Genomic DNA, 72,089 nt, shown 5'->3' on the forward strand with positions numbered 1-72,089 from the left:
CCCAAGGAAACTTCTTACCTCTCTTTGATTCTTTGGAATTGGCAAATCAACAATGATCTGGATTTTTGCTGGGTCAACTTTGATGCCTTGAAAAGAAATATAGTGGCCTAATACTATCCCTTCGTTTAACATCATAAAGAACTTTTCATTGCTCAGGGACAGATTAGCTTCAATACATCTTTTCAAAACTCTTTCAAGGTTCTCTAATGCATGTTCAAATGAATTGTCGTACACTGAAAAATCATCCATGTAAACTTCAACACAATCATGAACTAAATCAGCGAAAATAGCTAATACAGCTCTCTGAAATGTAGCTGGAGCATTGCAAAGTCCAAATGGAAAAACATTATAAGAATAAGTGCCCCAAGGACAGGTGAATTTGGTTTTGTCCTGATCTTCTGAGGCTATCCTGATCTGGTTGTAGCCACTGAAACCATCAAGAAAAGAAAATGATGATTTCCCAGCTAAGGTGTCTAACACTTGGTCAATAAATGGTAGTGGGAAATAATCTTTGAGCGTTGCTTTGTTCAGTTGTCTGTAATCAACACAAATGCACCACTTACCATTTTTCTTGGGCACTATAACCAATGGGGATACCCACTGACTGTCAGAAATAGGATATATAAAATTAACTCTCAACAGTTTTTGCAATTCTTCTCTAACAATATCCTGGAGCATGGGGTTCATTCTTCTCTGTGGTTGCCTCACTGGTTTGATAGTACTATCTGTATAAATATGGTGAGTGCCTGTGTCGGGGTGAATCCCATGCATATCGGTGTAGTCCCAAGCAAATTCTTTCTGGTATTTTCTCAATAGTCGAATCAATTTCTCTTGCTGAGATGAGTCTAGGTGATTGCCTATGTTCAGAGTTTTCCCTAGACTAATCTCTATGATCTGACTCTGTGTGTTTGTGATGGATTGAATTGGAAAAATATCGTGAAATGTGGTTTGCAAATATTGAATGGTGCATGTTTCTTGAAAATTTTGGGCTAAAAGTACATCTGCAGCATGATATTGGTCGTTTCTCAAATTTTCGGAAATATCAGGTTGAGAAAGGAACAATTCTACCAAATCATTATTATTTTGTTCTTGGAAATCATAGATTTGGTCAATGCTAAAAACAGATTGTACTTCTTCTTTATCATTGTATTTATCATCAAGCCACAAATTGTGTGTTACTGCTGGTGATTGTGCCGATGGATAAAGAGTGATTTGTTTTCTTTCGGTCCCTCTTGAAATGATCATGTTGCCCGATCGACATCCTATGAATGCATCAGCAGTCGCTAACCATGGTCTACCAAGGATGATAGGGTGACCTCCTAAATTGGATTTGGGTTGAAGAACTAAGAAGTCCACTGGGTACTCCCATGAGTCTAGTGAAACAATTATGTCCTCCAAAATCCCTTCAGGAATCACTTTAGACCTATCAGCTAGTTCTAGAACAATCGTTGTATGTTGCAAATTTATGAGCTGGAGTGTTCTCATGGTTTCAAGGGTCATGACATTTATTGTGGCCCCAAGATCTATTAAAGTGTTTGGAATTTGTATGTTGTTAATGATTGTAGTGACTCTGGGGATACCAGGATCAACATACTTTTCCATTGAGATGGTATTTGTCAAAAGGCCAGCTAAATGTCCTATAACATGAATGGTTTGTGGATCAATCCTTTTCCTAGTGGGCTTCTTAAGATGCATTTCTTTGATTGCTTTAGTGTATATGGGAATGTATTTTATGGCTTGCAGTAGCGGAATTTTTATATAGACATTCTTGAGCTCATCTAAAACATCAAACTGTGGTATAGACATTGGAAGTTTCATTTGGACCAATTGGTCTGGAAAAGGTGGATGCAATGGTTGCATCTGCTTATCTTTGGTATCATCTTTTTTTTTTCTTTGATTTGTCATTTCATTTTCATTTTCTGTGTTTTCTTCTTGTTTATCTGTTATCGGAGAATCTTTGTGGAGTACCCTACCAGACCTCAAGTTGATATTTTGCAAGGGTAGTGTGGGATATGAGGTTCCCTCTTCTACATTGTAGGCTGGCCTCTCTGCTCTGTTATTTGGATTTGGGACAGTTTGAGCAGGAATTTGAGTAGGTCTGGGAGGTTGTGAGTTAGATGGAAATTGCAGTTGTGGTGGATTTATTGGTGGAGGAGCAGGCAGTGCTTGTTGAGTAGGTTGAGGTTGGTAAACAACTTGCTGCTGAGGATACTGTTGATATGGTTGAGAATGTGATGAATACGGCTGATAATATTGTTGATATGGTTGTGAATATGGTTGGTATGATTGAGGATATGTATGATAGGATTGAGAGTATTGTTGAGATGGTCTCTACTGTTGCTGTGGGTGATTTTGGTGCTGCCATGGCATGGGTACATTCCATGAATTCTGTGCATACATTTGATCATTTACAGGAAATTGCAAATTTTGATTTGGAAACATAACTTGAGGTGCTAGTCTTGGCTGCCATGGTCTCTTTGTGCCCATGTAATACACGTTTTCCATCTCTACATTAGCTGTCATATTACAGTTCTGCAAAACCTTAACTTTAGGACAATTAAATATATCATGATGTTCAGTACAGAAAGCACAAACTTGGATGTTTTCTAATGGGCAGTCTTTTAAGGCATGTTTCTTCCAGCATTTTGGGCAGAAGATAGCCATTATCTGATTTTCATCTTCTTGTTTCTTCTTAGCTTTTAGAGTGTCAATTTGGTTCCCTAGGGTGCTTAACAGATCTATTTTTAACTCTTCTAACAGATTCCCTATTTCAGCCCTTGTGACACTTGCTGAAGCAGATTTTGTGACTTTGGATGACAGGGTCCTTTTTCCAATTTTAGCTTTGCTCCTTGAATACTTTTCGCATAATTCAGCGATTTCTTCAAAAGGTAAGGTAGAAATGTCACCTTTGCCCATCAAATTAAGATCATCCATGTATTCCTCTCGGATGCCTTTCAAAAATATTGTGCGGATCAGATCAAGAGGCATAGTTCGGTGTTTAGATTTTTGTAAGTTGTAGACAAACCGTTCTAAGTATTCCTCTAAGGTTTCATCCTCTTGTTGGCTCATTCTAAAGATATCATCTTTGGAATCTTTGGATCTACAATAAGGTTGATATTTCCTTAGAAATATTCTTCTCATGCCATTCCAATCAACTATCGCATGCTCACCAAGCCTCATGAACCATCTTAAGGCTGATGCCTTTAATGTCGCTGGGAAAAGTCTGAGCCTATGGGCATCATCTGTGTAACCATATGTTCGACATACAATGTCAAACTTGAACAAGAATGAGTCTGGATCTTCCGAAGCCATACCATAAAAGTTTGGTAGCACGGATGGAGGTATGTTTTTCATTTTGAAATCATCATCTTCTTGTGGTTCATGTATAGGAAACTTAAAAGTTGACTCTTCTTCGTCTCCCTGTCCTTGATTTGGTACTGATCCATCTCCTTCCTCAGCCATTCTAAGAGGTTTCTCTGTGTCAGTGTCCCTTGTCTTAAAGAGGAGATTAAAGAAAGATTGTTCGGTCACTGTGCTACTTTCTCCTTGTGTGGAGGATCTAGGAAAGTGTTTCTTTTGTGATTTATGTGCCAATAAAGTTTGCCTTTCGATGAGAGTAAGTCTTTGTCCTGACTTTTGTTTATCCTCTAATGCTTGTATGGTGACTTCCTCAGCTAGTGTTGTATTCCCTAAAGAGTTTGCTCCTGATGATGGGTTAGTTTTTGGATGGTGGGGGGTTTTTATGAATCTACCTTGATTGTCTCTAAATATAGGCATAAATGAACATGATTTCTAAATCTATGTTTTTGCTCGTTTTTTTTTTTTATTGAATTTTTTTTTCTTTTTAAATCCTTTAAGTACACCTCCCCGGCAACAGCGCCAAAATGTAGTGTCCTATCTAGGGTGCTAGATTAGGCTATATTTATTATCGACCAGGATGCATAGACTTAGAGGCATGTGTCTAAAATATATAGACATAAAGGATTATTAGCTAAGTGGTTATGATGGTAGGTTACAGGGCTTCTTTATGGAAGATTGAGGTGTGTTACCTATCACCCAAACACTTAGGTCACTCAATTTATCTACCTAATTAAAACACTGTCATTCAATTCATCTACCAAATTAAAACACTATGTATCACTTTAAACCAAGATTTCAATCTCCTTACGGAGACACTGTGCATAAAACCCCTGTTCAGCAAATACTCAGCATTCAACTAATATTCATGAAAGATAAAGACATACTGAAATCATAAGCATACTTCAAAATGATAACAGAGTTCATGACATTGCTTTAAAAGACAACAAAGGATCGAATCCCTTACAGGATACGATTCACAATCTCAATGATGAACTGTTCAAGCACTATCATAAACATCACTCATGCGCATTCTAGTGAAATCAAAAACCAATTCTAATTGCTGTGCATATCATTTAATACCCTAAGTTGCGAATAAAAAGAAATGACAGTATACCAGTTCAACGCAGGGCCCATCCGCGTTTTCAAAGGTATACTGGACTGTGATCAACCGATTATAGAATCAATATGAACTCATGACTGCAACTGAGTTTTTCGTATTACGTTTCAACCAAAAGCTCTGTTTTGATAACAATACAATAATGATAAAAACTAATTGCCAACACAGAATTGTGTTTACATATGTCTTTCTAAAAACTAACACCGCATACATTTGGAATGTACATTCATTAAGCAGCTGTTGCCGCTTTTATCATGTCATGACTTTTTAAAATGTTTCTATTCTGAACTGATTTCAAAAAAGGAACAAAACTAAATCAGTTTAGAATGCTATGTTGTTGCTGCATTTGTCGCCAACATGCTTGCTTTGACCATCGTTGACCGCGCATGCAGGAGGGTCGGTTCTGCTGTAGGATAGGTATTTGTCCATGCTTGGACATTCCGCTTTTCATCCCTACCCTTCGCTCTAGCCCAGCTGTCATGCCATATTTCAAACAATAAACCAATTACAGGATGTTGTAACTTCCTGTAGTCATTTTATCAAAAAATCCTAATTCTTTAACATAAAACTCCTAAATCAATTTTAATGCATTTTAATAACTATAGTACTATTAACTAATCAATTTCAAGGGATTTAAGATATGTATGACGGAAAGAGGTAAGCAAATGATATGTTTTAGGAGGAAAAAGGAGGTCATGGGATGGTACCAACAAACACATTTCTAGAAACTTAAACATATTAACTGATCCATTAGCAAATTATGTGTTAGATAGACATTTCCAACATTTATAAAGGAAAAAGAATTTCAATTAACATTTGCATCAGGATCACATAACTTAACTGAAATAAAAGTTCGAAAATCAAAAATATATAACTGTTTATAGTTTTTACAAAATGTTCTGTGTCCAAGACAAAATCGGTCATCCGACCCAAAAACTCAAAATGCAGGAAAGCACCCTAAACTAATGGTGCTGGTGATATCAAGTCACCGCCTGTGCGATCATACATAAGAGCCTAGTCTCAGCATGCCAGTAGTATGGTGTTTTAATCTCAGAGGTAACTCGTCAGTCCTCACATCCTGAATACCAAGAGTGAGACCCTCGATATGATCCTGCAGTACTGCAAGGGTCTCCGCTATGTCTAAATCACGAAGGAAAACCCTCCCTATAGCCTCTCCTGCTGGAACGACAGATGCTACCCTTGGGCGTGCTGCTGGTTGCACTGGCCCAATAAACAATAAACAATAAACAAAGATATGATCAGATCATTTTTACCCATAACGCTCCACTTCTCGCCAGCCAGTAATGCCAAATCTGGGTAACCTCGGAAATCCATCTCAACATATGGATACTATGTGAAGACCATCTCCTGACAGTCAAACCACTCAAAGAAGGCATCAGAGAATGAAATTTGTGACTGACCAGCATGTCTGGCCATGAGGTCAACCCATCTCTGCATCCGTGGTTCCCTCGATGCTGGCAATCCTAATGAAATGTAATGTGGCTGCATCAATGGAATCCTCTCCAAGGCGAAAGCAGTCAGAATGGAATTGTAACCAAAGTTCTTGGATCTTCCATTCTTTACCTTGGAGAGATATTATTTTATAATCAGAAGTACTGCCTCACACCAGTTGAATACCTTTGGTTCCAGGCATTCCAGGGCATACTGCATATAAGATCTGTTGGCCAAATGAAGAGCTACACTACCAACCAATCTAGCAATGGTGAATAAAATGGTCCTCAAGTACCGATAAGTAACATCTCAGATATTGATATTACCATCCCTGCTCGGTTGAGATCCATCTCTACAAAACTGGCGAGTATAATCCCTCACAGATTCACCTCCACCAGTGGATCTCGATAGTGAGAGAGGGGCACCACGCCTCGATAACCCAGTCAAAAAGTAGATATCCTCGACTGTCAAAGGAATGGATTTGCCTCTAATCTAGAACACCTGGTTGATCAGATCCCATGCGTCAAGAAGATATTGCAACAAATTGATTTGTTGCCTCATGCTGGATATGTGGAAGAATTTGAGCAATCCACAGTTTCGCAATGCAGTAACCATACCTGGATCATGCAAGGCAATCTTGTCCTCTTCTTCATGCTCACATTCATGCCATGTAACGACCATATTGATCCGATAAATCTATGAAACACAAACAAAAGATGAATTAGGATCCTGATTTGGGCAAAAAACAAGCAAAATGTTCATGAAAAAACATTGCACAAACTTTCCCTTCTATGCCCATCACACCTTGCCTATGTATAGGGTGAGATGCATACTAACTGGATAATGGCTAGCTCAGTATGCATCACACCTTTCGATGCAGACTAGGTGCGATGGGGAGAGAACGAATTCTTCAAACCCCTGGGGCCCAGAAGAAAGGGAAGCTTGCTCAAAATTAGAAAAGGGTGGAATGCAATTGAAGAGCTCAGGGTTAGCTCCTACCTGGTCCTAACGGCGCGGAGAATAGTCCACCGGATCTCCCGAAATCAGTTGATGAAATTTGGGAAAACACCTCCAAAGCTCCAAAAATCCCAAATTTGAATGAAATGGTAAAAATGAGAAGTAAAACTGCTTTTATGTTACTATTTATATACTTCAAGTAAAATGTTGGTTTTTAACTCATTTTTCAAGCATGTAATTGCATTTCTAATCAATTTGATGGATTAATTGAACAGGTTGTACGACCGTCGAAAGAATATAGTGTTAATGGTAAATTGAACATCTCTGACTATTATCATGAGCAATGTTTCCACAAGGTTCAAGATCATTAAAAAATAAACTCGCCACTGAGCATAGTTTCTTCCGATGCAAGCTCATTAAAAAATGAATCCACCCTTGGTAAATAACCTTTGTGATTGCCTTGCTATCAGCCCTTTGAGCCTTGGTTGTGTTCTTACCGTCACCTCCACTCTTTTGTCTGATCATATGCTTCCAGTTGATTGTTTACCCTTTTGAGGAACAGTTGCGATGAGTGATTCTGTTGGCCAAACCTTTTACACTGTTGTGTTGGAGAAGTTCCAAACTTACCTAGAACTAGTTGTTAACCAAAAACATCACTCGTTCCTCAAAAACAAGTCTCTTTTAAGCTCTTTTTAGACTCGTAAAATATGAAAAGATTGTTGAGCTACTGGCCTTTCGAGCTTGTTAAAGTAAAGGGAAGTGCCATCCCTCCTCTAAATTTTAATCTTTTTGGACCTGAGGGATCATTCTACAAAAAGATCGAGTGCTTGTCTCTTTCAACTTGCTAAAGCAATTGAAAAGTCATCCCTTTCGTATTATTTTATAATTTTTCGGACTTAAGGGATTATGCCACGAAAAAGGACTGCTGGAGTTTCCTTTTCGTTTCTTTTCAAACTCTCTAAACATGAAAAGAACTGAGTTATCTTTGTTGTTAAACTCATTAAAACAATAGCGACAAACTTGTCCATCCGAGCAAGAGCGAGTTTCACTGTCACTAGGCTCGCTAAAACATAGCGACAGGTTTGCCCGAAGGGAAAATTATAGAACAATCATATGTTATCCTCCTCAAGCTTGACAAAAATAAAGAGGTACTGGTAAGCAATGACTGGGGAAAAAGGGAAGAAAACTTGAAGAACTTCATTGGTAGCAGGTCGCTCTTGAACACGACACTTTCACTAAATCACCATGATTGAGTCGGGTTGGGTTATTCTGTTCACCAGTCACATCACCGTTTGTCCTTCACACCATCCATTTTTGGGGTTAATGCTACCAATCCATCTCAGTGTCATCGATATGTTCAAGAGAAATCATTCAGAGAATTCACCACCCAGCTAATGCCTCATCCACTGCAATACCTTCACCCTCCATTTTCATGACCGCCATTCCTGAACCTTGTATCATCAGATCGTTTTCACCTCCAGAAAATCATTTTCTTTGTTTCGTGTCGTAGATGTGGGATTCATTAAGGACCTCCTACGATGGGTCACTTCTTTTTGACATCAGCTCATTATCTAAGAAGTTAACTTAGGAACAACCCTTCTAGTACTTTGAAGCTTGCATGCCTCAATGGCAAGTTTTTCACTTCTGGCAACAGGTTTACATCAATGGCCTTCGACCCAAAGATTTTGCATGGTGTTTGACATCGACTCATATATTCACACCACGTGAATTACATACTATAGTACCTTGAGGGTCATTATCTTTATCGGTGATTCCTCTCGCGCTTGTTAACAACTTACATCATTGGCTGGTAATCAAGCGATGTCTTTCCATGTTCGACTTCAAAACATCTTTTCACATGGATCGAATTGTACATCGGGCGAAGATTGAACGAGTTTTGAAGACCCTGGATCTAGTTTCATCCATCCAGGTTGCGATATATTCAGGAAGATAAAGACATCAAATGTACACAATAGTTGCACAGATGATCATCCAAGCTAAGGGATGATGGTTCTACAGGAATCACCAGTCTGCAACAGCGGACGATTATCTGTCCTATGTACATGAAAATGAATTTATAAAGCTGAGCATGGGAATGCCCGCCTCAGCTAGATCATGAAAATAATATGAATATGATGTATTGTATTGTATTTTATACAGGTCACCTTCCAGTTCGAATACCTCGGATCCTCATGATAAAGCATTTCACTCGACATCAGAAGATTTACAACCTCATGCTTTAGGGGCAACTGTTATAGAAAATTTGGGCACTGTAACCCCAATCACATATGTCGATAAACCAAGGTCTCTTAAACCCCTAAGAGTGTTGTTTCATACCCTAAAGGATCATGGTCAACTGATTACATAATTTCCCAGAAGTTCCACCTGAAAAACCACTCAGAACTGGCCAAACCTGGACCATACAGACTGCTCCATGCTTAGGGTGTGATGCATACTGGGTGCTACACTGGCTAGGTGTGAAGCATACTGAAAGAACCTTCTGTAGGGTGTGATGGGTGAGAGTAGACAAATGGCAGAGGTAGTTTGCTAAGTGGAAACCCAGAGAATCTTATAGAAACTGCTCATATGACACTTGCCTCTTTGAATTCGCCCAAGGATGAGTAAGAGATCAATGAAATCTCCAAGTGGAAACAAAAACTATCAGTGAAATGACACTAATAAAAAACCCAGAAGCTAACTCACCCCTCTGCAAATATCGATAAATGGATCCCTCATCTGAGAGATCTAGAGGCTAAAATTTTGTAATTTGTAAGGAAGTGCTGTTGGTTTCTTTTTGAGAAGAAACATTGTATTGTTGGGTGATCTTGCTTTTCATGTGGTGAAGAGGGCTTTCATGTTGGGAGGATGATGCTGGATCAGACAGCTGGGTGGTAATCCTCTCTTCTATTGAATCTACTATCAATAAAGTTCTTTGAGTTTTCCTCCATATAATCGTGTATTTGTGAAGCTTGTTATTTGTAGATGAAATTGTATGGTTAATGTATTTCTGATTCTGCATTGTTTATGATATCATAGATCGAGATGCTTTGATGGTGTTTTGTTGCTTTGCCTCTATAGGTATTCTCTAAAATGGGACAAGTAGGAGAAGAGTGGCGAGCTCTATCAAGGGAGAGAGGAAACAAACAAGGAGCCAAACGGAAGATACAGGTTGGTCCTCTTTGCTTCTCTCTTATCTATCATACATAAAGGAAATCTTGAAGTGCTTTGAATCGTTTGTTTCTAAGATAGCTACCCATCTTAGTGGGACTAGTAGATCAAAAAGACACTAGTTTTCCTGGAAACAGACCTGCCAATATGACAGTGTTGGACTCGCAAACATGTCAGGGGATCTCCTCGGTAAGAAGTCCCAACTAGACCTCAGACTGTTTGGAGTAGGAATCCCAATAGTGGGTAGTACAATATCACCTTAACTACGGTTGTGAGTAGAGGTAAGTAAGATGTCCTTGTTGGAAGAAAGGGTGTGACCTTGTAGCAAGTCAAGGAAGGTGCATGAAAGACTCTAACACACGGAAGGGGAGAGAAGTGCGCCCCTTAGAAGTCTGTGATAGCACCTAGCTTGAAAGGGAACACACAAGCTGAAATACATCACTAGATGGAAAGTAGGATAGCCAACAATCCAAAGTGATGCATTATATCAACAACACGCTTTGATAAGATTCATACAAACACATACGGAATAGTCCATACATACATCATTAGAGTAAGTAGGATAACTGAACTACAATAAAAATATATCCATGAAACGTGTTGGCTCTGTTGTATTAAAAGAGTGAAAGAACCAATCATACATACAACCATGACAACCACTAGCCCCGATAGCGGAACATTACAGTCACTACCACATGCTCCTCCAAAGAGATGTACTAGCTCTGCACTATGGAGAAGCCAAGGCTCGTTAAAATACACTCCAAGCTTTCTCTAAGTTATACCTATCAGAAGCTTGGCTCCCAAAAGCTTGTATAATGAGTTATGCGGTTCTATATATAGAAAAGGGTGGGGTGACCCTTGACATTCCCCTTTGTGACTCTTAAACTACCCTCATGACTCTTCAACTTACACATGACTATTTACATTCTACTATCAAGACTTGGTCTTTCACTTTACAACATGTTTACAATACATTTTGTGCATGTACCCTTGTGAGAAAAAAATGGGCTTCAGTAAGCTATATAAGACATCACTAGGACTCGAACAGCTATGGGATGACTAATTCTTCAACATCCTCTTGGTGATCGATGGTAGCGAATTGATGCCAAACTTGGTAGTCTATTATGGATTCTGTGTACTCCGTGGTGACATCCTTCTGAAAGTGAACTCTTGCCTCAATTGCATCTAGGTACACTCATTTGGCACCTATATCCAAACCGTCAGATAGCATGCACATCATGGTTTTGAGTGCAGCCAGACCAACGACATACTAGTGCATTGTGTTTGTGCTGGTGGCTATGTGTATCAACTGATCGAAGTACATGTCCAGCTCTAGTTGGACTTGGTTCTGTCTTTTCCTCAGTGAGTGTGCCAATAGATGGGATTGTATGCATGCGTAAAATGACATCCATGCTCCTGAAAATTCGTGCATGTGAAGCCTATAAGATGGTGATGAGCTGTGGGCATTCCTCATAGTTCTGAATCTGACATTGAATGCATGCCTTCAACTCCACTTCCTTTGCTTCATCATCTTTGGAAAGTACAATGGGGCTCCCTTGTAACTCATTATCCATATCTGAAGTACAACTTCTGCATGACTATCTCGAGGGATGATATTTCATCAAGTATCACTTCCTTCAACTCCACTCTCACAGATGTTGTAGCATCCTCTTCTCTTGGATTAGCCGCTTGAAACTCCTTAGCCATGCACTCATTCTCAGCTATCGAGAATCTAACACTTCAACTGGTTGCTTCGACGTATTCCTTTGTAGTATCAACCAATGCAGTTTGATGTCTCTGCACATCATAAATGATCACTTGTTCTTCAAACTACGCAAGAGATACATGGACATCTGGAGTGGGAAATCTGCGCGACTTCACAACTCTGTATTTTGACTCCTTGAAGGATATGTCAAGGATTTCAGTGTCTTTTTGATCACTTGGGACTTTCTCTGCTCCTAGATCTAGTGAAGTTAGTGGAGTGACCTCCTGGTCCTTAGGCCTGAGGTCAATGTCCTAATATTTCTCTGTCTGAACCACATCCATGTCCATCTGTTCAATCTCCTGAGAAAATTCTTACTCCTGTGACTACTCACCCTATTTTTTATCTGTCAGTTGTTCAGATGAATCAATAACATGTATGGGCACAGTCTTATCAATGTTTGCATGCTACACCTCCTGTTGTTCATGTTCCTGATGCACTTCCTTCTCCCTTCTGCGCAACTCTTGTTCTTCCCATAGTTGTTGTTTCAACTCTTGCAGCTCCTTTTCTACCTCCTCCAACTTCTTCTTCTCCCTTTGTATTTTCACAATCCTTTTATCGTGCTTTTTCCACCTTTCCTCAATCTCCAAATCTACTCTTAACACGAGTGGATCCACTTTGAAATTGCAGCATTGCTCCACCTCTTCATTGTCAGCAACCTTCCTCTTACCTTCGTCATACACATATCTGCTGCCCTATGTTGTTGCTGATGTTGCTTCTCTCTGAGACGCTCCTACCTTCTGCACTGTTAACCCCTCTACAACCATTCTGACTGGTTCATTGAGCCTTAAGAAGTTATAACAGGATATCCATGGGTCTTCCTCAGGCCAATGACATGCCTTGTGTATCCAAGGATGATACAATCTCATACAGTGGTCTTCCACTAAGTGATGTGGGTCATATGGATTGAAACTTTTGATGCCGAAGGTGAATCTCTTAAATTCTTCCATCTCAGCCTCAACATGATTGAGATTATGGATCTCATACAACCCGATCCACAAAGGAAGAGCGTGCCAAGATGCCTTCTTCTTCTTATGCAGTCTTGCTGACAACCCTATCGAGATGTGGTATGCAACCTCTTGCATGAACAACTTGTCCATGGAAAACTTTGGTAAAACATGTAGAGCCTTCTCCATGTTGTACATCTATATGAAGGTGCCAAGGGGTGAGGCATACCAATCTGCTATGTTAACCAATGCCTCCATCATTGCTTATGAAATGCAAGGCAGATCCTGCTCGAAGATTATCTTGTATACTGGGGTGATGAAGTGGTTTGATAGTTGTATTATAACTCCACGAAATTTTCACTTAGAGAAAAGGCTGCAATAGGTGTGCATAGAGGTTTCTGAAGGTGTCCATGCTCAACCGAAGCCAGGGAAGTTCTGATGGGCACAGATTGCATCAAGAATACAATAGGACATGAAGAGCTTTACTTGTTGACCTTTGGGTGGATGCTAGACATTTTTTACTTGTCTCTTCAGTTAGATAGCCAACATGTCAGACCAATTGAAAGGTCTTCCTTCATTTGCCACCTGATCCAACATAATCACCCAGCTCTGCGGGAAGGTTTCTGTAATCTCTTGGCCATATAAGGAACATGCGAAGATGACCAAGAGCTAATAAGTCTTCCTTACTATCCTTGTCTTGTAAACTTGGTTTGGTGTTTTCCTAAACGTAGATGGCTCTTTCACCCAACTCTTCAAGATCTCTCTTGAGTTTTCACTATTGGTGGGCTTGGTGAAGGGTCCATCGATTGTGACCACTGACTGAGATAAGTGATACATCTCCTGAAAGTTCTCTATCCTGAAGGTAGCAAGTTTTGTTCCATTGACACTGCTCAACACCATCATCTCTGGATCAGTATTCAAGGAAATCCAGTGGATCAAGTCTGCGCATGGAAACACGAGATACCTTCATGCAACTCGATACAAGCTAGAATTGTGTATGTTGACGTAGACTCTCCGGTCTTTCAAATTCTCTCAAAGATGCTTGAAAATATGTCATTGATGTCCTGCCATTTGATCTTGATATCCTTTTCTATGAACAACTTAGTGTCTTCATAGATGGGCAAGCTCATAAACACTTTCTCAACCACATCTCTAGTTGTGCTCTCAATGGTGTCCTTTGACCCTGGTCTCTTGGAAGCCATTGTACTTGTACTGTTGAGAGACTGATGAACACCTATGACACCTGGAGACAGAGAAACACTCATGGCAAGAAAACTATTGTTGAAAACCAAAGAAACTTGAGGATTGACATGAAACACACTTAGGTGACTGACTAGAAGATTTGCGCAATTTTCACTAGGAAGCTGACTACTTGAACTGTGCAGAACACAGTCTGGAATGTCAGTGAGCTAACTAACTGCTGAAAATGTGCATAGCACAGTCCATGTTTGCCTGCTGAGGACTAAAACTATGCAATGCGTAGTTTTAATCAACATGACTGTAACTCGGAAAAATTGCATTGCGCAATTTCGGGGCCAAACCAAGGCACTGCCTCTAAGAATTTCACAGAGCACGCTCTGTGAGGCCAGTGTGAGGTAAGCTATGCAAAATTTCTAGGAGCAAGGCAAGGCATTCCATCCAAGAAATGCATAGTGCAAGCCGGGCAAGGCAAGGTGTTTGGTCAATTTAGAGTGTCCTAAATTGCTATATTAATTGTCAATACGGGAGTCGTAAATTGTTGAAGTGTGGCGCATTATATGTGCAAGATAACCTATCTCTTACTTTTTGTCGTTTTTGATTTTTATTTTGTTTTTGGGTTTATCCTTGTTGATTTCCTAATGTGAGATGGAAATTCTAAAAGACAAGTATGGATATAAATGTTCAAGGCAATGATGTCCTTTATAATGATTTCCAAAACTTCAAACTTTCAAAAAGATTTTAAAACATGCAATGATGAAATTAATTCCTAAAAGAAAATGAAAATGTGCCACTATTCTAATCAAACAAACAATGAACTATTGATCATGTAACCATTATCCTTGCTGCTATGTAAATATGAAAGAAACTGTATTCAAAGAAATCCAAAAATTGTAAGCAAAGTAAAGCTAAAATCAAATTACATCAACTCATATTCTGACCCCTCGCCAGTTAGTCTCACTATGGCTTTCAGAGGTAATCATAAACAACTTGAGCAATCTAATATCTAATTTGCAAAAAAATAAAATAATATCAAATATCAAATTACACTCATACTTCAATCCCTCACCATTAGTGTCGCTATGGCTTTCGGAGGTAACTGATAATGACATGAGCAATTTAATATCTAATTTTTAGAAAAATAAACTAATATCAAATTACGCACTCATACTCAATCCCTCACCATTAGTCTCGCTATGGCTTTCGGAGGTAATTGATAATGACATGAGCAATTTAATATCTAATTTGTAGAAAAATAAACTAATATCAAATTACACACTCATACTTCAATCCCTCACCATTAGTCTCGCTATGGCTTTCGGAGGTAACTGATAATGACATGAGCAATTTAATATCTAAGCGAACTAATAAAGCTAATGAACAAACCTGAAATAAAAAAAGCAGTGTTGGAATTAAAAACTAAGAAAAATAAATCAGCAAAAAGACAAGGCTGCTTCCATGTCATTAGTCATTTTGGAAACTATATGCAAATGCTCGGGCTGCCCACTGTAATCTGAAACAAATACACTGATCAACGTTAACAGCAATGTAAAGCCTGTAAAATTATGGACAAAAATGAAACGTTAATACCATAAGAAATGCAATATATACAAGTGATTAACTATGGCATAATGAACATAAAGAAACACAGCATGAAACTGTACAACAATATAGAAAAACAACTCGGCATGTGTAGGGGCCCTCTGCACAACCTCGGGCAACAGCTATCAACCACGAATTATGCTTAGAAACAAAGTTTTCTCATATATTCAGAACGCAGTCATAACAACGAAATAATGTCATGGCATAGTGGGCTCGTTAACAGTCAACAATACATTCAAAAGACTAACTATTATGCATATGGAAACACATTATTTATAACAGAAGACTACATAACTAATTTCCTAAAAACTGCACTGATAGAGGACACGTGAACGACAATGTTCATGGATCTAGCATCATGGTTGCCGTGATGATTAAATATATTGAGGGTGGCTATTGGATTTGCCTTATTGAGCAGTCCACAGGTGTTGATATGTTCCCAGAGATCTAGGAACGGCCACACAAGTCTTCACGTGTTGAAAAACGGAGTCCTATTGCTGTAGGACTCTTATATTTGACCACCGCTTGACCACCTTGACCACAGCCTTCTTTGATGAATTCGACTGATCCAATAGGACTTGGTCCATGTCCACATCATTTCCAACTTGTCCATGTGGCTCGATTTCCCTGAAGACACTTGCAATATATACTTTAACAAAAAGGTTGTGGAAAGTTGGACTGGCTGCGGAAAGTGACAAGATTCCGCAGCTCATGAGAAAAAATCTAGTTCACACAGCAGACACAAAACATAGTTAGAAAACCACTTTATGTGCTCTTTTAAACTCAATATGCAATGATGTTGATAGCTTATGAGGTTCAAGTGGATGGAAAAAGTTTAAGAAAATGTGTAGGAAAAGTGTGGTTTTGGGGCTCAACACAAGGTATGGGCCAAGGCAGCCCAAACCCACCGACGAGCTACTGAAAACAATAAGGACTGAATGCATGTGCGAATATGGGTGCATACATGAGTTAATGAACATGCTTGCAATCAATAAGTTCAGGATTCAGTAAAATGGAAAAAAACCCAAAGTGTGTGAAGCAATTCACCGCAATGATGACTGTTAGTGCAGAAACAGTGTCATGCATGCGTCAATAAGAAGATGCAATGGAAAACTTGAAACAATGCTTCTACAATCTAACATGCATTAAAACAACATCAAGTGTTCAATGAAGCTAAACAAACAACACTCACACAAACAAAAATACAAAAAGCGATAGAAAAATAACAAAAGACATGAAAAGCGGACTTACCCAGAAAAAATTGAGCTGATTGTGCTGAAGGTTTCTAGATGCGATGGGGAATGCTAGAGCTCCAAGATCGAAGTGAAGAATGAGATCTAAAGCATTGAATAAATAGTTTTGACAAGATAGAGGCTTTTGATGTGCATGCTACAAATATAGGAAAACGTGACACTTGGCGGGAGGTTTCTGAAACATCTTTTGCCTGTAACCCCTAGCTGCTAAAAATAGATCCCTAAAATATAGGGATGCTTTTCTTTTTTTTGGGAAAAATAGCCCATGCATGGAAGGAATGATTGCACAATCCTGGAGGGAAACGGTTAACTTAGGAGCACATGTAATGGACTGCAAGCCCTGGAGTGACTTCTGTGCAGTTTCTGGGCTGAGTGGCTCTAGCTACCCCTCAAGTTTTGTGAAATTTCTGGACTCAAGCCAAGGCTGCTAGCCAGAATTGCACAAATTCTGAGAGCAAGCCTAGTGATGGGATTCCCTACGCAATTTTCAAGGGGAAGGCAGTCTGCTTGCTCTCTGCATTTATGGAGAGCAACAGCCTTCCTTGATGCTCTGTGCAATTTTGGAGAGCAAGGTTGGTTTCCCTCCTGTTCTGCACAATTCTCCAAGTGAGCAAAAGAGCCAGTTGAAAACCAAGCTACAACATATTAGCTTGCCGGTGAAAGGAAAACAAGTTAGCGAACATAAGATGATAATCCAAAGAAACTCAATTGAAAGCATATGTACCTGGGCAGTGTAAGACATGTTGCTAAGGATGGTTGGTAGGGAGGCTCCAAAATGAAGCTAAGGAAAAATTTTGGAGGACGGTTGTAGCTGCTACAACATTGGCGACACACTGGTAGAACTCCAGCTCTCTGAATGGACCTTGTTTCGTGAAAAGAAAGTCTAGCTCCTCCGAAAGTATTCTTCAATTTTTAGATCATCGTGGTTTCCACACTAGATTGAGTGAAAGATGTAGCACCTGCCATGCTCTTGATTGGTCAGCACACATTCCCAGCCATCTCAACTTAGTTGTTTCAATTAGGGATGAGGGGTATATTGGTGCACAAGCAATATGACTGCTATAGTTTAAGTTTCATCTCTGGTGTTGCTCTGCTGCCAGCAGACCTGGACAATACCCGGATAGAGTCACGCAGGAACACAAGGATCGCTTTGCTTCCAGCGAGCCTAGTTAGTGCCCTGATGGAGTTACTTACATCACCTCTCTACACAGGAAGCCTTTCTCTTTTTTTGCCTTTATTCAATTTTTTCAATTTTTCATATTTTCGTTTTTTTCATTTTCAAAGAACTATGCATAGGAACTTATTTATTTTAGAGGCAGAAGAGGGATCCCAACTTATTTAGAGAAGAAGAGGTTGTTCCTTCAGAGAATTATGTTATATGTACCTCTAACATACTTATGAAGGTTTTTCCCCTCACCTTACTCTACTTGACTCAGCTGACAAGGGTTAACCCAAAACAACCGATTAGAGTAGGTGGTACTAGTTAGAGTGCAAGTGTTGTGTTTTCACCAAGATTCATGTTGAACAAAACATATTTTCCATTGGTATATAATTGAATGAAGACAGAAAGTTCTACATAAAGAGAGAGGACAATAGATAACCAAGTGTTAGTAGTTGTACAAGTCCTCTTATACTTTATTGTGCTTGTCTTAAGAGTCGCACACGGTTTCATGTGAAACTAACCTATGGACATAAATAAGAGAACAAAATAACAAAGAAAAGAGAAGAAGAAAATGCATAAGAAAAACAAGAAAGCAAACAGGAAAGAAAAAAAACAAACAAAGTAAGAAAGAAAACATGCATTCAAGCAAACTAGACAAAAGAAAACACTACTCCTACTCCTAAGCTAACGGTGCATGGGTCTGCTCACGTGAAGTGATATTTCCAATGCAACCACCGACACATTGGTTGACCCATGTTGGTGAAGGAATGGCTTACGTAAAGGATAGTCAAGTGAACCAGAAAACATGAAAGATATAACAATGAAGACCAAAACACTCTGAGTTTTGACGCGTCCACATAAAATAAAAGAGTGAAAGTGCAAGACAAGCACTCTGTGGACTTACCATGGTGTTGTGACACATTGCATGCAAATGATAAGCATATGCACTCTCTTGACTATGACAGAAAAGCAAACATGAGAAAAGGAGACAACTTACTTATTGCAAGTGTTCTTGTTGTGTATGATTCCTCCAATGCATGAGCGAGGGGATCATGTGATTGAGGTGGAGGAAGTGCAATCTGTGTGTCAGGTTGATCTTCAATGCATACATATGATTGATGAGGAGCCTTAGGTATTTCAACAATTTCCTGATTGAAAGTGAAACTAACCTCAAGACAGTAAGGCCTTGACATAACCATTAGCTTGGGCTGAAGTGCCTCGATAACCTGTGGGGTTTCAACTTCATCGACAGATAGATCATCATAAACATGTGGCTTTGAAAGATCAATAATGATTGAATCAACATTGTGATCGAATACAGGAGTAAAGAGATAACGATAGCTATGATTAGAAAAATCAATGAGTTCATCAACATCCTCATGATCTGATGAATCAAGTAGAGGGGTAGATGAGAAGAAAGAATGTTCACCCTCTACATTTTTGGAAAAGGTATATGAAAAATTGAGTGATTTTCAATGAAAGATTTTTCCTCTCCATTGTTGAATTTTCGATTGACATCGAGTGTATTCTATGAATGATCGGAAGTAGATGCATTCGTGGATGGATTTACACAAGGAAAATCAGAGATAGTAGAATCACCAAATATGTCAGGAAAAAGCGGACGAGGCACAGACAAAAGGAGTTCATCCTTCACTGCGGGTTTATGCTCAGATTCCCAGTCATACTCACCGTAAATAACAACACATGTTTCTTGTGCAACATCAACTTCGTCGCTAGCTTGATCCTCTTTCACAACAGGTGTGGAGTCTGGAACGGAAGAACACAAGACAGTATAATCAAAAGGATCAGCAGAACATGGAGATGAAGGTTGAGGTAACAAGTGCATATGACAACCCATGGGCTTCCCAACCAAATCTGTGCATAAATTAAGAGTAGTGAGGGTGGGAGAATGTAACAACTGAATAGGCTTGTGTGCATGCTCTCCCACACCACTCTGTGGGGGTGGAGCTATTTGATGAGGGGAAGGCAGAAAATCACTTGTGATAGTGGCTATGTCTGCTTTTGATTGCGTAGCTCCATCACCAAAGTACGCTGAGTGGGGTTTGAGATTTTTCTTCACTTTGAGATGGAGTGATTTGTGATATACATACTCATATTTGTCCATAAGATATTGGAATTTCATTAGACTTTTCGGAGCTTCAAAAGAGAGTCGACGAAATAATTGCCAAAAATCCATTAGCTATTCATGTGGGGCCTTTTGTTGTTTTAACATTTTCTTATCAAGTTCTTCAGGATCAAAATGCTGAAAAAAATATTTTATTAGATCGTTGAGCTGCTTGAATGAGTGCACGTAATTAGGAGGTAGGTTGTGGCACCATAGCAACGGGTATTCACAAAGTGTGTGTGCAAGCAACATACCGACCTCTACTTCATTAAAACCTTCCACATTCTCCATGAATGCATGGAAGTCATCTAAGTGCTTAGGCCAGGCCACTTCACCTTCACCATCATACGCGAGTTCAGACAAGTCATCAAAGAACTCCCTCTTGACTTCAAAGGGATGTCCATTGGACAAACATTGAAAAGGGTTAACTATATCAATATCCATGATAGATGTGCGAGGATTTAAAACAATATGTGAGGACTCAACTTCTCATCTTGCCCTCCTTCTAGCGCCAAAAATGTTGACGATGTTGGACCCACTAACATGTAAGGGGATCTCCTCAGTAAGAAGTCCCAACTAGATCTCATACCGTTTGGAGTAGGAGTCCCAACAGTGCGTAGTACAGTATCACCTTGACTACGGTTGCGTGCAGAGGTAAGTAAGATGTCCTTGTTGGAAGCAAGGGTGTGACCTTGTAGCAAGTCAAGGAAGGTGCATGAAAGGATCTAACACACGGAAGGGGAGAGAAGTGCGCCCCTTAGAAGCCTGTGATAGCACACCATGATCTGGATTTAAATAGAAATGCAACAAATTATAGATATAACCATAAATACAAGGATGTAGTAGAAATAACACTTCATTTCATTAACATCAAATACTGAAATATGCTTACAAACAAAATGCAAATAAGACTAGCTCAAGCAATGGTAGCTTATCTCTGATAAGAGATGTGGCGGCTACATGCCTATGAACTATGTTACAATGAGGCTTAAAGGCCTATTTATTATTGAGAAATAATGGAAAACCCTAAACCTCCAAAAACCTCACCCTTGGAGATGAAGCGCCAAAATTGTGGGCCCTGTTTAGGTAAATTGGTACATCAACTTCCTCGGGTCATAACTTTGGCATATGATCTTTGTTTGGCTATCATAATACCTTGTTTCGAAGATCTCAAAGTGAAGGGCGAAAAGAAAGAGTAAGTTGATTTGTGGTGTTTCTGGTCCCTCTATTTTCCCTAAAAACAGTGTTTAGGGCCTCAAAACGGCTTTGGAAGTTCAGGACCCGAAAAACTGCCAAAAATAGTAAACTGTGCTACAATTAAGGAAACAGAAAAATTGAAAGAGACAATGTTTGGGGTCCAAGTGGAATAGGCAGGTCGCCACTAATATCCACCTGGATCATTCCTCCCCCATTAGGAAGCAATGGTCCCCATTGCATTGAGTTCGTCCATGAGATGAGGAAACCTCTGCTGAACTTGGTCCCTAGTGAGCCACTTGCCCTGGTGAAGGAGTTGGCTTGCTTTGAAAACTCGATATAGCTAGATCCTTTGCTATCGGGCATTCTTGATCTTTGTGTCCATGATCTGTTTAGTTGTGGCTTCTTCCATGCAATCTAGAATTAACTCTGTAGGTATGAGTTGTTCTACAATCTCTGATGTGTCTAGCAATGGTGGGAAGTATGGTCGAAGGTGGTCCACATTGAACATTGGGTGCAGGCCAAGGAATGGGGGAATGCTGAGCTCAAATGCATTGTCTCCCACCAACTTGGTAATGGTGTAAGGACCATACGAGTGGTCTGAGTTTTCGATAGGCTTCGATAAGGTGTTCCTTTTGCAAATGCAACCAAACTTTGTCATCTACTTGAAACTTGTGTGGCATCCGATGTTGATCATGTCGCTGCTTGTACTTAGCATTTGATTTCTCCAGAAGGTCATGGACCTACTGGCAGATATGTTGGATGTGCTCAATGAATTTGTTTTCTTTATCGGTTTCGGACTGGACATGAGCCGAATTTGCATGAGTAGCTGCAAATGGCATGGCCACATCAATGGGACATAGTGGTTGGAATCCCAAGCCCACTTAAAAAGGGTTGTGGCCAGTCAAGCTATGGAGAGCCCGGTTATGGTTGTGCTAGACATAGGGGAGGCTCTCATCCCATGTGCGTCGATGCTTTGAGTTGTACATGCATAGAATGTGTACGATCATCCTGTTGAAAACCTTTGTCTGGCCATTAGTTTGGGGATGGAAAGTTATGGACTTAGTGAACTTGGTGTTCAGCATCGACTAGAGACTGGACCAAAATGTACTAAGGAACTTGTTGTTCGGATCTGAGATGATAGACTGTGGGATCCCAAAGTGTACCCACAATCGTTCAAAGAAGAGTTTAGCAGTGGCTTCCGCTATGATATTCTTCTTGCAGGCCGCCATAATGGCCATCTTCGAGAATCTATCGATGACTACAAAAACACAATCATTGCCATGCTTAGTAGAAGGAAGGTCTGACATGTAATCCATGGAGATGGATTCCCAAGGTTGACTAGCGGTAGGAAATGGAGTATAGAGGCCTTGCTTCTTGATGGTCGGTTTGGCAATGGCACAGGCAGTGCAGGATTTGATGTACTTCCCAACATCCTGTCGAGGATTTGGCCAATAGAAATACTTTTACAGTACTGGCACCGTTTTCTCGACCCTGAAATGCCCAGTGGCCTAATTATAGTGGGCTTCCCAAATCATCATGGAACGCTCTCTTGAAGGAACACAAAGGTGTCCCGGGTGGCATAATAGGGAATCCTGGAGGTGAAAATCAGGAACTTGCTGACCCTCCAAGAGCGTCTGGTATGTGTGGCCGAATTCTGGGTCACTTTTGTAGAGAAGTGGCCAATCAGAAGTCTCATGCCCACAAGAGTTGAGCACAGTGGTTAACACCATGATCGGTGGTCGGTTGAGGCAATCTGCAAGATTATTGGTGCTGCCCTTCTTACACTTGATATTGAAATGGAACTCTTGTAGGTATGTGGACCACTTCTAATGGCGATTATTCTGCAACTTCCCTTGCGTCTGTATGAACTGCAGGGGCCAGTGGTATGTGTGGATGACTGTTTCCTTCCCCAAAATGTAATGCATCCATTGTCAGCAGGCCTGCACAACGGAATAGATCTCTTTTTCATAAGTGGGATACTTCCGGACTGTGTCTGAAAGTCTCTCACTGTGATATGCCACTGGATGCCCTTGTTGAGTAAGGAATGCCCCAATAGCATAGTCTAGGCATCTGTCTCGATCTCAAATGGTTGTTGCAAGTCCGGTAATGTGAGCACTGGTGCAGAGCAGAGGCGATGTTTCAATTCTATGAATGTCTTCTGTTGAGATTCATACCAAAAGAAATTTTCTTTCACTCCTCCCTAAGTGACTTGACTGAAGGGCAAAGTGATATGAAAGAATCCCAACAAGAACCTGCGGTAGAAATTGGCAAGACCCAAAAAGCTGCGGAGCTCTATCAAAGTGGTTGGAGTTGGCCAATCCCAAATGACTTGAATCTTGGCTGGATCCACATGCACCATCCGTTCATCAATACTGTATCCCAGATACTGAACCTGGGTCATGCCAAAAGTGCATTTCTCCAAATTGGCACATAGCTTGTGTCGCCGCAGTGTTTGGAGAACTTGTCAGATGTGGTGGAGGTGCTCTTCCCAACTCTGGCAGAATATCAGGATGTCATCCAAGTATACCACTACAAATGAGTTCGTGAATGGCTGCAAGATGTCATCCATTAGCCTCATGAAGGTTGCAGGAGCATTCATTAACCCAAAGGGCATAACCAACCATTCAAAAAGGCCCTCCTTGGATTTGAAGGAAGTATTCCACACATCGGAGGGTTCGATTAGTACATAGTGATATCCTGACTTCAAGTCGATCTTGCTAAAATATTTTTCCACATTTAGTTTGATCCAAGTGGATTTTGGTGGCCACCCACCTATCCCACTTGGAACCCCACAACTGTCTCTTTCAGTTTCCTAAATTGTAGCACAATTTACAATTTTTAGCATTTTTTCGGGTTGTGAACTTCCGGAGCCGTTTTGAGGCCCTAAACGATGTTTTTTGGGAAAATTGGGAGTAACATGGGTCCATGGACGGATGTTGCTCTTCCAAAAGTTTTAGTTCTTGGATAGAAATTTCTAATGAGATACTGTGCGTGTCAAACGAAGCTCGTATGCCAAATTTATGACCCAGGGAAGTTGATGTACCAATTTACCCAAACGGGGCCCATTGTTTACACGATGATGGACAACTTTGTGCAGATCCTTCAGCAACTACCTAAGGGCGACGCATCAGCTTCTAATAGCTACTCTGGAAATGCCACACCATTTAAGGTACAAGTTAATTTTGAAATCCCCATATTCGAGGGTCAAATAGATGCAAATGTTGTCGATAAATGGTTAATTCTGTTAGAGGGTTATTTTTCTATTCATGATTTTTCCAGTTAGGAAAAGATTATTTTTTTCTCTTCTCAAAGCAACCCCCCACATCAAGTACTGGTGGGAAATCTACTGCAAGTAGAAGGATGAAAGTACGGGCTCACTATTTTCAGTCGCACCCACTTGGAATTCATTCTGGGACGCCATCAAGGAGCAGTACTACCCTGTCAAAAGCTATGAGGACAAATACATAAAGTGGACCACACTACGACAAGGAAGGGACCGAGATGTGCCGAAGTTCACAAACAATTTTCATACCCTTCGCACACAGTTGGGTATCAAGGACTCTGAGATACATTTGATACTCAAATACCGTGACTGCCTACACAGATACTTCTAGGAAGAGATGGAGTTCCTGAACATCTCCTTGCTCGGCACGGCGTACCGATACACTGTCAAAATCGAGTATAATTTCAAACAAAAGAAGTGATACTTTGGATCTGTGAATCTGAAGCAAGGGAAAGGCTTCCCCAAATCGTAGAACCAAGGACAAAGCCAAGACGAGGCAACCCAAGACAACCTATCGAAGCCACAAGAAAAGAACAACACCACAAATTCGAAGAAGGACACAGGAAAGTGGTGTGAGTTTCATAAGAGCCCCACTCATAACACAAGTGAGTCTCGGACCAAGCAGTCACTGGTGGCTGAGTTGAAGGCTTCCGAATCAGATGCATGTTCTGACCCTGAGTCAGAAATTGACAAAGGGAATGGCAAAGGAAAAAAGATCATTGATGCAAAACCCAACACCACTATTGCCACCACCAAGATCTAGAACAATGAGCCTAAAGATCTAGAGGACGGGAGCATCTTTTCCACTCACAAATGTGGGTGAAGGGTTCACCATTGTAATTCATTATTGATAGTGGGAGCCAAAAGAACCTTATTTCAACAGAGGTCATGAAGCAGCTAGGACTACCAACCATACCACACCTGCAACCATATAGCATCGGGTGGCTTCACCAAGGACAAGATCTCCGAGTTCGTCAGTAGTGCCGCCTTCCCTATGGCATCAAACCCTTCACAGACGAGGTATTGTGTGATATTGGACCTCTAGATGTTTGTGATGTATTATTAGGCCAACCATACTTGTGGAGGAGACATGCTGTGTATGAGTCAAGGCCTCGCGCTATCATTATTTCTTTGTGTAATTCATTATACAGGATACTGGAGGTAGCCCCACCTACCGCCACCTCTTTGATCACTGCTAAGAAATGCAGCAAACTTATCTCCCAGACTAGGAAATTCATTTTCTATCTGGTTCGCTCCCAAAGTAAGGGGAAGATCATTGCCACATCCATGAACCCCGCGAAGGGTCCCTCCACGTAGTAGCCATAGCAGAGAGATATGGTCATGAAAGAACATAGGAACAAATTCTCCTCGCCCATAGGGGTACCACATAAGCTTCAAGTGGGCAACAAAGTCTGGTTGCATCTGTAGAAAGAACGCCTTACAAGAGCCCATCAAAAGCTTGGACCACTCCAACATGGTCCTTACACCATTACCAAGGTTGTGGGAAACAATGCTTTGGAGCAAAACATCCCCACATTCCTTTGCTTGCACCGAGTTTTCAATGTGTACCATCGTCAACCATGCTTCCCACCATTACTGGACACATCAGAGATTGCAGAATAGCTCACCAGGGACCAAGTTCAGCAGATGGAGGAACTCAACACAATGGGGACCATTTCTTCCTAAGGGGGAGGAATGATCCAGGTGGCTGTTGGTAGCCACCCACCTATCCCACATGGACCCGCACAATTGTCTCTTTCAGTTTTTCAGTTTCCTAAATTGTAGCACAGTTTACTATTTTCAACAGTTTTTCAGGTCCTGAACTTCTGGAGCCATTTTGATGCCCTATACGATGTTTTTTGGGAAAATTGGGAGCAACATGTGTTGATGGATTGATGTTTCTCTTCCCAAAATTGTAGTTCTCAAATAGATCTTTCTAACGAGATATTGTGCCCGTCAAATGGAGATAGTATGCCAAAGTTACGACCCCAGGAAGTTGATGTACCAATTTACCCAAATAGGGTCCACAGTTTGGCGTTTCATATTCTAGGGTTAGGTTTTTGGATGTTTAGGGATTTCCATTGTTTATCAACAATAAATAGGTCTTTGAGCCTCATTGTAACAGAGTTCAGAGGAGTTCAAAGTCATGTAGCCGCCACATCTCTTCTCAAAGATAGGTTACCATCACCCTAGCTGGTTTATTTCCATTTCTATTTGTAAGCATATTTCAATATTTTACATTAATGAAATGAAGTATTATTTTTGTTGCATCTCTGTGTTTATAGTCATGTCTGTAATTTGTTACGTTCTTGTTTAAATTTGAATCACATTTGGTCCATAAGGTCATCAATCCGTGGGATTCGGTACCTATTATGGATAGTGATCTTGTTCAATGCCCGATAGTCAATACAGAGTCTCCAAGTCCCATCCTTCTTCTGTACCAACACGATCGAGCTCCCATAGGGCGATGAACACAACCAGATGTGACCTTTCTGCAGCAACTCCTGAATCTGCATCTTGATTTTGTTGTTCTCCAGAACGGAGCGCCGATAGATTGGTCCATTGGGCAGCAGCGCACCTGGGGTCAGATCGATGGAGTGCTTGACTTGACAGTGCAGAAACACCCATGCGAGGGAGGTGAAGATGTCCTCATACTCCTCCACAACCTTATCTATCTGTTGTTGTCATGCGGAGGGGCCCTGCCTGGAGGTCGTGGCCACCGTCTTCTTATTTCCCCGAGGGCGTATCATCAGGAAAACTAATTTCTCGGTTTTGGAAATGAGCTTACTGCATTGTTTTGTAGTAACCAAAGAGATGGCAGTAGGCGATGCTACCTCTGGTATCATGTACAACTTAATTACCAAAGTAACAATAACAACACGAGACCTTGACTCATACATAGAATGTCGCTTCCATAAGTATGGTTGACCTAATAGTACATCACAAACATCAAGGGGAGAAACGTCACATAATACCTCATCCGTGAAGGGCTTGATGCTATATGGAAGATGACACTACTAGCTCACACGAAGATCCCATCCTTGGTGAAGCCACCTAATGGTGTACGGTTGTGGATGTGTTGTGGTCAGTATGGCCAACCGCTTCATAACCTCTGCCGAAATGAGGTTCTTTTGGCTCCCGCTGTCGACAATGAATTGTACTAGGAACCCTTTACCCACATTTGGGAGTGGAAGAGGGGCTCTTCCTCCTTTGGATCTTCGGGTTCCTCCTTCTAGATCTTCATGGTGGCAACAGTCGCGTTACGATCTGCATCGATAACCTACTTCCCTTTGTCATTCCCCTTGTCGGGTTCTCACTCAGAGTAGGAACATGCATGTGATTCTGAAGCCTTTAGCTCAACCACCAGTGAATGCTTGGCCCAACACTCACTTGTGTCGTGAGTGGAGCTCTTATGGAACTCACACCACTTTCCCGTCTCCTTCTTTGGGTTCGTGGTGTTGTTCTTTGCTTGCGGCTTTGGTGGGTTGTCCTGGGCCACCCCGCCTTGGCCTTGTCCTTTGTTCTACGGTTTGGGGGTACCTTTCCCTTGCTTCAAATTCGCAGGTCCAAAGTATTGCTTCTTCTGTTTGAATTTTTGCTCGATCTTGACAGCATATCATTCTATCGTACCAAATGAGGAGATGTTTAGGAACTCCATCTTGTCCTGGATGTACCTATGTAGGCAGCCGCGGCACTTGAGAACCAAATGGTTCTCAGAATCCTTGATACCCAACTTCGTGCGAAGGGTATGAAAAACATTGGTAAACTCCGGTACATCTTGGTCCCTTCCCTGTTGTAGCGTTTTCCACTTTATGTATTTATCCTCATAGATCCCCACAGGGTAGTACTGCAACTTGATGGTATCCTGGAATGAGTTCCAAGCGGGTGCAGCTGAAAACAGTGAGTTCGTACTTTCATCCTTCTACTCACAGTAGGTTTCCCACCAGTCCTTGATGTGGGGAACTTCTTTAATAAGTGAAGAAGTGATCTTTTCTCAGCTGGAAAATTCATGAACGGAAAAATATCCTTCTCGCAGATTTAACCATTTATCTACAGCATCTGCATCTATCTGACCCTCAAATATGGTGTCAAGCCAGGAGGTAACTCCTCAAATGTAATTGTATTATTCATTCAGGTTGTTCATTATTATATACAAGAGGGAGTGACTGTTTAGTTCATATCTCAATGACTCTCCATTTTCTCTATTATTTATTTACACTAATTACATTTTTTCACCCAATCCCTATGATTAGGTGTCAACATCCCCCCCCACCCTTAATCTGAAGGGATGTTGGTGAGTCCAAGCATCGTTCAGAATCTTTCAAGCTTTTCTCTTCCAAGCACTTTGGTGAAAATGTCTGCAATTTGCTCATTAGTGGAACAATGGCGAAGATGGATTGTTTTGGCCTCAACATGATGTCAAATGAGATGATATTTTGTATTGATGTGCTTCGTTCGATCATGGAACTTTGGGTTCTTGGCCAACTTTATTGCCGAGGTATTTTCAATCATGATTGGAGTTGATTGTACTTGTTTTACCTGAAAATATTCAAGAATTTTCCTGAGCCACACAATTTCTTTTGTTGCCTTAGTTGCTGCCACATATTCCGCCTCTGTTGTGGAAACTACTGGAACAAATTGTTTGTGTGATCTCCAAGAGACAGCTCCTGATCCAAGACTCATAGCATAACCTAAAGTAGATACCCCAGTTCCTTTATCTCCATCGATGTCTAAATCAGAGTATCCGATCAAGCTGAAGTCGCCCACCTGTGTATACTTGATTCCAAAGTCTTGAGTTCCCTTTAAGTACTTTAGAACTCTTTTTGTAGTAGACCAATGCCCCTCACAAGGCATTTGCTTAAACCTGGAGAGGATTCCAACAGCAAATGAAATGTCTAGTCTGGTAGTAGTTAGGTAGTTGAGACTTCCTACAAGTTGTCTATACTTTGTTGCATCCTCAAATTCTTTTCCTTCAATGGATGTGAGATTTAAGTTTTGTTCCATTGGAGTAGTCAGAGGATTGCATTCAATCATGCCAAACCTGTTCAACAAATCTACAATGTACTTCTTTTGAGAAAGGAATATGGACTTCGAATGTTGATTGAGTTGGGACTGAATCAAGATTGAGTCTCACAATTCTATCAATCATATCACTCAAATTATCATCTGTTGTTGGAGTTTCATGTGGGGGAGAGAGTGCTTCAGAAGAAGATTCCACAAGTTGATCTAGTATAGGAACCCCCCCTTCAAGATGTGGAATCTAATTATCAAATTCTTGAAATGATTTTGCATTTGAAAATCTATCCAAGTGATCAAGTTGCCACTCAAAAACATTGTCAGTTTTTGATGATTCAAGAAATATTACATCTCTAGATACAACAAACTTTTTATTGACTTCATCATAGTGACAGTATGCTTTGGAGGTGTTTGAATACCCCAGGAAGATACACTTATGACTTCTTGCACCAAGTTTGTTTCTATGTACCTTTGGTATCAAGGCATAACATGTGGAACCAAAGACCCTGAGATGCTTTACCGAAGGAATGTGCCCATACCACATTTCATAAGGAGTCTTGTTTCTAATAGCATTAGATGGACATCTATTCTTTACATATACAGCACATAGAACTACATCAAACCAAAACATCAGTTTTACATTTTTGAAAAACATCATGGAGCGTACCATATTTAAGATTGTCCTATTCATTCTTTGAGCTACTCCGTTCTATTGGGGATTATAAGGCACAATTGTTTGATGTTTGATCCCATGTTGGTGAAGATAGTTTTCAAATTCATTTGAAGTGTATTCTTTTCCATTATCAGTGCAAATAGAGCCAATATGAGATTGTGCATCATTTTCAATCCATGTATGAAAGTTCTTGAATGTTTGAAAAGCATCAGATTTGCTTTTCAATAAATAAACCCAATACATTCTGGTGTAGTCATCAATAAATGTCATCATATATTTATTTCCATTTGCAGAAGGAATAGGCATTGGACCACATAAATCTGAATGAATGAGTTCAAGTTTTCTATGTGCTCTGGAATGTGAATCATGAAAAGATTGTTTGCTATGCTTTCCTAGAATGCAAGAATCACATTGCTTAAGTTTCATAGGAATTGTAGGCAAACCAGTAAAACCATTTTTCTTCAACAATTGGAGGCTATCATAGTTCAAGTGTCCAAATCTAGCATGCCATAATAAACTTTATGGAAATGTACCTTCTTCATAATGAAAATTGTATGAGAGATTTTGTGCACGAGCAGAGGTACCCTGCAACTTGAGAAGCCTTTCTTCTTCTATCCCCGTCATGACAAGTGAGTGGTCTGATGCTTTTCTCACCTCAAGCTTACCATCAAACATCTGAATGGAGTGTCCTTGTTGGCGGATGTGGACCAAGGACAACAAGTTTCTCCTCAGCTGTGGGAGATATAGAACATGATGCAGAAGAAAGTCTGGAAGACTAGGCAATTTAAGTCTGATTGTGCCAAGCCCTAATGGCTTGAGTTTTGTCTACAAAGTATACTGCTCCATCAACATTGTCAGTAAATTCTTCAAAAAAATCTCTTCTAAAATTCATGTGGCAAGTTTCTCCTGAATCAAGCAACCAATCATTTTTCCAAGAAGCAAGTGAAGCATTAAATAAGCCTTCATTTACTCCAATATTACAGTGTGCCACAACATAGTGAGCGGATTCAAGTGCTTTACCTATCTCTTTGTCATTAGTTTTACCTTTGGGTTGGTTTCTTTCCTGCTCAATTCTATCCCAAAGCAACTTGCATGTGGATGCATCATGTGATCCATCTCTTTTGCAGCGTATGCAGTGCAAATCTAACTTTTCTCCTTGAGAGTGTCTGCCCTCCCTGCCTCTGAAATTTCTTCCTCTTCCTCTTCGACTACCTCTTCCTCTGGAAGAATCTTGAGCAAGATTGTTTTCTCTATGAGCAAGGCACACAACCTCTTCAAAAGACTAAGGAGCTGTCTTCTTCCCAAAATCTTTCTCTCTTTCAAGAATGTTTTTCGCAAGGGAGTCAAGGGTAATATCTTTGAGGTTTCCATTTGCTTGCAATGACTCAAGATAATTTGAGTAAGTGGGATAAAGTGCCTTGAGAAAAGATATCAGAGGAATATCCAGTTAAACATTAGTGACTTTGATATCATGAATAATAGATTTTACTTCTGATGCAATGTAAAGAGGATCATCATTTTGTAATTCAAGGGTGAACAGTTTAATCATGAGTTGAACAACTTCAAGTGCAGAGTGTGAGTCATAGAGTTCCTTTAGTTTTTTTAAGGCTTCGAAAGCATTTGAAAATGGTGAAATATGGCGACTCACCTCTTCATTTACTGATGCTGCAATCAATGCATAAGTCTTGCTGTTCTTATTTTCCCAAATGCCAAATTCCTTGTCTCAGGTAGGTTGTTCTGGCTCTTTGTCTTCATTTCCAACACACACTTCTTTCCACAACTCATTAAAAATGAGAGTGTGATTGATTTTGCGTGACCGTTCTGGATAGTTCTCCTTGCCGGTGAGAACCACTCCCACAATAGATATCAATGAATGCATTTTAAAAATTGTGTACTATAAAAAAAATATACTTCTGTTGCCAATACTCTATAAGAAATTGCACTTCTGGTTTAAAAAAATAATAATATATATAACAGAGGTATATACATATGAGGGAGGGGTTATGTGGTGGAGGCGTAATGCGATATTAAAAAAAATTGTGATATTGGGCATTCACTAGACGCTGGGGTTGTATGGAGGAAGATGAGATCTAAATGAGATTGTAGATCTTTTTTATTTTTTTTTATATGACAGCCAACTATTCATTGATATTCTCCCTACCAATTATCAATGCTATGCTTGCAAACAATTCGGCGGCCCTGGCTTAAGATACAGATGTTGTCTTGATGAATGTAACTTAAACCTCCAAGACTACTGTGCAAGGGCCTCCACTGTGGTTAATGCACCTTGTGTACTAGAGCAACGCTTTTTTTTTTACTAGCGTATTGATGCAAGGGACCAAGTCTTTCAACCAACATATTGATGTGAGGGAGCAGCTTTCTTTTTAACCATCGTATTGATGCAAGGGAGCATCTCTTTCAAGAAGTGTATTGATGTGAGGGAGCAACTATTTCACCCAACATATTGGAGCTTCCAGCGTATTGGAGGCATCGTGGAGAGGTATGGAGAGCAAATTTTATAGAGAGCAGCGTTGCCAACAACGTTTCAAATCTGGATGTTCTACAGTGTTGGGTCACAAGATATTAGTGATGCAACAAGACATTTTCAGGGCAATGGGACTGCCCAACAAAGGCCGCATGGTGGGTTATTGGTTTGAAAACAGGGATTCCATAGTCAATAGAATTGGAAAGGAGGCTTGGAACGTAGAGCATGAGATGAGATTGAAACAATTGTGTGGAGTGAGACGAATTTCAAGCGTTACACCAGATTATTATGCAGAGGGCAGAGGGCAAAGAACTGAAGAATATGGCAGACTACAAATTTCTAAAAAATGGAAGAAGGGAGTTACAATGGCAGACTGCAATGCCAAAAATAGAGTTGGCTCTGATACCGTGTCAGTCCAGGAGGTAACTCCTCAAATGTAATTGTATTATTAATTCAGGTTGTTCATTATTATATACAAGAGGGAGTGACTGTTCAGTTCATCTCCTAATGATTCTCCATTTTCTCTATTATTTATTTACACTAATTAAAGTTTTTCACCCAATCCCTATGATTAGGTGTCAACATATGGGAATGTCAAAGTTAACTTGTACCTTAAAGGGTGTGGCACTTCGCAAGTAGTTGAGGGAAGTACATGTATCACCCTTGGCTAGCTGCTGAAGGATCTAGACAAAATTGTCCATCATCGTGTTCCTTGTTGCTTGAGGGCTTCTTTGAGCAAGATTTTGATAGGATCTCCTTCCCCCTCATATTTCTTTTCATCTGCCATGGGAGGCCGTCGGGATTTGTGAGGCTGGTCTTGCAAAGGTTCAACCAATTCAAGCCCTAACTCCTTCTATCCCGACCTCGTTGGGGACATGAAAATAAAAACAGAGAAAGAGTAGATTGCTCTGATACCACTGATATGGATTTAAATAGGAATGCAAAAAATTACAGATATAACCATAAATACAAATATGCAATAGAAATAACACTTCATTTCATTAATATCAAATACTGAAATATGCTTACAAACAGAATGGAAATAAGACTAGCTTGGGCGATGGTAGCTTATATCTGAGAAGAGATGTGGCGGCTACATGCATGTGAACTGTGTTATAATGAGGCTCAAAGGCCTATTGATTATTGAGAAACAATGGAAAACCCTGGACATCCAAAAACCTAACCCTAGGAGATGAAGTGCCAAAACTATGGGCTCAATTTGGGTAAATTGGTACATCAACTTCCTGGGGTCGTAACTTTGGCATACGATCTCCGTTTTGCTATCATAATACCTTGTTTCAAATATATCGAAAAGAGGGTGGAAAATAGAGAATCATGTTGCATTAGGGAATTTCCGGTCTTTCTGTTTCCCCTAAAAACATTGTTTAGGGCCTCAAAACAACTCTGGAAGTTCAGGACCCAAAAAACTGCCAAAAAAAGTAAATTGCGCTACAATTAAGGAAACCAAAAACTGAAAGAAACAATGTTGGGGGTCCAAGTGGAATAGGCAGGTGGCCACCAATATCCACTTGGATCATTCCTCCCCCTTTGGAAGCAATACTCCCCATTGCGTTGAGTTCCTTCATGAGATGAGGAAACTTCTATTGAACTTGGTCTCTGGTGAGCCACTTGCCTTGGTGAAGGAGTTGGCCTGCTTTGACAACTCGATATAGTTGGATCCTTTGTTTTCAGGTGTTCTTGATCTGCATGTCCATGATCCGATCAGTTGTGCCTTGTTTTGTTAGGTTCCTGTACTAATAGGAGTCATAATTTTGAATGACTAAGGTTAAGCCTTGTAATATTGTACATACCTTTGCTTTCTGTAAATGTTTTCCATACTTAAAAAAAAAATATGTAAAGAGGGTATGTCCTAAAAGAAATATCCAAGGACAAAAATAATAAGAGAAGGTCAAAAAATGAAAATATATGAACCCCCAAAAAAAAAAGAGACCATGAAAGTGTGCAGGTCTAAATGCCACTACTATTTACTTTTATGCATAATAATGATTCTATGTAGCTTGTTATTCATGCCACAATCCATGGTAATCAAACTATTTAATCTTGGTTATTTCATACTTTGAATTTTATGTTTATAGTTAGAGAATAAAATCTGACCAAACAGTTTAATCTTTGCAGATCATTAGATAGGTAGAGAAAATAAAGGAGCTCATCAGTTTAATCTGAGCCCTTGGATGATACAAGGTTAGAAGGAGATAGTTTGTTTTATAAAAGAAAAGATAGGATAAGGGTTTTCTACCCTAAATGCACCCAAATAAATGAAGAAAAAATGGTAGGGTAAGTAATGGGTAAGTAGAAGAAAGGTTGTTGAAGTATGTAGTTGATTGGATAAAAACACATGCATCATGCTTAAACACATATTTCAATATGTATGATCAATTATGGAAGCAAAAACAAAGGTTTGCAAGTTAATGTGGTTAAATCCCCTTCATTCATTTTTCCCCTTACTTACTAATTTCCTATCCACAAGTATGTTCTAGTACTTAAATCCTTCAAGTCATAAAGGCTCGGAGCATTTCTCTGACTTTTGATGGGACCGGGCCCTCGGCTTGATGACTTATGGACATCAAGTGTTAGAATCCCCTTCATAAAAAGTCATCCCCCTTCACTACCCTAATAAAACCCTTTTTCCTAAGGTTAAACTTCATTTGCCTAGGAAAAGTAAAGCAACTCCATGTTAAATTCATTTCATTCAAAAAACCCGTAAAAGTGTTTTATCCTAAGTATCAAATATATGTGAATAAAATGTGAAAATTTTACATTTATGCTAAGGGTATTCTCACTCTTCTCATTTCATATTAATTTTTAACTTTGTTATATAAATCCCCGATATACCTTTTCCCATATATTAATTAAATCCCCTATATAAATATCCCAACCCTTAGTTTTAAATATAAACTATACCATTTACCCCATATCCCGACAAAATAGATAAATCTCGTCATTAAACACTGCCCGATTGATTAAACATGTGATTAAGTCTTAATTAATCCCAAACTACCGAAGTTTAAAGCCTTGGTCCTCCGCAAAGCCTCACCCATGCACCTCCTTCGTCCGACTATCATCCGATCACCACCCCCCCTTATCCGATGGTCCACAGTCATATCAACTGCACTTGATGACCGACCTTTACCTGCCCGATAAGGTGGTTTTCCCTAACCCCCCAAATGCTACGTGTTAAGTGCGGAGGTAGATCAAGTGACCCCTCCTAAATACCACCTCCTCCACAAAAGTGATGCGATGGCTTGGGAAAACGCCTCCCTGCTCAACCCGATAAACCACCCACTGTTCATTCATAAATTACCACCAAAAAATGATCGTTGCTCCATAAAAAGGCCAAGAAGCCCTTTTTCATATTTTTTTGCTCGAGCTCTTTGAAAACCTCTACAAACCAGTACGACACCTGCAAACCTGAAAATTACCAATTAACCCCATTTCAACCCTCAAAGAAGTTGCGGAGATGACCTTCAAGCTCTCAGAGCCCTTGCAACCTTCCGTTGTCCTCCAAAACACCAGTTTCAAGTCAATTCACCTAAACTCCAAGTATTTGTGAACGAATTACCAGACACCCTTTCAAAATTTGAAAACGTTCACTCTTAAAGTGCTTTAATTAAGTAAAATTAATTGAAAAATAATTTCAAGTTAACACCACATACCCAAGCCCTTCTCAAAGTTTCCAAATTGCCTTCCAACCCTCTAATACAACCCTACCTTGCCAAATTCAAATCCACAAGAACTGAATGATGGCTGCCCCTGTCGCCATGGATGTCAGACCTATCACAACTCCCCATCTAGACCTAGACCAGCTTCCCTTGGCAGATAGGGATTTCCAAATCAGAGATACCAGTGCATATGAGGTCCTGCTCAAACTTCATTGTTTGAGTAGGGACAGATATCTGAACCATTCTGATGACATTGGTCTTTGGGAATCCAATTTGCCCAAATACCAATTTCCCCAAGTACATGTTTTTCCAGAAATTGTCCATATGTGCCATGCCTGTTACATTCCCAGCCAGAGAGCTATAATGTCCCCTGACCAGAAAGTCCTATTTACCATCATAGCTGAATCAATCAATGAGATGTTACAAGTCCAACCAGGTCCAAACCTAACCCCACTCTCAATTGGAGATTTGTTAGACTTGTACACCAAGTTGAGTCCATCTAGACTGGCTCAAATATTTCAAACTTTCATTGTTGAAGACAAGAACATTCCTAAAGATTCCCCTCCATATGTTTCTGCCATTTTCTCTGAAAGGGGCAAGCACATTGTGACTATGATATCATGTATTTTGGGCTGCACCACTGATGAATTTGTTGATGAGCTTATCCTGGCCTTCATGTCCATTTTCACCCTAGGAAAGCCTCCTGCTACTATATACAATTATGCCTAGTTCATAGCTGAGAGGATGCATGAACAATTTACCAGAATGCACAATGAGAGAGTATTCAAATACTCATTTGTATTGTACCACATGTTTCTATATTACCAGTCAGACAGATTTCCCTTTACCCTCCAGAAGCTTGATACCAGAGGCTAGCCCAGGTCTGTCATATTTTGGACACCACTTTTCCACAAGTATTCATCACCATACACTTATACAGACTTCATTGACTCTTTTGTCCATCTAGTCATGACCATGTTGATAGGAAGTCCTCCACCTAGAATAAGTCAAGATATCAAAAGAGTCCTTCAGTTGTCCAAGAAAAGTAAAGTGGGAGATTCGTACCTTTATCAAAACCACACTAAGATAAGAATCTATGGGTGCCAGCTTGCCCCATACAAACTCCCCAAATACCTCCCCGTGAGGTTATTTTCTCTAGAGTATTAGAGGAAAATAATGAACTCTGATGAAGTCAATTTTGTATCGGCTAAGAAAATAACTAAATTCAAAGTCAAAAATCAATTAGGCCATTTCATTTAAAACTCTAGAGAAGCAGGGTAGGAGGCGGATCTGATTTTGCAACAGATGAAATTTCCAAGCAATTTCATGTGGAGATATGACCATCAAGGGTTTATGACTAGACTTAGGAAAAAGGTCAAATTGGGACCTTACATTCATCACCTAATACCAGAGATAGAAAGATATGCCAATCAATCTGAGTGGTTGGAAAACATTCTTGAAGACAGGGATAGCACAAAGGTAGATGTTTAGAATGCCTTGATTGATTTAGAAAGACAGCTTGATGAACGCTTGTTTCTGTAGGTACCTGAATAACAAGAAAGAACCATGAGCACCCCTCCTATTATGAAAACTCCCCATAATGAGGAAAAGAATCCTAAAAGGAGCAGAGAGGAAGCCTCCATCTCACGTATGGACACTTCAAATGTGCAGTATGAAGGTAGCAAGAGCAAAATGCCAAGGCTCAATCCTGTTTCAAAACAGGAAGACATAGAAGGCTCTGCAAGGGTAACTAATATTGAGTTTGACATGAGCAAGTGCATAACACCATCTAAAGAAACTCAAGAGCCATCCACATCACAGACTCAAATGTTGGAAAGGCAGCTTAGTGTAGAAGTCTCCTCATTCAGTAGGCCTACTGATAAAGGTAAAGAAATTAAAGATAGGTATAAAGAAATTAAAATGAGAAATGAGAAACTGAAGGCACAATCTTATGCTCAGTATCTCAAGCTTACACCTACAAACCAAATAGGATTGATGTCAGCTTTTGACATCAAGGAGAGAAAGATGCAAATGTCCCTTGTAAAACCAACTATACAACAGCCAAGGACATCAACAAATTACAAGAAAATTGATTTTGAGGTATTGGCAAGGGATATTCATCCCATTGACCAAATTGAGTTCCACAAACAGGTTGGAGAAATGATTTACTTCACCCTAACTAGAAAAGCCATAGCTGCCCATCAATTGTAGAATTCATTGACCAATATCTTAGCTCAATATTAGTTAGAGAAGGCCTCCTCACGAGCCAAGGATACTAGAATTAAGTCTTTGGAAGAATTGGTGATTAAATTGGGACATGATGCCAAAGATATCAAAGCCATTGAGCAACTAATTAAGAAAAGGAAAGATGACATTGCAACACTTAAAAAAAAATTGAAGATACCTCAGTTGCAGCATCCCTAGACATAGGAAGTCTTGGAAAATCAAACCAGACATGAAGAATTGATGGACTTAGTCCTAAAATTAAATGATCAGTTAAGGGAAACAGAGAAGGAATTAGACACTTTAATTCAATTGAAGAAAAGTGATATTACCACTACATCTGTAAATGTCATCCCAACAGCCTCAATAGCTGTCCCTTATACATTAGCAGCCTCATTGGCTCCCATAGCTCCTATGGCCACAGCAGAACAGGTTTCAACACAGTCTACATCAACAGCAAGTACATCAGGTGAAGAAGTGGCAAAATTGGTTAGAGCTATGGATGAAATGTCCATACAGGCTATAGAAATGAATAAGATGAAAGAAAAGGTGACAAGATTAGAAACTAATTAAAAGCTTGCCAAAATCATGCACAAGGAAAAAGTGCAAAAAGCTGTCAGAATGAGTGAAAAAATAACAGCCATGGAAAAGGACCTAACACTCAAAGAACCTCTTGGACAAGCTAAGGAACTACAATGGGCCAATATCATTGACTCTATCAATGATATTTGGCCATCTATTCAGGTAATTTTTTAGTAGATAGATCTAATAAAGATGGCTACAGAAGCCATCCAAAAGGTAAAAGAGGAATCGGGAGAGATGCCTGAAGATGCCACCAGAATCATCTAATTCCTTAACAGTAAAAATAGATATGAGCTTCAGGAATTGGAAATTGAGGACAGAACTGAAACAATTTTGAAGTGAGGAGGGTCCTTTCCAAGAGAAACTTCATGTTAAACTTGGAGGACAAATGTTAGAATATGCAGGTAGCCATTGATGGGTTTATGGCTAAGTTTCAAATTTTGAGAGAGAAAGGGTTAACCAGCCCCTTAGTCATAAATGACAAGCTCATGACAGAATAGGATTACAACAGCAAACTCAGACAGCTAGCAAAAGACCAAGTGAACAAATCTTCAATGAACGGATTGCCAACAAGAAAAGTACTATACCAAACCTTTGTAAACTTGTTTTACCTCCATAATGAGGTAAAACACTTGTTCATTACTAAGCCTACTTTTGCCAAGTACATCAAGGCAGATGAAATATACAGAAGGACGCTGAAGGTCCAATTACCTGATGCTGAAATGTGGGAAAAATTGATTGATTTATTGTGAGAAATATGCAGTAAAAAGCTTAAAGTATAGTAAAATGAAATGACCAGATGAAGATAGGTCAGTAGAGTCAAAGAGTATCAGTTTCAAAGAGTATCAGATGAAAGCCAAAAGTAAATTAATATTCCAACATGAAAGATCAAACAACAAAGCAACACAAAGGGCTAAAATCAAACCATAAAGGCCAGCAGTACCAAAATAAATGGGACAACATGAAATCAGTTCAATAGTTGTCTCTATCTTCTTGCAAGAAGATATTTTTATTTCCTAGATTAAATCTCAAGTTATTTTGAGATATTTTGTAATAATTTTTGTATAAATACTTCACAACTCGAAGTATGTGGTTTGGATTCTTAGACATTTCTATAGAATTTTGATCAAAAAGACTGTAAAACTATTGTATCATTGACTGAGCCAGCAAGATGGATTGATGAATAAAGGCCAGATATTTCACAGGATTCATGTGTTGAAAGAAGTGCATACAAGTATTTTCTTATGTTATCATTATCTTTCTTAAAGGTTTTCCACAATCTTTAATGTATTTCTGAATTTGAATGCTATAACTAGAACAATATCTTAGAATTTGTTTAATTACACTCTGTTTTAATAGTTATGCATATAAATGTTTTCTACTGATATCTAAGTTAAGGAATTGTTAGTTTCTCCTTAGTTTAGGTTGTTTCTTGCTAATCCAGATCAAAGAATTTTTAATTTCCCTTTGCCTTCGATTACCCTCTATTCCTCATTTATATCTTGGTCTGAGAACCCTTAATTGCTCTCTCACCCTAATTAAAACCATTTCACCCTCCTGTTCCAAAGACCTACACTTTACTCTGCTAGCTTGCCCTTTGAACATTCCCTTTAGTGAGTTGATCTAGTTTTGATGCCCTTCTATTGACTCCATAGCCCAATGGTCTGAAGATATTCTTCTATCCATCTATTTCAAGGATCCCACCATCCAATCTTGAATACAAATCAAGAACCCCCAGAACATTCATAGCTAGCCTGAAATCCCAGCAAACAAAGCTAAATCATATAGAGAGAGACCTCTCTGAGCCTAGGTTGGCTAGGGCCTATGCTCCAAAGTTGTTTTGTGGTTACCTCGGTCATTTTCTTTCTTCTAATAACTTCTAGAGAAATTTATGAGTGATAACATGTTCCACACAATCTGGATTTAACTTTGTAGGTGTGAGTTGTTTTGCAATGTCTGATGTGTCTAGCAATGGTTGGGAGTATGGCTGAAGGCAGTCCACATTGAACACTGGGTGTAGGCCTAGGAATGGGGGGATGTTGAGCTCAAATATATTGTCTCCCACCACCTTGGTAATGGTGTAAGGACCATATCGGAGTGGTCTGAGTTTCCAATAGGCTCTGGTAAGGCGTTCCTTTTGAAAATGAAACCAGACTTTGTCGCCCACCTAAAACTTGTGTGGCACCTGATGTTGATCATGTTGTTGCTTGTACTTGGCATTTGATTTCTCCAAAATGTCGTGGACCTGCTAGTGGATATGTTGGATGTGCTCAATGAAGTCATTTTCCTTATCGGTTTCGGATTGGACATGAATCGAATCTGCATGAGTAGCTGCAAATGGCATGGCCACATCAATGGGACATAGTAGCTAGAATCCCAAGCCCACTTGAAAATGGATGTGGCTAGTCGAGCTGTAGAGAGCCTAGTTATAGCTGTGCTGGACATAGGGAAGGCTCTCATCCCATGTGCGTGGATGCTTTGAGTTGTACATGCGCAGAATGAGTATGTTCATCCTATTGACAACCTTTATCTGGCCATTAGTTTGGGGATGGAAAGCTGTGGACTTAGTGAGCTTGGTGTCCAGCATCAACCAGAGACTGGAACAAGATGTACTGAGGAACCTGTTGTCCCTATCTGAAATGATAAACTGTGGGATCCCAAAGTGTACCCACACTCGTTCAAAGAAGAGTTTAGTTGTGGCTTCCACTGTGATATTCTTCATGCAAACCGCCATAATGGCCATCTTCGAGAATCTGTTGACGACTACAAAAAAACAGTCATTGCAATGCTTAGTAGAAGGAATGCCTGACATGTAATCCATGGAGATGGATTCCCAAGGTCGACTAGGGGTGCGCAATGAGGTATAGATGCCTTGCTTCTTGATGGTTGGTTTTCCAATGACATAGGTAGTGCAGGATCTGATGTACTTCCTGACATCCTGTCGAATATTCTGCCAATAGAAATACTTCTGCAGTACTGCCACCATTTTCTCGTCCCCAAAATGCCTAGCAGCCCGACTGTAGTGTGCTTCCCAAATCATCTTGGCACGCTCTCTTGAAGGAACACAAAGGTGTCCTAGGTGGTATAATAGAGCATCCTGGAGGTGAAAATCTGGAACTTTCTGACCCTCCAAGAGCATCTGGTATGTGGAGCAGAGCTCTGGGTTGCTTTTGTAGAGAGGTGGCCAATAAGAAGTCTCATTCCCATAAGAGTTGAGCACAATGGTTAACGCAATGATCAGTGGTCAGCTGAGGCAATATGCAACATTATTGGTGTTGCTTTTCTTATACTTGATATTCAAATGGAACTATTGCAGGTATGTGGACCACTTCTGATGGCGATCATTCTGCAACTTCTCTTGCATATGTATGAACTGCCTAGACCGGTGGTTTGTGTGTATGATCATTTCCTTCCCCAAAATGTAATGCTTCCATTGTTGGAAGGCCTGCATAATGGAATACATCTCTTTGTCATAAGTGGAATACTTCCAGATTGTGTTTGAAAGTGCCTCACTATGATATGCCACTAGATGCTCCTGTTGAGTAAGGATTTCCCTAATAGCATATTCAGAGGCATCTATCTCGATCTCAAATGGTTGTTGCATGTCTGGTAATGTGAGCATTGGTGCAGATCAGAGGTGATGTTTCAACTCTGTGAATTCCTTCTGTTGAGATTCAGAACAAAATAATTTTTTTTTCGCTCCCCCCTTGGTGACTTGACTCAAGGGCCAAGTCAAATGAGAGAATCCCAACACAAACCTAAGGTGGAAATTGGCAAGACCCAGAAAGATGTGAAGCTCTGTCAAAGTGGTTGGAGCTGGCCAATCTTGGATGACTTGATCTTGGCTGGATCCACATGCATCCCCTGTTCATCAGTAACGTATCCCAAATACTGAACTTGGGTCATGCCAAAAGTGCATTTCTCCGAATTGGCACATAGCTTGTGTTGCTACAGTGTTTGGAGAACCTGTCGGATGTGATGGAGGTGCTCTTCCCAACTCTGGCTGAAGATTAGGATGTCATCCAAGTATGCCACTGCAAATGAGTTGGTGAATGGCTACAAGATGTCATCCATCAGCCTCATGAAGGTTGTAGGAGCATTCATCAACCCAAAAGGCATAACCAACCATTCAAAAAGGCCCTCCTTGGCTTTGAATGTAGTCTTCCACACATCGGAGGGTTCGATTGGTACCAAGTGATATCTTGACTTCAAGTCGATCTTGCTAAAATATTTTTCACCCTTTAGTTGGTCTAGAAGGTCATCAATCTGTGGGATCGGGTAGCTATTCCAGATAGTGATCTTTTGCAGTGCCTGATAGTCAATACAGAGTCTTCAATTCCCATCCTTCTTCTCTACCAACACGATCGGGCTCCCACAGGGCGATGAACTCGGCCTGTTGTGACCTTTCTACAACAGCTCCTGAATCTGCCTCTTGATTTCGTCGTTCTCCAGAACGGAGCACCAATAGATTGGTCCATTACGTAGCAGTGCACCTGGGGTCAGATCGATGGAGTGCTTGACTTGACAGTGCAGGGGTACCCCTGTGAGGGAGGTGAAGATGTCCTTGTACTCCTCCACGACCTTTTCCATATGTTGTTATCATGTAGAGGGGCCCTGTGTGGAGGTCATGGCCACCGTTGTATTCTTTCCTTGAGGGCGTATCATCAGGAAAAAAAAATTCCCAGTTTTGGAAATGAGCTTACTGCATTATTTTGTAGTAACAAAAGAGATGGCGATAGGCGGTGCTACCTCTCATATCCTGTATAATTTATTTCCCAAAGTAACAATAACAACACGAGGCCTTGACTCATACACAGAATGTTGCTTCCATAAGTGTGTTTGACCTAATAAATACATCACAAATATCAAGGGGAGCAATGTCACATAATACCTCATCCGTGAAGGGCTTGATGCTGTATGGAAGATGACACTGTTGGCTCACACGAAGATCCCGTCCTAGGTGAAGCCACCTGATGGTGTACGGTTATGGATGTCCTATGGTCGGTAAGCCTAGCTGCTTCACGACCTCTGCTGAATGAGGTTCTTTTGGCTCTCGTTGTCGAAAATGAACTATAGCGGGGAACCCTTTACCCACATCTGGGAGTGGAAGAGGTGCTCCTCCTCCTCTGGATCTTCGGGTTCCTTCTTCTAGATCTTCATGGTGGAAATGGTGGCGCTGGGCTTCGCATCGATAACATGCTTCCCTTTGTCATTCCCCCTGTTGGGTTCTGACTCAGAGTAGGAACATGCATCTGATTTCGAAGCCTTTAGCTTGGCCACTAGTGACTGCTTGGCTCGACACTCATGTCATGAGTGGAGCTCTTATGGAATTCACACCACTTTCTTGTGTTCTTCCTCGGCTTTGCGGTGTTGTTCTTTTCTTGCGGATTTGGCGGGTTGTCCTAGGTCACCCCACCTTGGCTTTGTCTTTTATTCTGTAGTATGGGGCTACCTTCCCTTGCTTTGGATTTGTAGATCCACAGTATCGCTTCTTTTGTTTAAACTTTTTCTCAATCTTAACGGCATATCGTTATGTCATGCTGAGTGAGCAGATGTGTAGAGCCTCTAACTTGCACCTAATTATCTATCATTACCTACAGCTTTTCCTCACTTATCCCTCTCTTTTGCCCTATTTTCCTCATAAACCTATCCAGATCATTAAATTTGATGTCTTTAAGCATGATTGGTTAACTTTGCTAATGTTTGACTGTTTGTCTAGATTTTTGACATATGCACAGAGATTCCGCAGCTGTCTGGCAATTCCGCAGCCATTCAGCAATTCCGCAACTATCTGGTCAGGCGCAGCCTTTTCATTGATCTCTATGTTCCACGTGTCATTTTGCAAAACGAATCACATGGGCACGTGGGAATGAAGGTGTTAAAGGTTCCTATGCTATTGGTTCGGTCAGCAACGCCACGCACACCTCCGGTCAACGTGGATCAAACTTCGGTCAACAAAGCCAGCTCAAACGATGCTGCGTAAGCTGAAAGGTCACGTCACTCCAGATGGTGATTCCTCCACGCTACGCAGGTTATGGGAGACAGGATCCAACCTTGGATTCAACCTCCATGACGACCATACCCTCCAGATAGCACACGGACCTGTTTACGTGTTGCTGAACCATTTAATTAGCATGATTGTCAGTTAATTTCCAGTTTCATGTTTTACGCAGTAGGCAGTTGTTCATACGCCTATAAAATCCAGCGTCTACGCACGCTTAAGGATTAGTCTTTAGTTATTTTGATTATGTAATTGCTGCAATTTTAGTGTATTCAGAAACTCTGTTTTGAAGCTGCTGTTTCAGCACTTTTTACTGTAATTTCTGCATATGAGTTAATAGAAGACTGTGCTGTTTTGACTCTTTCCAGTAGCTGATCTTTCCTTGGGTTTTGTGGATGGAGGGCCCCCATTCATAACAGCCTTTGTACAGTAAATTTACCTTTATGTTCTTGCCATTTCCTTCTTTCGAATTCAGCAATTTTCCTTTTATTTAACACATGTACAGTTTTGATTTACTTTCATTTCCAGCATTTACTTTAACTGATCAGGATTGTTTTCTGCAGGTTTTAGCCCGGGATTGTGTGTCTTTGTGTATTTGCTTTATCTCTAATGATATTTTCAGTTGTCATATTCATAGTTGCTGCCTTTACTCTGTTTTTCTAGCTTAATTTCTAGTTTAGTTTCTCAAGCTGTATGCTAACATATTGATGGTCTCCTTATCATAAGTTGTTCATCTTTAAGAGATCAGAATACTAATAAATTACAGCTTGCTTTGAGTAGTTTTTGACTTATATCACTAACTCTTTCTTCACTTGTTACACATAACAATGTATGTTGGAAGCAGAATGCTGGAGAAAGGCACAGTGGTGTTATAATTTGTCATTTTAGAGCTTGATTACTTTTTAGACTTATCTCTAACTACTTCTTAATCGTGTTTCACATAGTACTATATGTTGGAAGCAGAGTGTTAGGAAGAGATAAACATTATAATTGGTCTTTAAAGTGGTTTTTCTTACCTTTTTATTGCAGCAGCATGAGTAGTGACTAGTGTCATTAGAAAGTGGTTCTTTATGCTTTGCTTTCAGTTTCATTTCAAGTTATTTCTTTCAAGTTCTTTCTTTGTAAGTTTCGAAGATAGTTAGAAACCACCAATAACACACACTCACTCATTTAGAAATCACCTTACACACACTATCACTCATCTGTTTATAAAACCTCCATTCCATCTTAGGAAGATAAATTGACCACAAACAACACCCCCAAAACGACAAAAAGCTCTAAGAGGTTGCTTAAGTACATATAGTACACCTTCACTTCATCAGCTTACGAGCCCCGGGTTGACAATTAATGACATCAATTTAGGAACACTAAATTGACTAAACATTTTGGCGCCGTTGCCGGGGAAGTGAAATTAAGTAGCCATATTCTTAGAAAAAAAAAACATAAAATTTCAAGAAAAGAAGTTGATAACCTATCAAAGTATGCTCTCCTCTTGCACTTCAAAGTGATCTGGAGGATCAGAAAAGAGAAAGTTATTGATTTAGTAGTTTCTTGAGTATGCTCTCTTCTTGCACCTAGAGTGATCTGGAAGATCAGAAAAAGAACTATTAACTTGACTTGAAGAAAAATAATAAAAAAAAATGACATGCATAGAGCTAGAGATTCTAGGGGAAGGTTTTTAGCTAGAGCTCGAAGTTCAATTTTTACAAGTCCATCTGCTTCAAGGAATAGACAAGAGACACCTCCCTTATCTCCAACCGACACTCCTAGCCCTAGAATTCCTGGAATTCAAGAGCCAAGAATTGACTCTCCCACACCTTCTATTGAATTTGAACCAGAAAAAGACCCCTTCCTTTCTTCTCCAGAAAGACCAATTGTAATTGAGGAAATAGAATCATCTGAAGAAGAAGGAGAAATCTCTTCTCATTCACCCTTTGTAGAAGAACCAAAAGATCTTGAAATTCCTAGGGGAACCATCATGGCGGAGGAAGAAGGAGGTGGTAGAGGTAGAGGTAGAGGAGGAGGAGGAAACAACAATGGAGGAGGTAGAGGTCCCATTGGAGGAGGAAGTAGAGATGGGGATAACTCATTTGGGTTTCCTATTGTTAATGAGGATTCCCGAGCCACTATGAAAAACATATCGCCATCTGTCCTCCAAAATTTCCATGGGTTAAGAACTGAGGACCCTGAAACATTTTTATTTGAGTTTGAAGTTGTGTGTCGAACTTATGACTATCTGGACGACACTCAGAAACTCAAATTGTTCCCTTCAACATTAAAAGATCAAGCCTTAAAATGGTTCATGGGGTTACTCACTCAATCCATTAGGTCTTGGGATGAAATGAAACAAACCTTTTTGGATAGGTATCAGGACTATTGTATGCCTACTAATCACAAGGATGAGGTATTTAAAATGATACAAAGAGAAGATGAGAGCTTAGAAGATTTACTTGAGAGATTTCAATATAACCTAAAAAGAGCAAAAATGAGTAATTTGGATGAAGAGACCTTAAAAGCCCTCCTATTAAAAGCCATTAGAGATGAATGGATAGATATCTTAAACATGATGGGGAAAGGGGATATATCTCAACTTTCACTCAGTGATATAGCAGAACTATGTATCCATCTCTCAAGGGGCAAATCAAAAACTCAAAAAGGGCCTAGAGATCCTTCTCTCCTTAGAGCAAATAAATCTGCAACGGGATCAGTAAGTAGGGCTGAAATCGGCAATATGCTTGATGAATTCAAAACTGACATCTTAGGGAGTCTTAGTGAACAATTAGATACCCTTAAGATTCACAATAAACAAAAAGCAGAAGCTGAGGCTTTGGCCATTTTTTGCCCGAAATGTAGAAAGAAACATGCTTTAAGGGAATGTCCCTTGGATGCACACGTTGTAGAAACATGCGTAATTTGCTCAGAAACGCATGAGACCAAGGATTGTCCTTCAATTCCTGGCCTCAAAGCAGTCTTTCAAGAGGATCCAAATACACTTGAATCTCTCTGTTTTGTTGCAAGGAGACCTTGGCAAGGGCAACAGAATCAAGGGTTTAACAACTCTATGAATTTTCAAGCCCAACCAAATTGGAATCCTTGGCAACAACCTCAAAATCCTTTTCAAGCATGGATGCAAAGCATGCAAAATCCTTATGGGAGATTTGCTCAGTTCTATCAATATCCTCCACCTTTTCAGAACCAGCAAGCTCCACAACTTCCAAATCAAGGTCAACAACTATCATTACCATACCCTCAACAACAACAACCTCCTCCACAAAATCAAAATTCTCAACTCTTGCTTCAATCCCAGCAGAAGTCAAATCAACTTCCCTCTCAACCATTACCAAATCCCAATAATAGGAACCCTCAAAATGCTTACATGATGGAAGGTCAACCATTCCCTACCTATATGGTTGTTCCTCTCAATGAAGTACAACTCAGATCAGGTAGAATCCTAGATCAACCTTCTACAAGTGTTCAGCAACCAAGCATTTCTGAGGAAGAATCTCTCAAAGTCAATAAGGGTTCTGAAGTATCACTTCAAAACCAAAATATCCAAGAAGAAAAAGAAAAAGAATCAACCCCCACAACTCCCATAGTTGAGCAACCGACATCTTCAGCTACACCTCCTTTTCCTGAAAGATTGCAAATTGATAGGGGAGTGGAAAAACAAATTTGGTTGCCTGACTATAACTTTCTAGATGAATTGAAGAATGTCTGTATCAAGATCCCCTTGTTACAAGCCATTAAAGAAATTCCCATTCTAGCAAAGACAATAAAGGAGTTGAGTTTGAAGAAAACAGGAAAGAGAACCAGAGATACCAAAAGGATACATCTAGTTGGAAAAATTGCAGACATTATGATGGGTAAGATTACCATGCAAAAGTATGTGGATCCCGATAGCCCTATTGTCAAAACTCATATTAATGGGGTTGAAATCCCAAATACTTTGATTGACTTAGGAGCCGCTATCAACATCATGAGTAGACAGACCATGGATCAGTTAAAGCTTCCTAACCTTCTCTTTACACCTACTTTACTGCAACTTGCAGATCGATCAATCATTAAACCTGATGGTGTATTGGAAGACATTCCAGTCTCCCTAGACTCTTGGGAATATCCAGTTGATTTTATAATTTTAACTCCCAAGAACAATCTAGGAGGACATCCTCTTATCTTAGGAAGACCTTGGCTAGCAACAGCTGATGCTTTTATCAGTTGTAGGTCTGGAGACATGTATATATCAGATGGTAATTCCACCAAGAAATTCAACTTGTATCCTCCAGCAAAGGCAATAACAGAAATAGGAGAAGATGAGTGGGTCGATGATGAGGATACTATACAACCTGTTCTAACCATCTCTGAGATTAGTGAAGACAGTCAAATTCTAAATACATTAGAAAATTTTGAAATACCTTTAGAATATGACTCTACACGGTTCCAGTTAGATGCAGACATTGAATATCTTTGCTCTAGACAAATGTCTCTCTTCTCAATGGAAGAGTTCGGTAGTTCTACAGTTGAAATCCTTCCAGGAAAACCATTGAACATTAACAGAAACTTGGAAAGACCACAACAAGAAAAATTAACCGAACTTTTGCAAAAACATTCTACTGCATTTGCATGGGAATACACTAACATGAAAGGAATCAATCCTAAGACTTGTATTCATCACATCTATATTGAAGAAAACAGCAGACCTATTAGGCAGCCATAGAGAAGGATGAATCCAAACCTTAGGGAAATCGTGAAAGAAGAACTCCAGAAATTACTCAAGGTAAACTTCATTTACCCCATTTCAGATAGCCAATGGGTTTCTCCCTTGGTTATAGTGCCCAAAAAGAATGGTAAATGGAGAGTTTGCATTGATTATCGAGAATTGAACAAGGCAACCTTAAAGGATCATTTCCCTCTACCTTTTATTGATCAGGTACTAGACACTTTAGCAGGTAAAAAGTATTTCTCATTCTTGGATGGTTTTAGTGGGTATAATCAAATTCAAGTAGCCCCTGAAGATCAAGACAAAACCACATTTACTTGTCCTTGGGGAACTTTTGCCTACCGAGTACTCCCTTTTGGATTGTGTAATGCACCCGCTACATTTCAAAGGGCTGTACTAGGAATCTTTTCAGATCTAATTCATGATTGTGTAGAGGTCTACATGGATGATTTCACAGTTTATGGTAATACATTTGAAGAAGCTTTGGAAAATTTGGAAAAAGTACTGATAAGATGTAAAGAAACAAATCTTTCTTTAAGTCATGAAAAGTGTTTTATGATTTTTACTGAAGGGATTGTTTTAGGACATCATATTTCAGGAGATGGGATTAAGGTTGATAGATCCAAAGTGGAAGTCATCTCCAAGTTACCTATTCCAAATTGCCAGAAAGATGTTAGAATTTTTCTTGGGTTTACTGGATATTACAGAAGGTTTATTGAAAACTTCACTAAGATAGCATCTCCTCTTTTCAAATTGCTTACCAAAGACTGTGAGTTCAAATGGGATCCTGAGTGTCAGTCTGCCTTTGAAGCTTTAAAGACTAGAATATCTGAAGCACCCATCTTAAGGGGGCCAAATTGGAAACTCCCTTTCCACATTTCTACTGATGCTTCAGATACAGCTCTAGGAGCTGTTTTGGGACAAAAGGATTTGATCCCTTATGCCATTTATTACACCAGTAAAAATTTGACTCCCACTGAGTTAAATTATACTGTCACAGAAAAAGAGTTCTTAGCTGTGGTACATGCGATCAATAAGTTTAGACACTACACAACCGGATATGAAACTTTTGTCCATACTGATCACTCTGCCATAAGATATCTCATGAACAAACCTGTTACTAATGGCAGAGTTACAAGATGGCTTTTACTTTTACAAGAATTCAACATTACTGTGTTAGATAGACCTGGAAAACAAAACACAGTAGCTGATTTCTTGTCTAGAATCCAAAACACTAATGAAGATTCTCCAGTAGAAGATAAGTTTCCAGATGAATACTTGTTTGCAGTAACTACCAAGACTCCTTGGTATGCAGATATTGCTAATTATCTAGTTACAGGGAAGCTACCTCTACACTTATTTCCTAATGAGAAAAGGAAAATCATTCAGGAGAGTTCACATTATTCTTGGATTTCTAATGAATTGTTCAAAACAGGGCCAGATTGTATAATCAGAAGATGTGTTCGGGAAGATGAAATGCCTGACATCCTTAAGGCATGTCATGATGAACCATGCGGCGGGCACTTTGCTGACAAGAGGACAGCCTATAAAATCCTTTCTCTAGGATATTATTGGCCTTCTCTCTTTAAAGATGCAAAGCAGTATGTTAGAAGGTGCGACATCTGCCAAAGAGTTGGGAGACCAACTCCTTCAAATGAAATGCCACTACAGCGACAGGTATGCATCGAACCCTTTGAGAAATGGGCTCTAGATTTCGTTGGACCTATTAATCCACCATCAAAGCAAAAGAAGTATATATTGGTTTGTACTGACTATGTTACTAAGTGGGTAGAAGCAAAAGCTTTGCCTTCTGCCACTGAAAATTCAGTTGTTCAATTTCGTTTTGAGGATATTTTCACTCGTTTTGGTGTCCCAAGGGAAATTGTGACAGATCAGGGAAGCCAATTTACATCTAAATTGATGGAGAAGCTGATGGAGGAATATAAGATCAAGCACAGAACATCTACTCCATACCATCCGCAATCAAATGGCCAAGTGGAATCTACCAATAAAGTTCTTGAAGGCATTATCACCAAGACTGTTCATCTTCATAGAAGAGATTGGGCGGAAAGGCTTCCTGAAGCCTTATGGGCCTATAGAACTACATGGAGGAACACAACAGGACATTCTCCCTATGAACTTTTTTATGGGAAGGAAGTCCTGCTCCCCATTGAGTTCCAAGTCAAGACCTTCAAGATGGCAGTCCAATTGGGGATGAGCCTCTCGGAAGCCCAAAAACACAGAATGGACCAGCTAAATGAGCTAGATGAAATAAGACAAGATGCAATTCTAAGGACCGATCTAGTTCAGCACCAAAGAACTAAATGGCATGATCGAAATATCAAAGAAAGAAAGTTCCAGAAAGGAGATTGGGCTCTATTGTTTGATTCAAAGTTTAAAGACTTCAAAGGAAAAATTCAAACTCATTGGCTTGGGCCATATGAGATTGATGAAGTCTTTAGTAATGGAGCAGTTCGAGTGAAAACTATTGATGAATTTCATACTCCTCTTATTGTGAATGGCCATCGCTTGAAGATCTACCAGAAGCCACTCTCAAAAGAGGAATTTGTCAAATTGTTTAAAGAAGACTCTGCAATCAGGTTGGTGGAGAAGGATTCTTCTCCTCCATCAGCCTAATCTTTGGTTTTTGAAAAAAAAAAAAAAAAAAGAAAAAAAAAAAAAAGAGAAAAAAAAAAAGAAAAAAAAAAAAGAATAAATGTATAGGCCTGAAAACCAGTCTCTGATTGGCAGTCCTATGCAGAAAATCTGAGGTGAAAATCAGGGTCACCTGACACCTCACATTTTCCAAAAAAAAAAAAAAAAAATCTCTCTCTCCTCCTTGTTCCATCTCATTTCGCCATTTCATCCACTTCATTCACCATCTCATTCATCCAATCATTCTCACTCCACCTCATTTCTTTCCATCCATCCATCCATTACATTCCATCTCACCAATAAAGTCATTGTCAGATTTATTTCACACAACTAAAGTTGTTTTGTGCAGACAGAAGGGTATCACTGCAGTTTCCGCAGCTGAGGAGCAATTCCGCAGCCAACATCCCAATTCCGCAGCCGATACACTTTCTGCACCTGCATAAAAAAAACACAGTCTGTTTAAGAAGGAATTTGCAGTCCAAAAGTCATCGGAAAAAATTGAAAAAAGGTCATGTAGCAGCAATAAACAATGAAGGGTTAGCACAGATGAGCAAAAGGGATCAAAGCACGGATACATGAGGTATGATCTAATTTCTAAACCTACGGTTATAACATTTTTCATGGTTTACGGATTGTGTTTTTAGCCATTTAATGTAATGATTACCAATCCTTTCCATTACTCAACCGGAAATCCACGTATCCCTCAACCTTGACAGTCCCTATTCATCATGGTTTTAAAACTCAAGCACGGCTGCTCTTCCATTTAAATTCTTGTACCTAAGTGACGTAGACAATTGTACTACGGCTCTCTGCGTTATGATTCCGCAGCCAAATGTACACTCATGACCGATGTCTAAGGGACTTAACTATTTCTTCCCATTATTCATAACCCTCCTACGCATAATCTCATTCACGCTGTTGATTCACTTCCGCATTTCCCCTGTTTTCCACTGCTCTGCCTTATTCACTACTCTGCCATCGTAACCATACTCTGTTTTCTCCTCTGCTAAACTTTGACCACTGTTGTGAGTGTATTACGGCTGTTGTGTTGAAGCCGTAAATCTATTGTGTTGAAGCCATTGTTGAAGCCGTATAACCCTTTCTCCAAAGCATTAAAACAGAGCTGTAAGACAAGCCAAAGAGCTGATGGGTAAACTTTTGAGGGCAGAGCCAGAGGGCTCCAAATTTCTGGAAGGATATCCCCAAGTCAAAGACGCTTTGCAGAAGGCAAATTGGCTCCAGTGCATCCAAAAATTCAAGGGTTATCATAAAGAGGTCACAAAGGCTTTTGCACGTTCTTTCAGAGACAAAGACAACCAAGTGGAGATAGGAGATCTGAAGTTTACAGTCACTGAAAGCAGTCTAGCACAGGCCACTTCACTACCACAAACTGGAGAAAGATGGTTCAAAAACCGATCAGTACAAGACCAGCAATGGAAGCAAATTCTAAAGAATCCAGGTATGGACACTAGCATTTTTACAAAAGGAATCCCTGTTAATCTTGTCAAAGAAGAATGGACAGCTTTACTTCTACTAGTACAAAAATTCTTTACTTGTGAGGGAAGGTTTGGAATTCTATATGTTTACCATGCCAAAGTCATGATGCATTTCTTAGGAGAGCATGACATCAACCTTCCATACTTTTTACTCTCAAGCCTTAGAAAAATGTGCTCAATAGTCCAAAGAAATCCAAGAAACATTGAGCCACATTTGTATCATCATGGGCTTGTCAAGATACTAGTTGAAGAACAGTTGAAAGCAAAAAGAGATACATGGGAAAGATTTCTTGTAAGGAATCATTTCCAAGAGATAGGGGAAGCCTCTGGTGGTTCACCTCAAGTGCCTAAAAAGAGTAGAAAGAAAAGAAGAGAGGAAATTACCCCTGAAATTGTTGTCCAATTAGAAACTGTTGTCCAAGAAGAAACTGTCCAAGACCTTGTTGAAGAAGAAATTGTTGCACATCATTCTGAAGAAGAAAATGACCCTGAGCCTGCTGTAGACATTGACCAAACAGCCCAAGAAATCATTACAGAAACCTTGCAAGAAATTGTCCAAGAGGCTACTCAAAAGAAAAAGGAGAGTAGGAAGAGACAACAGAAAGATAAAGGGAAAGCTATAGCCCAAGAAACCTACCTTACTCCTGAAAATTCCAGTGAAGAGGACACTCAGCCATTAGCACATAGATTGGCCCAACTTCATGAGGCTGCCCTTTCCAAGAAGATGCAAAAACAAAAGCAAAAGCAACAAGAGGAAAAACAGAGCATCACCACCGTAAGGAGGAGCAGCAGGTTACAAGGCAAAGTGGGGGCCACAAAGGATAAAGAGTCACTCATTATTGACTTGAGCACACCTGAAAAGGTTGCTACAAGACTTGACTTTGAGAAAAGCCCTCCACATGTTGAGCATGTTGAGACTAGTCCTCCACGTGAGGAAAGTCCTTTTGAGCATGAGCCTAGTCCAAAGAGGTCACCAGAGATTGACCCAGATCAACAGAAAGTTTATAATTACCTGGAGACGTTAGAACAAGCTGCTGCTGGTCCAAGCACTGTTCTACCTCTTGAGCAGCAAATTCACTCACTCAAACAGGAAAATTTTGAGCTTGAAGTTTTAAATCGCCACATTATACAAGAGAATGAAAAATTGAAGGAGCAAGCTAAGGTGGACAAGATGATCCACGATAATACCATGCTTCATCTGGGCCTTTGGCAAAGGAAAAACAGAAAGCTAAAGAAGAAATGCAGGAAGCTAAGCGGAGCTTTGGTCAATCTAAAGTTCAGATGCTTGGTGAGGAAACCAAGAGTCAATGTGGCTACACAGAGGAAGAGGAGAAGACTAGATGTCCTAGCAGAGGCATCTCAGCAGGTAGATTAAACAATGTTTTCGTTGCATGAGGACATGCAACACCCTCGTAGTGGGGGTATGTAGAGCCTCTAACTTGCACCTAATTATCTATCATTACCTACAGCTTTTCCTCACTTATCCCTCTCTTTTGCCCTATTTTCCTCATAAACCTATCCAGATCATTACATTTGATGTCTTTAAGCATGATTGGTTAACTTTGCTAATGTTTGACTGTTTGTCTAGATTTTTGACATATGCACAGAGATTCCGCAGCTGTCTGGCAATTCCGTAGCCATTCAGCAATTCCGCAGCTATCTGGTCATTCCGCAGCCTTTTCATTGATCTCTATGTTCCACGTGTCATTTTGCAAAACGAATCACATGGGCACGTGGGAATGAAGGTGTTAAAGGTTCATATGCTATTGGTTCGGTCAGCAACGCCACGCACACCTCCGGTCAACGTGGATCAAACTTCGGTCAACAAAGCCAGCTCAAATGGTGCTGCGTAAGCTGAAAGGTCACGTCACTCCAGATGGCGATTCCTCCACGCTACGCAGGTTATGGGAGACAGGATCCAACCTTGGATTCAACCTCCATGACGACCATACCCTCCAGATAGCACACGGACCTGTTTACGTGTTGCTGAACCATTTAATTAGCATGATTGTCAGTTAATTTCCAGTTTCATGTTTTACGTAGTAGGCAGTTGTTCATACGCCTATAAAATCCAGCGTCTGCGCATGCTTAAGGATTAGTCTTTAGTTATTTTGTTTATGTAATTGCTGCAATTTTAGTGTATTCAGAAACTCTGTTTTGAAGCTGCTGTTTCAGCACTTTTTACTGTAATTTCTGCATATGAGTTAATAGAAGACTGTGTTGTTTTGACTCTTTCCGGTAGCTGATCTTTCCTTGGGTTTTGTGGATGGAGGGCCCCCATTCATAACAGCCTTTGTACAGTAAATTTACCTTTATGTTCTTGCCATTTCCTTCTTTCGAATTCAGCAATTTTCCTTTTATTTAACACATGTACAGTTTTGATTTACTTTCATTTCCAGCATTTACTTTAACTGATCAGGATTGTTTTCTGCAGGTTTTAGCCCGGGATTGTGTGTCTTTGTGTATTTTCTTTATCTCTAATGATATTTTCAGTTGTCATATTCATAGTTGCTGCCTTTACTCTGTTTTTCTAGCTTAATTTCTAGTTTAGTTTCTCAAGCTGTATGCTAACATATTTATGGTCTCCTTATCATAAGTTGTTCATCTTTAAGAGATCATAATACTAATAAATTACAGCTTGCTTTGAGTAGTTTTTGACTTATATCACTAACTCTTTCTTCACTTGTTACACATAACAATGTATGTTGGAAGCAGAATGCTGGAGAAAGGCACAGTGCTGTTATAATTTTTCATTTTAGAGCTTGATTACTTTTTAGACTTATCTCTAACTACTTCTTAATCGTGTTTCACATAGTACTATATGTTGGAAGCAGAGTGTTAGGAAGAGATAAACATTATAATTGGTATTTAAAGTGTTTTTTCTTACCTTTTTATTGCAGCAGCATGAGTAGTGACTAGTGTCATTAGAAAGTGGTTCTTTATGCTTTGCTTTCAGTTTCATTTCAAGTTCTTTCTTTGTAAGTTTCGAAGATAGTTAGAAACCACCAATAACACACACTCACTCATTTAGAAATCACCTTACACACACTATCACTCATCTGTTTATAAAACCTCCATTCCATCTTAGGAAGATAAATTGACCACAAACAACACCCCCAAAACGACAAAAAGCTCTAAGAGGTTGCTTAAGTACATATAGTACACCTTCACTTCATCAGCTTACGAGCCCCGGGTTGACAATTAATGACATCAATTTAGGAACACTAAATTGACTAAACAAGATGTTCAAGAACTCCATCTCATCGTAGATGTACTTGTGTAGGCAGCCACGGTACTTGAGAACCAAATGGTTCTTAGAATCCTTAATACCCAACTTCGTAAGAAGGTTATGAAAAACATTGGTAAACTCTGGTACATCTTGGTCCCTTCATTGTTGCAGCATTGTTCACTTTATGTATTTATCCTCATAGCTCCCGATAGGGTAGTACTGCTCCCTGATGGCATTCTAGAACGAGTTCCAAGTGGGTGCGGCTGAAAAAAGTGAGTTCATACTTTCATCCTTCTGCTTACAGTAGGTTTCCCACTAGTCCTTGATGTGGGGGTCTGCTTTGAGAAGTGCAAAAGTGATCTTTTTCCTGCTGGAAAAATCATGAACAGAAAAATATCCTTCTAGCAGATTTAACCATTTATCTATAGTGTCTGCATCTATCTAGCCCTCAAATATGGGAATGTCAATGTTAACTTTTACCTTAAAGGGTGTGGTGCTTCCAGAGTAGCTGTCGGAAGTAGATGCTTTGCCCTTGGGTAGCCATTGAAGGATCTAGACAAAATTTTCCATCATCGCGTTCCTTTGTCGCTCGAGGGCTTCTTCGAGCAAGATTTTGATAGGGTCTCCTGTCCCTTCATCTTTCTTTTCATCCAACATGGGAGGTCGTTGGGATTTGCAAGGCTAGTCTTACAAAGGTTCGACCAGTTAAAGCCCTAACTCCTTATATCCCAACCTCGTAGGGGACATGCAAAGAAAAACAAAGAAAGAGAAGAACGCTCTAATACCACTGATCTGGATTTAAACAGGAACAAAACAAATTACAAATATAACCATAAATACAAAGATGCAGTAGAAATAACACTTCATTTCATTAATACCAAATAATGAAATATGCTTACAAACATAATGGAAATAAGACTAGCTCAGGCGATGGTAGCTTATCTCTTAGATGAGATGGGGCGGCTACATGCCTATGAACTGTGTTACAATGAGGCCCAAAGGCCTATTTATTATTAATAAACAATGGAAAACCCTAAACATCCAAAAACCTAACCCTAGGAGATGAAGCGCCAAAACTGTGGGCCCCATTTGGGTAAATTGGTACCTCATCTTCCCAGGGTCGTAAATTTGGCATACGATATTTGTTTGGCTATCATAATACCTCGTTTCAAATATCTCAAAGAGAAGGCCTAAAATAAATAACCTTGTAGGTTTGGGGTGTTTCCTGTCTCTCCATTTTCCCTAAAACTATGCTACAATTAAGTAAACCAAAAAATTTAAAGAGACAATGTTGGGGGTCCAAGTGGAATAGGCAGGTGGCCACCAATATCCACCTGGATCATTCCTCCTCCCCTAGGAAGCAATTGTCCCTATTGTGTTGAGTTCCTCCATGAGATGAGGAAACTTCTGCTGAACTTTGTCCCTCATGAGCCACTTACACTTGTGAAGGAGTTGGCCTGCTTTGACAAATCGATATAGTTGGATCCTTTTTTGTCGGGTGTTCTTGATTTGTGTGTCTATGATCTGATCAGCTGTGGCTTATTCCATGCAATCTGGATTTAACTCTATACGTGTGAGTTGTTCTGCAATGTCTGATGTGTCTAGAAATTGTGGGAGGTATGGTCGAAGGCACTCCACATTGAACACTGAGTGCAAGCCAAGGAATGGGGGAATGCTGAGCTAAAATGCATTGTCTCCCACCGCCTTGGTAATGGTGTAAGGGCATATAGGAGTGGTTTGAGTTTCTGATAGGCTCCGCGAAGGCATTCCTTTTGCAAATACAACCAGACTTTGTCACCCGCATGAAACTTGTGTGGCACCCGATGTTGATCATGTCGTTTCCTGTACTTGGAATTTGATTTCTCCATAATGTCATGGACCTGCTAGTGGATATGTTGGATGTGCTCAATGAAGTTGTTTTCCTTATCGGTTTTGGACTGGAGAATGAGACGAATCTACATGAGTAGCTGCAAATGGCATGGTCACATCAATGGGACATAGTGACTGGAATCCCAAGCCCACTTGAAAAGGGTTGTGGGGAGCCCGGTTATAACTATGTTGGACATAGGGGAGGCTCTCATCCCATGTGTGTGGATGCTTTGAGTTGTACATGCGCAGAATGATTATGTTCATCCTATTGAGAACCTCTGTCTGGCCATTAGTTTGGGGATGGAAAGCTATGGACTTAGTGAGCTTGGTGTCCAGCATCGACCAGAGACTGGACCAAAATGTACTGAGGAATCTGTTGTCTCGATCTCAGATGATAGACTATGGGATCCAAAAGTGTACCCACACTCGTTCAAAGAAGAGTTTAGCAGTGGCTTCCACTATGATATTCTTCTTGCATGCAACCATAATGGTCATCTTCGAGAATCTGTCGACGACTATAAAAACACAGTCGTTGCCATGCTTAGTAGAAGGAAGGCCCGACATGTAATCCATGGAGATGGATTCCCAAGGTCGTTAGGGGTAGGCAACAGAGTATAGAGGCCTTGTTTCTTGATGGCCGGTTTGGCAATTGCACAGGCAGTGTAGGATCTGATGTACTTCTCGACATCCTGTTGAAGATTCGGCCAATAGAAATACTTCCATAGTACTGCCACCATTTTCTTGACCCTGCAATTCCCAACAGCCCCATTGTAGTGTGCTTCCCAAATCATCTTGGCATGTTGTCTTGAAGGAACACAAAGGTGTCCCAAGTGGCATAATAGGGCATCCTAGAGGTGAAATTATGGAACTTGCTGACCCTCCAAGAGTGTCTGGTATGTGTGGCCAAATTTTGGGTCACTTTTGTAGTGAAGTGACCAATTAGAAGTCTTGTGCCCACAAGAGTTTAGCACGGTGGTTAACGCCATGATCAGTGGTCGGCTGAGGCAATCTGCAACATTATTGGTGCTGCCCTTCTTATACTTGATATTTAAATGGATTTGTTCCAGGTACGTGGACCACTTTTGATGGAGATCATTCTGCAACTTCCCTTGCATCTGTATGAACTACAGGGTCTGATGGTATGTGTGGATACTGTTTCCTTCCCCAAAATGTAATGCTTCCATTGTTGGCAGGCCTGCACAATATAATACATCTCTTTTTCATAAGTGGGATACTTCCGGAATGTGTCTGAGAGTGTCTAACTGTGATATGCCACTGGATGCCCCTATTGAGTAAGGACTGCCCCAATAGCATAGTCAGAGGCATCTGTCTCAATTTCAAATGGTTGTTGCAAGTTTGGTAATGTGAGCATTGGTGCAGAGCAGAGGTGACGTTTCAACTTTGTGAATGCCTTTTGTTGAGATTCAGAGCAAAAGAATTTTTCTTTCACTCCTCCCTTGGTGACTTGACTCAAGGGCCAAGTGCTATGAGAGAATCCCAACATGAACCTGCAGTAGAAATTGGCAAGACCCAGAAAGTTGCAAAGCTCTGTCAAAGTGGTTGGAGCTGGTCAATCCCGGATGACTTGCATCTTGGCTGGATCCACATGCACCCCCCGTTCATGCCAAAAGTGCATTTCTCCAAATTGGCATATAGCTTGTGTTGCTGCAGTGTTTGGATAACCTGTTGGATGTGATGGAGGTGTTATTCCAAACTCTGGCTGAAGATTAGGATGTCATCCAAGTATAACACTTTAAATGAGTTGGTAAATGGCCGCAATATGTCATCCATCATCCTCATGAAGGTTGCAGGAGTATTTGTTAACCCCAAAGGCATAGCTAATAATTTGAAAAGGCCCTCCTTGGCTTTGAAGGCAGTCTTCCACACATCAGAGGGTTCGATTGGTACCTAGTGATATCCTGACTTCAAGTCAATCCGTTAGAAAATTATATATTACAGAGCAATGGGACACATAAAATATTGCAGAAATATAAACACAGAAAATGCATAAAACAAGAGAGACACAGATATACGTGGTTCACCCAATTTGGGCTACGTCCAAGGAGAAACAACCAATCCTTCTTTTATTATTATCCAACAAACTGAAGAGATAAAACCTACAACATATCTGCTATAACACCCTCTTTTCTCTCAATCTCCTCTCTCTTCCTCACTCATAATACAGAGATACATAGACGCAATATAATTCCCTCATATATAGTGAGGGGTTGCCTTCTAGGGAAAAAAACCCTAAACTAAACATAACTTCCACCGTCAGATCATTCGCCTAATGAACGGCCCAGATTGACTAGAAATTACTAGACTTTTACAAGGAAAATTTACATCTATTTTTAGCTTCAGGGGCGTTGCCCCTGAACCCCCGCCGGGGGACCGCTAGCCACTGGACCCCCCAACCGGGGGGGATCGGCCACCCCCAAACCCCCGGGGGGGGGGGAACTGTTAGCCCTGCTACACTTTGCAACATTTGATGGATAAAACAAGTTGGGCAGTGCTAATTTTGGTTGCAAAAGAGCTCGCAGCAGTCTATTTGATCCTTCCTCCTTCATTTACATTTTGCCCTTATAACTCTCGCCACCTTTGTTTCCACCTCCTCTTCTGTTCTCATATTTTCCCTAAATCCCATTATTTCCATTTTTCTCTTTAATCCTTTCTAAACCCCGCATAAACCCTTTTTCCCCCAACTCCCACGCGCTTTTTGTTTAAACACTACTAGACCCCATTACCCTTGTATTGCTCCTGAATTTAGTGTAAAAGTTGTTTTTCCTTAGTGCCCGAGTTCTTTAAGTATAAACGTTATATAACCCGTTCTAACCCTTTCGCTAGCCTTTTTCACGTCTTTTCACCCGTCATATCCATTAAAGGCACGTGCTGTAACCCGTCAACCGTCCGATCCTCCGCCTGGTGATCCAACGCCATACGCTTCTCTCGCTGCTAGAACATGCGCATGTGATAGGCCGCGGGGAAGGTGGTTTCTCGCCGGACCTACCTGCCACGTGGCGCTTTGGTACTGGATCGCTCCTCCATGTACGAAAACCACCACAGCTCCCGAAGCGGTGCGGGGAAACCGCTTACCGCCCTTCCTGTACGGCTCCCCGCTCATTAACCTGCGCTCACCTCTACCATGGTATAGTCGTCGGATCTGCCTGACTACAATCCAATGGCCCTCATTTGTCCGATCTCGTTCCCTTCCGATAGCCCACGTAGCCAGATCTCCGCCATCCAATCTATCAGATCTGATGGCCTATAGTCAATTGCGCCTCTGTGTCTTCCATCGCCTTCCGCCATAAGATCTCAGCCATCCGTCTGAGCCATCCAACGGCTAGCACTCATTCTCGGCTCCTCGTTCATTTTCAAAGGCAATTTTTTATGTTTTTGGCCTATCCCATGCACGCAAAGAAGGAAGAGATGATCTGGTACTCTGTGCATTAAATCCTCAGCTACCATATTCAAAGAACAGTAGGGTCAAGGACAAGGACAATCCTCGAGCAATTCAATGACTGTTGCAGTTATTGAATTCATTTCAATAATACTTCACCTATTTAGGGAGGACAACAAAGTACCAGTAAATGTCAAATTGATCCATTAAAACAATCAAATTGTATCAAAGACCATATCTGATAGTAAATGTGGTTGGTGGTCAGTTATGACCCGTCAACGCATAGGTTAGCAGAGATTTTTGTATTCAGCCTCCATATATACCCAAAAAGAAGATGTAATCAGGTTGATGAATGCTATTTTGATGTAGAGTTCAACTTCTAGAGACTGTAACTACTATGACACCTACAGCTTCTGGTCTTCATTTTCAGCTAATAGAAGCTTCTTTTGTTGTTAATTGCTCACTTTTTACTTCTTCTTCTTTATTCCTGGCTGTGCCTGTTATGCATTTATTCATGTGTTGTTGATGTTTAGCATTAGAGGCGCTGTCATCCCACCTCTGTGTTAGAATTTAGCATGTATTATTGAATATGTAAGCAGGTTTTTGTTGTTGTAATGCCAGAGAGCTATCATCCTATCTGTGCATTAGGAAATAGATTTGCATACCTTTTAACTGGTTGCAGCTGGCCATCACAGGGTCCTGTGCATCTGCTGGTGTGATCAGTATTCTCCATCATCACATTTTCCTTAAAACTATGAGTAATTGTTGGTCTAAATCCTTGTAGTCTGGGGTGTTCACCCATGTCTGGGGTTAAGCATAGTAGAAGTGGTTATCTGGCTTGAATGTGCATCATTTTTGTCATTCATCCACCATTTTCAAACATTTTTGTTGAGTTTGTAATGTTCCCGAGCATCTCTGATATACAACCTAGGAGAGTTTCCTGGGGTGATAACATTAATTGGTGTCGTTGCCGGGGAGAGGAGAATTGAAGCTCAGCTTTCTTGGGAGAACGACACAGCTTCAAGCCTTGATGATAGACAAGGTTTGAACACAATTTCTAGTTGTAATCATGTATCTGGCGACTCCACTGGAGGAAGACCATCCTTTGGTGACTCCACATTGAAGTTAGAGCTCAGTTCGTGAGACATACTCGAAGAAATTCTCTGAAATCACCAGCTGAACCAGTGCCTGACCCTGAGAGGACTGTCAAATCGAAGAAAGATTCACAGAAAAGGGTATCAGGATCAGGTAAGCGTAAGAAATCGTATTCATTTCTGAAAGATAAAGTTATCGCTGAAGATTTATAGTTTGAAGATTTAGGGCACAACACTATTAATAAGGAAATTCCTTTAGAGATTAGTTCAACCCCTTGTGCAGTTGGTCCCCCTTTGAATCTCAGTCCAAAGAAAGGTTCCCATTCAGTCCAAAACAACCCTTTGTTTTCACCATCCATCACATTATTTCCCACCATTCAATTTGCCAATATTCTTCCACATATCCCATTCATGGCAGGCCAGCAAGCACCCACGAAGATAGAAAGAATTGTTGCTGCTAGATATGGACCTTTAGTCTTGCCTGTTCCTTTGAATCCTATGCCTGTGGGAGAATATCAAAAATATATGCCTAAATTCACTGGCACAGAGGGAGTAACAGCAGAAGAACACCTTGAAGCTTTCTACAGTTATTCTGATAACTTAGATATAAGTGAAAATGATGTGTGGATGAGAGTTTTTGTCCAGAGCCTTGATGGAGAGGCCAGGAAGTGGTTCAGAGAATTACCCCACAGATCTATAGAAGATATTGAAGCCTTAGATGATGCATTTTTGAAGCATTAGGGAGATAAAAAGGATTTGTTGTATTATCATACTGAGTTTGGTAATCTGAAGAGGGAAAATGGGGAATCATTGCCTGATTTTAATAAAATATTTAATCGAATGTATAGTAAGATACCAGCTGAGGTAAAACCTACTCCTACCTCTGCCAAACTCACTTATTCCAATGCTTTTAACTCTGATTTCTGCCTATTGTTGAGAGAAAGAAGATGTGCTACTCTAGCAGATATGCAGGATGCAGCCCTAGAAGTAGAGTCTAATATTATGGCTGCAGAAAAGCTCAAAAGTCAAGCTGACAAAAGGAGGCAGGGAGGTCAGACTTCTACTTTTTCTGCTTCATCTTCAGAGCCTAAATTAGACAAAATGACTAATATGATAGAGTCATTGGCTGCTGAAATCTCTAAGCTAAAGGTTGAGCAGAATTCAGGAAAAACAAGGCAGCAGAACACATTTGCTCCAAGAAATCCCAATCCATTTAGAAGAGCAAATGAGCAGTTACAAATAATGCAGAGGGGTGAAGAATCAAAAGAAGATCAGAAAGTTAAAGCTCCTTTCCAAAATGTAGTCATGGAGGAGGAACAATTTGAAGAAGATGAGGATGAAATTCATTGCATGGAAGATAAAGGCAGTGCTGCATTTTTAACATTGGCTGAGTATGAACAATCATTGCTGTAGGAACAAGACAGTCAAGAATAGGATAGAGAAGCTATTCTTCAAACTGAATAGCAACAGAGATATAATCTGAGGTCTAATGCAAAGAATGTCAAAGAGAATCCTACCCAGAAAGGTACTGTCCAAACAGAGTCACAGAATATCAGACAGAGAAGACCAGGAGTTGACCCAGTCATCTTCAAAGCTCCAGTTCAAGAGGTAAAAGTTTCTGATAAGCTATCTTCTTCTTTCAGCTTCGAGTCAGAAGTTCAGAAATTGAAAATATCTGTGCCTCTGGTAGAGTTGGTGAAGAGTGAAGTATTTATAAAGCCTATCCTTGAAGCCCTTGAGCTAGAAACCACACAAACCTCCACTGGCACTGTCAATTTGCAAGATGACAAGCCTGCCATTGTGCTTAGTCCTATGATAGAACCTGCTGATAATAATTCTCCATCTTTTTATGTCTCCTTGACCATTCATGATAAAATCCTCCACAATTGCCTACTAGACACAGGGGCCAGCCACAATCTGATGCCTAAAGCTGTCATGGAAGAGTTAGGCCTTGATATCACCAGACCCTATCATGATTTATTCTCTTTTGATTCAAGGAAGGTGAAATGCCTAGGATTGATTAAATACTTGGCCATTACCCTAACTCAGCTGCCCATGAAGAGTATGATGATCGATATTGTGGTAGTAGATGTCCCTCCTAAGTTTGGTAGGTTGTTGTCCAGAGGGTGGATTAAGAGACTAGGTGGGACATTACAGAATGATTTATCTTATGCCACTGTCCCAGTGTTTGGGGGAGAAAGCAGGAGATTGTATAGAGAAGCACAACTGGCATACATCATTAGTGATGAGAAGAATCCTACAAATCATCCCATATATGCAGTGGACACTAATTTTGGAGCATGTATTCTCCAAATAGAAGAATCTCAGAAGGCCTAAATGCAGATCAGGAAACCAACAGTTCAGGCCGAGGAAGAGCAAGAAAGTCAGGTTTGGGAGATGTTCTTTGATGGAGCATGTTTCAAGGAGATTGTAGGAGTAGGGGTGGTGTTGATATCCCTAGAACAAGAAAGAATTCAGCTGTCTTTTAAGTTGGCATTTCAAGTCAGAAATAACATAGCAGAATACGAGGCTCTGTTGTTGGGCCTTAATGCAGAAAAAGACAAAGGAATCAAGAATCTGAAGGTATTTGGAGATTCTGATTTGATCATTCAACAAGTTAAAAAAACATTTCAATCAAAGCACCCAAAGCTAAAAGCATATAGAGATGAGGTATGGCAAATCATAGATTCTTTTGATTATTTCTGTTTTTCATACATTCCTAGAGCCCAAAAACAGCTTGCTGATTCCCTTGCTATTTCTGCTAGTCTATTTATATCTCCCATGCCTCCCAAACTAGTGTATGAAGTTCAAATTAAATATAGACCATCCTTGCCTGATAATGTCCAACATTGGAAAGTTTTTGATGATGATGATGATGAGCTAAATAGGTTTCTGCAAGTCATTGATGAGTTTTCTGAAATGAAAATTGACCGAGAGAATGAAGCCTTGGAAGAAAGTCCCTAGTCCCAGCTTAGAAATAAAATTGGCAAAAACAGCATTATCCAGCTTCCTAGTAATGATATTCCTAGGGGTCTAATTCCTCTTGAAAGACTATTTGACCAAAATGATGTGCCTTACAAGGCTGCCTAAAAAGAAGACCAATCTGCAGTCTGTAAGCATGATGTGCCTTACAAGGCTGCCTAAAAAGAAGACCAATCTGCAGTCTGTAAGAAGACCAATGGCTACAATCCTTGGGTACAATAGCTTTTAATTTTCAAGAACTTGATGAGGAAGGAAAAATTATATTGGAACCAGAAGCAGTCACAGAAACAAGAACTCGACAGCTACGAAATCGATCAATTTCAGAGTATCTTATCAAGTGGAAGAACTTATCCGCTGAAGATTCCACATGGGAGGATGAGAATTTTATGCAGAAGTATCCAGAACTACTCAAGCGTTGAGGACAACACTTTTTTGAAGGAGAGGGGCATGTTGGGTCCCTATAATACTAGTGATTACCCCATTACTATTGTAGTTCTACCCCTTATTTATATTGTTGTGCCCCTATTACCCCCATATTGTTATTTTTGTGCCCCATAGAATCCCTCTATTGTTATTTTTGTGGCTTTATATTATTATTGTTAGGTTGGTTGGATTACATGGTGACTCCTTAGACTCCTATATATAGAAAGGAGGTTTTGTCATTTGTATGATCCAAGAATTGTTCATTTATGTAATGTAAAGGAGGTTGCCCCCTTGAAGAGGCTGAATTCTAAGGCGTTGATCTATCTTTTCTATCTTTTCTTGAGCTGGTTTCATAACACCAGGTCAGCCTAGATATGTAAATTTGTCCACTCATTTGTCTACTGATCAATGTTCTAAATACTACAATTTAATGAGGAAATTTGCTAATGTGTTTGCCTAGGACTATAGTGATCTGAAAATGTATGATAAGAACATAATTCAGCATAAAATCCCTCTAGAAAAAGACACCATTCCTTTCAAACAAAAGCTGAGACCAATAAATCCTATGCTTCTTCCTCTGATTGAAAAAGAAATTAAAAAGTTGCTGGCTACCAAGATCATAGTTCCTCTTAGATATTCTAAAAGGGTAGCCAATCTAGTGGTGGTGAGGAAGAAGAGTGGAGAAATCAGACTCTATGTTGATTTCAGAAATTTAAACAAATGCTCCAAGAAAGACAACTATCCTCTACCAAAGATGGAGCATCTGCTGCAAAAGGTCTCAAGAGCCAAAGTAATGTCTTTCTTGGATGGTTTTTTAGGCTTTAATCAGATTGCTGTGCACCGAGATGATCGAGAAAAGACTGCATTCACCACTCCTTGGGGCACTTTTATGTATGCCAAGATGCCTTTTGGATTGATGCATGTTGGAGCAACCTTTCAGAGAGCTATGGATATAACATTTGTGGGAGAGAAGGATAAGTTTGTCCTTATCTACCTTGATGATATAACAGTATACTCCAACAACGATCAAAATCATTTGCAACATTTGAAAAAAGTGTTTTTGAAGTGCTATAGGTTTGGAATTTCAGTCAATCCTAAAAAGTCACAATTTTCTTTAGAGGAAGGCAAGCTATTAGGACATGTGGTGTCTGCTGCAGGTGTCCGAATTGACCCAGAAAGAGTAAAGGCCATACAGACTTTGTCTGTCTCAAGATCAAAGAAATATATCCAATCCTTTTTGGGCAAAATTAATTTTGTAAGGAGGTTTATTCCAAATTTTGCAAAATTGGTGAAGCACGTGACCTCCATGTTGAAGAAAGGATCAGAGGTAAGATGGACTGATGTAGCAAGAAAATCATTTGAGTCTATTAAGAAAGCTATTATGAAGGCTCCCACTTTGATAAGTTCAGATTATAGCAAGGAGTTCCATATATTTTCATTTGCCTCTAAAGATTCCATTGCAGCAGTTTTATTGTAGGGAGATGAAGAAGGTTCAGAACATCCAGTAGCATTTTTTAGCAAGAATTTTAGGGATGCTGAACTTAGGTATGATATTATTGAAAAAACAAGCATATGCTATTTCTAAATCTTTTAAATCTTTCAGAGTTTATATCTTGCATTCCAAGATAATTGCATATGTACCCTCCGCTGCAATAAAATATGTCTTAACACAACCTGATGCTGATGGAAGAAGGGAAAAATGGATTGCAAAAATGATAGAATTTAATATAGAACTGAAGCTCGCCAAGCTGGTCAGAGATCAGGGTCTTGCCAAGATATTGGGTGAAGAAAATTGCAGATCATTAGACATTGATTTCTTGTGCATAATTGCAGAAAGTGGTCAAATAGATGAAGAAGAGGAAGCAGCTGAACCGGATAGAAAGCAGTCAGTGGCTGAAAATCTAGCTTCTTGTGATTGGAATGCTAAAATAATTAATTTCTTGCTGAAGCTAGAAATCCCTTCAAGATTTACTCAAAGTCAAGCCAAAACCATTAAGCTTAGGGTAGCTAAATATTGTATCAACGAAAATATGCTCTACTGGAGGGATCCATCTGGAATATTTTTAAGGTGTCTGGACAAAGAACAGTCAATGGAAGCCATGCAGCAATTTCATTCCAGCATGTGTGGAGGGAACCATTATTGAAAAACTACAGCCCATAAAATTCTTAGAGCTGGGTACTATTGGCCCACTTTATTTTCTGATGTGTTTTCTTTTGTTAAATATTGTGACAGGTGCCAAAGATTTGAAGGAAAACAACAGTTGAAGTCGCTGCCCTTAAAACCAATAATTGCAAAAGGACCTTTTCAGCAGTGGGGTTTGGATTTCATTGGAGAAATAAATCCACATTCCAGTGGCCAGCACAGGTGGATATTAGTAGCCACTGATTATTTCACTAAGTGGATTGAAGCAATTCCTACAAGGAAGGTTGATCATAATGTGGTCATGAAATTTTTGATAGAGAATATCTTCAGCAAATTTGGTTGCCCACATAAATTAGTCACAGATAATGCAGCAGCCTTCAGGGCAAAAGAATTGGTGGAAATGTGTGATTCAATGGGTATTAAACTTGTTCATTTCACCTCATATTATCCTCAAGGAAATGGTCTAGCAGAATCCTCTAATAAAATCCTGATAAGGATAATTAAGAAGGTGTTGGAAGACAATAAAAATAATTAGGATTCAAAGCTCAAGTATGCACTGTGGGCTGACAGAGTGACCATTAAGAAATCCACAGGGAATTTTCCTTTCAAGCTGGTATATGGGACTGAGGCTGTATTTCCAATTCAGCTAACGTTCTCTGGGGCAAAATTCCTTCAAGAAGAGCAGAATTAGGAAGAAAAAATGGCAAAGAGGATCACTGATTTAGCAGAGGTACATCAGATTAGAGAACAGTTGGTTGAAAAGGCTACAACACATCAGAAAAAGATCAACGATGCCTTTGACAAGAAGGAAAAAAAAGATGATTTTCAGGTTGGAGACTTGGTTTTGAAATGGGATGCATTGAAGGAAAAGAAAGGCAATCATGGGAAATTCGATACTTTCTGGATAGGGCCTTTCATCATTTCACAGATTCAAGGGAACAACACCTTCATACTAAAAAGTATGGGAGGAGAGACAGTTTTTGATGGCCCAATTAATGGGTGTTTTCTGAAAAATTATGTTGTTTAAGGTCTTTGACCTTAAAGGTTGTAAATATTGTGTTTTTATCAGTTTTAAGTATAGGTGCAGTAGACTCCATGCCCAATGGAACACTAGGAATTTTGGATAATTTGTTTTCAGCTGGAAAGGCATTCGTCTGCAGGTTCTTGAGACCTCACAGGGAGGATCTCATCCCCAGAAGGAGCCAGTGTTAGCCCTGCTACACTTTGCAACATTTGATGGATAAAACAGGTTGGGTAGTGCTGATTTTGGTTGCAAAAGAGCTCGTAGCAGTCTATTTGATCCTTCCTCCTACATTTACATTTTTCCCTTATAACTGCTGCCACCTCTGTTTCCACCTCCTCTTTCGTTCTCCTATTTCCCCTAAATCCAATTATTTCCATTTTTCTCTTTAATCCTTTCTAAACCCCACATAAACCCTTTTTCCCCCGGCTCCCGCGCACTTTTTTTTTAAACACTACTAGACCCCATTACCCTTGTATTTCTCCTAAATTTAGTGTAAAATTTGTTTTCCTTAGCGCCCGGGTTCTTTAAGTATAAACATTATATAACCCATTCTAACCCTTTTGCTAGCCTTTTTTCATGTCTTTTCACCTGTCATATCCATTAAAGGCACATGTTGTAACCCGCCAACTGTCCGATCCTCCGCCTGGTGATCCAACGCCATACACTTCTCCTGGCGCTAGAACCTGCACATGCGATAGCCTGTGGGGAAGGTGGTTTCCCGCCGTACCTACCTGCCACGTGGTGCTTTGGTACTGGATCACTCCTCCATGTACGAAAACCACCACAACTCCCGAAGCGATGTGGGGAAACCGCTTACCACCCTTCCTATATGGCGCCCTGCTCATTAACCTGTGCTCACCTCCACTGCCCGATAGCCATCGGATCTGTCGGACTGCGATCCAACGACCCTCATTTGTCTGATCCCATTCCCTTTCGATAGCCCACGTAGCCAGATCTTCGCCGTCCAATCTATCAGATCCGACGGCCTATAGTCAATTACGCCTCTGTGTCTTCCATCGCCTCCTGCCATCAGATCTCAGCCGTCCATCTAAGCCATCCAACGGCTAGCACTCATTCTCGACTCCTCGTTCATTTTCAATGCAATCTTTCATGTTTTTGGCCTGTCCCGTGCACGCGAAGAAGGAAGAGATTATCCGGTACTCTATGCATTAAATCCTCAGCTACCATATTCAAAGAACAATATGGTCAAGGACAAGAAGGATGATCCTCGAGCAGTTCAATAACTGCAGCAGTTATTGAAATTCATTTCAATGATACTTCACCTATTTAGGGAGGACAACAAAGTACCAGTAAATTTCAAATTGATCCATTAAAACAATCGAACTGTATCAAAGACCATATCTAATAGTCAATGTGGTTGGTGGTCAGTTATGACCCCTCCATGCATAGGTTAGTAGAGATTTTTGTATTCAACCTCCATATATACCCAAAATCAAGTTGATGAATGTTATTTTGATGTAGAGTTCAACTTCTGGAGACTGTAACTACTATGACACCTACAGCTTTTGGTCTTCATTTTCAGCTAATACAAGCTTCTTTTGCTATTAATTGCTCACTTTCCACTTCTTCTTCTTTATTCCAGGTTGTGCCTGTTATGCATTTATTCATGTGTTGTTGATGTTTAGCATTAGAGGGGCTGTCATCCCACCTCTGTGTTTAAATTTAGCATGTATTATTGAATATGTAAGAAGGTTTCTATTGTTGTAATGCCAGAGAGCTATCATCCTGTCTGTGCATTAGGAAATAGATTTACAGACATTTTAACTGGTTGAAGCTGGCCATCATAGGGTCCTATGC

The sequence above is a fragment of the Pinus tabuliformis genome, chromosome 1_2, assembly GCF_031772625.1.
Source record: "Pinus tabuliformis cultivar Carrire ecotype Pingquan chromosome 1_2, CPIR1, whole genome shotgun sequence".
In the NCBI taxonomy this organism is placed as follows: domain Eukaryota; kingdom Viridiplantae; phylum Streptophyta; class Pinopsida; order Pinales; family Pinaceae; genus Pinus; species Pinus tabuliformis.